This window comes from Chelonoidis abingdonii, chromosome 24 (genome assembly GCF_003597395.2).
Source record: "Chelonoidis abingdonii isolate Lonesome George chromosome 24, CheloAbing_2.0, whole genome shotgun sequence".
Taxonomy (NCBI): domain Eukaryota; kingdom Metazoa; phylum Chordata; order Testudines; family Testudinidae; genus Chelonoidis; species Chelonoidis abingdonii.
In genome coordinates, this window is record NC_133792.1 from 8,714,076 (window position 1) to 8,785,302 (window position 71,227).

Consider the following 71,227-nt stretch of genomic DNA (forward strand, 5'->3'; position numbering starts at 1 on the left):
GAAGAAACTCTGCAATTATGTAGGGTTACCACACGTCTGTATTTTCCCGGACATGTCCGGCTTTTTGGTTCTTAAATCGCCGTCTGGGAGGAATTTTCCTCCAGGGAAGATACGGCCCTAGGGTAACATCCGGGAGGAATTTTCCTCCAGGGAAGATACGGCCCTAGGGTAACATCCGGGAGGAATTCTCCTGCAGGGAAGATATGGCCCTAGGGAAACACCCGGGAGGAATTCTCCTGCAGGGAAGATACGGCCCTAGGGTAACATCTGGAGAGGGCAGTTGCAACAGTTGAGGGTCGTCTCCCCCCCCCCCGTGGAGTGGCCTCTTTTTGAGTGTTGTCAGCTTATGGAACCCTAGATTATGGGTGGGGGACCCCCGCCATTGATGAGGGTGATGGCAGGGCGGCAGGCCCATGTGTGGGCGATGGTCAGCATCAGCCCGGGGCGGGGTTGGCGTCCTCTGCATCGACTGGGCACCAGAACGTGCGTGGCGGGGCTCGCTGAGCTCCGCCCCTGGCCGCTCGCCCCGGGCTCTCAGCTGACGGGGTCAACGTGACGGCGGCGGCCCATATGTGACCGGCGGAGCCGCGCCGCCCGCAGCCGCAGAGTCGCGCCAATGGCGAGCCAGTCGCAGGGCATCCAGCAGCTGCTTGCAGCCGCAGAGCGCGCGGTCCGAGAAGGTGGCCGAGGCCCGCAAGCGTGAGTGTTCCGCGGCGGGGGCCGCTCGTGGGAGGCGGCGCTGTGTGGCGGCGCGGTCCCTGCGCGGCGAGCCGGGAGGCGCAGTCGGCGGCGGCGGCGGCGGCCGGCGTCGGGACACTGTAGCCAGAGCCTGCTGGAAATAGGACCCTGCCCTCGGCATCCCGTCAGCTCCGCCCGCGCTGGAGACGCGCTCAGCTCGCTCGGCTCGGTGCCGGCTGCAAAAGCCCCGCATGAGGCTCGCTCCAGCAGAGTGCGGCGGGCCGGTGTCTGGACTTGTGCCGACGGCTCCCCCCAGGCTGAAGAGGGGATCGGTAGGGAAGGGTGGTTCCCTCTCTTGCTTCCCTCCGGAGCAGGCGCGTGGGCCTGAAAATCTTCTGAGCCTCCCCGCCTCGCAGGAGCGGTAACTCAGCCCAAGGAAGAAGACGATGTCCTGCGTGCTGGGTACTTGGGAGTCAGGCTGTGCGTCTGCCACGGCTCCTGGGACCTGTGCAGGGCTGGTGTGACTGATCCCCAGGGCCGCTGGGGCCGTCTCCGGCCACCGCCCCCTCCCCAGAGCAGCAGCAGTGTCCCCAGAGGGTGCCTGCGCCCGGGCACCTGTGGCACCTCTGGAGCCCCCCCGGAGCACCCAAGATATAGTCAAGAGTATGTAGTAAAAGTCATGGCCAGACCCTGTCCTGTGTATTTTTGTTTACTGTCTGTGACCTATCTATGACTCTTACTAAAAATACCCCTGACTAAATCTTAGCCTTACTTAGGAGTAGTGCTGGTCAAGTTATTAATTGCTAATTATCTGACATTCCTCTCTGCTCACGGAACCTATTTTGATTTGTGCAACTGTAACTGTTTGTACGTATTTGCCAGGTATCTTATGGAAACGGATTTCAGCTGATGTGTGGCTTGCAAGCTTTTTGCTCTTTATGATGTGATTTGTCACCCAAATCATGTGATATTTGATTGGGTAACTTTGGCTCTTTAAACAGGAGATTAGCAGTTGACGAATAATACTCTTTCTGGTACAAATTGTTGGACAAATAATAATTTGATGTAATACGTATAACTTTGGACGTTTGTCAACATTTTCACAGACAAACTGGCCTCCCACGTGTTTGTTAATAACAAAAAATATGACCCCAGGAATGATAGAGTAAACTTGCTAGGTTATTTGTGGCATGGGAAAAAAATCAGCTTTTCAGTGGCAAATAGGAAAACTTCTATGGCTGGCTGTGGTGGGGGGGGTCTTATGCTATCAATTTCTGCAGGCTTTAAGGTTTCATTTATTAAAAAAAAGTGATTCCTATGTTTGAAAAAAATCTTGCAGTTACGAACAGACTGTAAACTAATACAGTGCAGCTTTGCTGAGTCTGCAGACAGGTGGCTCCAATATCACTGCTGATGCTAATAGCTTTCTTGAGCAATATCAGGGTGAATTAAGAGAGTGGTCAGTTGTGTTGCTTTTCAGGATCCTTTGTGCAGTGGTGAAACTGATCACTATTTCACACGGCTGCTACAGGCCAAGTTAATCCACCTTCCATTGTCCTAGTGATGTGTACATGGGGTGTGTGTTACGTGGGTATAACTATGTTGTTCAGGGGTGTGGATATTTTACATCCCTGAGGGATTTAGTTATAACAGCCTAATGTCCTAGTGTAGATCAGGCTTAAGATCTGTGACTTGAGAGAGAAGTGTGTGCAATGCAGTGTTTTGTATTTTTTTAATACACACACATGCACATGTGACTATGTTTTTGTTAGAGAGGACAAGGTCAGAGAAATGCACTTTGCACTTAAAGTGGAAGATGGCAAGGTTTTTGGTGCTCCTTAGTTCCTGTGGGGGAGTTCATTACAGAGCCTTGGGCAGGCGCTGAGAAGGCTCTGTCTCCTGGGTGGATGTATGGGAAAGAGAGGGTGGGTGACACTTCTCCGTTCCAGCAGCTGGAGAGCTTTGAGAGGCTTCAGAGTCATCAGGCAGCTGTTCTACTATCTAAAGGTTCACATGAAAGATGGTACCACCAGGCAAGGCCCAGGTACTGATCTCTTAGGAGTTCCATCAACTGGGGGGCTGGGCCAGTTTTATTGGCCAAATACTGGCCATAATTGGGTGGCTCCTCCATGTTTATCTGCCTCTAGCTGGCAGGTTTACTCCCTTGACTGTCCTTAATGAAAGGAACATTGTATATGATGCTGACCACTTACACAGAGATTAAAGATGTGTGAGATCCTGGCCCAATCAAAGCCATTGACATAAGTGGCGCTAGGAATTCATCCATGGTCCCAGCCTTGAGGAGTTCAAGGTGTCCCATTTTTCAAGACCGGTTTTAAGGACTGCCTCTGACCTAGGAGCTTCAGCTTCTTAGAGTGTTGTGTGGGAAGTGGATTCCTTTGGTTCAGTTTAATTATAGAAATCTTGAAGGGGAAAGGTTCATGTAATGGCCAACTCTCTTACGGCTGCTGCACGTCTATCCTGCGGCAAAACTGGGATAGCTCGACCTTTCTGCCATGCGGATTCACAGTGCTCTGAAGTGAGTTAGACACATTCTGTGAACTGAGCCAGCGGCGGAGTGTTTTTCTAGTAACATCTGATGGGTTTGATGGCTATTTGTTCATTCTCAGAGCTCACCAGTTGGAGATCGTGACAATGAATCAATGGCGCACAAGTGCTCTTCAGATGCTTTTTGGAAGATATGGAAATACCAGTTATCTGTACAAACTTGGGAGTCTGGAGAGGGTATACTGCATTCTGGAGTTGACCTCCTGTAGTCTCTTCATAGCTTGCTATAATTGCAAATGCTACAACAATTGTCATGGAAGTCCGATAGCTTGGGGGAAAGTGCTGTCGCCATTAAATCTGGCCTGGCCACCTGGTGTAAATTGTTACTTAATAAGGCTCTTTCTTTGGAAACAGGAAAGAACCGGAGGCTGAAGCAGGCGAAAGAAGAAGCCCAAGAAGAGATTGAGCAGTACCGCCTACAGAGGGAGAAGGAGTTCAAAGCCAAGGAAGCAGCTGTTAGTTTGTTAGATAATTTGCTGCCATCAAATCAGCCACCCGGCTCCATTCGTGTTACTTGCACTGAGATATGCATGCGATAATGCGGTTAGATCTCTGGGAAATCAAGTTTGGCTTTTGCTCCTCTTGGCGAAACGTTCTACATGGGGTGTTCTGTCCTTGAGCAGTTAGTTTCCTTTAATTGCTTCTCTGTGCAGCCAGATGTCTTGGTTTGTATTAGCGGAAAGGAGCCAGGGCATAAAAAAAAAGTCGCATCTCCGAAGCTGGAATTTCTGCTTTAGCAGTAAAGCAGTTAATATTAACAAGATCATACAATTGACCAATGCTCCTGCAGTCCCATTCATAGAGTATAATGCTATAAGTTACTCTGACAATGCGCATTAATGCTAGAAGTAGAGACAATGCTCTTCTCCCTGCTTCCCGTACCAAATCCAGTTCATTCTCACAAATGCTGTTTGTTATAATGGTACCTTGATAGAAGGCACGTGGGCCACGGATGGTATTTAATGGTAAAGTTTATTTGTCTGAAATACTGCCGGGGCCTGGATTACCCTCACTTACTCCTATCTCCCAGTCGGGGACACTCACAAGCAGCCTACCAGCATGCAGATCACAACCTGAAGCGTCTGTGCTGGGTAGCCCTAGTCAGAGGTGAAAGTAAGCCGGTACAAGAGCCAGTACGCTGTGCTGGACCGCACCAGCTTCCGCGGTGGGGATTTAAAGGCCCTGGGGCTCCCAGCCACAGCTGGTGCCCCAGGGCCTTTAAATCTTGAGAGGCCCCGCCTCTTTCTGTTGAGGCCATGCCCCCCCAGGACTCCAGCAGTACCAGATGTGTGACATCACCTTCATATTGATAAACATAAGAAAATTCACGTGGTGGGAGTGGGGCCGAGGGGTTCGGCGTGTGGGAGGGGGCTTGGCTGGGGCAGAGGGTTGGGATGCAGGGGTGTAAGGGCTCTGGGGTGGGGATGAGGTTTGGGGTGCAGAAGGGTGCTCCAGGACTATGGCGTGGAAAGAGATTGCCAGCCGTGCCACCTGTGCAGCACAGAGCACCGGGTAAGGCCGGGCTTTGCAGCTGTGCTGCCACTCAGAGGATTGCGTCGGCGGCGCAGTGAACTGAGGCTGCGGGGGATGGGGAACAGCAGAGGAGGGCCCGGGGGCTAGCCTCCTGGGCCAGAAGCTCAGAGGCCCGGCAGCAGGGGCCTGCGGGCCAGATGTGGCCTGTGGGCTGTATTTTGCCCACCTCTGATGTAAATAGAGCTTCCATTGTTTCTTGTCACACCTTGCTTAATTTCACTGTAGGCAGGTAGATTGCTTCCATCCCTCATGTTTTGGGGAAATCTTTCTCTGCCTTTGGTCCCAGGCTGGAAAGCCTAATTTCAATGAGTATCCATAATTCCTTGTGTAGGGTTTGTACATTCAGTTTACAATGATATTAATCACCAGGGAGTCATAGGCTTTCATAAAAGCCTTCACTCTATACCATTTTATAATACAGTAATGTGGTATGGAGTCAGTTGATTCAATTGTTCATCACTTGAGGTTCAGCCCCCCTCTTTATAGACAAGTAAACCTTTGCAATGGCTTCTTTGAAAAGTAAATCCAGACCAAGCTTTGTCTCCTGCTGAGTATAGACCGATCCTGTCTTCTCCCCTTCTTGGTGGTGTGAGGTTTGCCTCTGCCCCTTATTAGCTTAATGGGTCTGTCTACATGATATGTAATTACATTCTCATTGTTTTTCAAGGTGCTTTGCAAATAATTCCCAGGTGGGGAAAACTCTGTTCATTTGTCTAGTGCAGATCTGTTTACCATCTCCCGTGGCATGCCTTGTTTAAACACACTTTAGTAATCATTCCAGGATATGTCCATAACTCTTAATACCTGTTGCTTCCTCACATCGCACAAGAATACTAATGATCAGGGAGTTATTAGTTTTCAAATGAGACCTCAACCAGTCCTGTTCTGTAATGAGGTGACTACAATAGTGTGCAGGGTGTAAATACAGGGGTGCTTAGTGTCACAGAGTTGGGGATTTTTGAAGAACATCGACGAATTTGAATTGCAGAAGTGCTTTACTTCTTAAATTACATTGTTGGTAAAGGTCTCTGACATGTCTATTTGCAATTATTTTATTATTGCAGTAGTGCCTAGGGAGCCCTAAACTGGAATTAGGACCTCATTGTTCAGATATCTAGAGAGAGACACACCATCCTTGCCCCCAAAAGCTTAATCTAAATACGCAAGACAGTCTAAGGATGGGAGAGGAAAATAGAGACAGAGAGAAGTGACTTGCCCAAGCTCACGTGTTTGGTTATTGGCAGAGCTGGGAAGGGAACCCAAATCTTTCCTGGTTCCCAGTGCAGTCCATGAACCACGAGTCCGTGCACTCAAGGATGTAACTCTTCTGCCATTTTATATATATACAACTGAGCACAACATATTGTTTGGTTGCCAAGTAACTCTAAGTGGGCTTCTCTCTTAGGCTCTTGGATCTCATGGCAGCTGCACCACAGAAGTCGAGAAGGAGACCCAGGTGAAGATGAGCGCAATCCAGGGCAACTTCCAGAAGAACCGGGAGGAAGTGCTGAATAACCTGCTGATGTTTGTGTACGACATCAAACCGGAAATCCATGTGAATTACCGCATCAATGGCTAGTGGAGGAGGAGGAAGGAATGGGCCTGTGGAAGTGTTAGCAACAACAGCTATGCTTCAGATGAAATGTACGGCCCTTAGTCATGCTATCGCTCTGTGTGCTTCTCGTAGAGGTGTTATATTATTTCAGTAAGTTGTAGGCCCCTCTATCTTGTTGGAGAGACTCTAGTTAACCTTTATATGGATCCAGAGCTTATCCAAAGATTTCATGGCCATGTCTCAAATATGCATTAAGTGTGATCTAGGTATTAAGGGGAACATTAACATTCCATATTTCTTGGTGGGTATTAAAAAAGCAGTTTTCTTTGCTCAAAAAAGGGGTGTGAGATGTGGGACAGGTTTAAATTGCAAGCCTCTGAGTCTGTACCTATTAGAAAACACAGATCTGGTGTCTTCACTGAGTGGAGTTTGTCACTGTAGTGGTGTTGGTAACATTAAAACAGGGTTAAGCCCAGTAAGAAAAAAAAAAGTCTGGGTGTGGAGCACTGGCTAGTAGTCCTCAGGAGCTTGTGAATTACTGTCTTAAGACCCTCTATGTATTCTACTGTTAACTTGAATTAGAAGACTGGCACTATGATATTTGAAAGTAAAGAATTTATTTAACTCTGGAGTCTCCTCAGTTGTTTCTTCCTCCCCCCTACCCTCCTCCAGCCTCTTACCTACTGTCTGTTACAGTAGCACCTAGTTGCTGTGTACACACATGGGTCCCTGCCCTGAGGAGCTAACAGTCTAAATAAACAAGACAGACAGAGAGTAGGAGGAGAAACAGTCCTAAAGAGATGAAGCAACTTGCTTGAGGTCACGCAGCAGGTCAGTGACAGAGCCTGGAATAAACCCTATGTGTCCGCTTGCCCAGTATGCACCAGAGTTTCCTCCAAAAAAAACTGGAAAAAGTTTCTTCCACGATCACTTGGCGAAATGGAAGCTAGTCATTCGTTCCCACTGTAATCTGGTGGTCAGACACATGAATGCAGTAATTAACCTTCCTGTCTTCATACCCCACACTGATCTCTGCTGTATTGTAATACTCAGGTCATACTGATTTACGCAGCATCCTTCTGAGCTTAAGACCAGGTTGGGACAAAATGCTAGTCTTTGTCTGTCTCCTGACTCGCAGTGAAATCTAATTGCATCAGACCCCATTTAGATAGAAGCTTCTTGTTTTGGCATCATCTCTCCATTAATTGGGGTAGCGTTAATCCCTAATCTTGATAAAAGCTCTGTAAAGGGTGAGTAAGGGAGACCAGCCAGGCAAGGGCTGCTTTTGTGGATAGCAGGTCTATAATTTGAAACGAGCAAGAAATAGTCTACTTGATGCAAAACTGTTGCATGGTAGGGGACAAGAAATAACACCCTGCACTCATAGAGCATTGTTTGTCAGAGGGTCTAAACACTCCTCCCTCACAAGGGTGCTTTGATAGCAGTTAGGAGAGAGAGCATCAACCCTACCTTGTCAAATGGAGTAACCAATACAAACAATGACTTACCCAAGGTCGTGATGCAACGACAGAGCAGATATTGCTGCCTTGCCAGTCTTCTGTCTAAATCGCTAAGCTAAATTCTCATCAAATATCTCCTTAATGGAAGAGCCTCTTCAGGAAATCAAGCTATTAAACTGGCTGTGAAATTGAAACAACAAGCTCTACCTGTGTTGCAATGCAGTGGGCCTAGAAAGAACCAGGGCCGTATGAGGCCTAGAATTACTTAAGTCTCTCTCTTAGCGCCAGCTCCACTGGAATATAAATAAACCATCTCAATGGCTGGACAGGTGCCAGCGACCTTAAAGTTGCTTGGCCCCTAGATTTAATCCATTAGTGTTGAAGCATTTGGTGCTGCTATTGTAATGTACCGTTCATAGAACATTCAGCTAGCTCAATGCTGCAGTATGTATCTGTGGTTTCTCTTCTCTGGTAGACAGACACACCCTTCCCTGGCACCACTTGTCAGTCTGAGGAAATGATGGAACTCTCTTGCTGTACTAGTCTGGAAGCAACTCATTGTTAAGGTCTAGGTGCCCACAGCTGCTTGGTGACTCTGGCTTTTCCTCCTCATTCATCCTCTAGGTTGGGGTGGATTATTTTCTGTTCCACTCCAGAATTCCTCTTTGGTTGGAAATGTGAAGACTTCAGCCATAGCTCATGCTGAGGTTTTAATGCTTTTTAAGAATGCCAACAGCCTTTTGCAGGAACAGCATGCCAGTAGGTAGAAAAGCAAAGTCTTATTACAAGAATTATCTGACTGCAGATTGCACAGAGGCAAATCTCTCCAGTTTTTGCTCTCCAGACAGGGTTGCTTTGTTTGCAATGCAGAAGATTCCTTTGGAATGAAAGATGCATAAACCTTATCCCAATCCGCTGTGGGGAAAGTCACATAGTGCAACTGTTGTTCGCAAACTAGATTTCACACCACGTTTCACCTTAAAATTAGAATGCCCACTAGTAGAAGTATTACAGGTTGCAATTTTCTGCAGGCAGGGGCGTACATTAGACAGAAGATCTTTCAGTTCTCAGATCTGATTCATCTAAAATTCCACCTTCACCCTACTGACTACTTGATGAATACAGGTGTAACCTACACCAGCTGCTACCACAGCGTTTGAGAGTGAAATCTGCCTTTCACTGCTCTGTGTCAGTGGCAGATGGCAAATAGTAAAGCTGTGTGTGATGGGCTATAAACTGAGCTCAGGTAGTTGTTGAAATCCTGTTAATTCTAATAGTGATTGTGTGCCCAGATCAAGAACAGGGTTGTTTTGTTGTTTTTTTAATAGACTTTTCTATGGGGCCTCTCACTGTGGTATTTGAGCACATCACAAGCATTAATAAATAGCTGTATGGTATTTCTCTGAGGAAACTGAGACCCAAGGAAATTAAGGTCATACAGTCTGCAGCAGAGCTTGGGAACAGAACCCATCTCACCTGCCCTCTGCTTGTCCAACGTCCCTTTCACGTGTCTCACGTATGCTTCAGCAGTTAAACGCACAAGCTGAAACTCCACCTGTTTAGTATTTGTCTTGTAGCTCCTAGGAGCCCCCATCGTGGACCAGGACCCCATGGTGCTAAGTGCTGTACAAACACAGAACAAGATGGTCCCTGCGCCAAAGAGCTTGAGTCTAAGAACAGTTTAATTGTGTGTGTGTCTCTGTCTACACAAGCGTGAAGTACCAGTTTCACGTGCGTAGGTAATAGCATAGAGAGAGCCCAAATCAGCCCTGCTGTGAGTTAGTGAACTTAGTTCAGTGTGCACAAGGTTACTTGGTTTGTGGGCACCTTGCCTTCCATATTCAGTCAACGCACAGCCTTGTTCTAACGCACTTGTTACACAGTAGGCTGGTTAGAGGCAAAGGGTTGTGTTTCCTGCCCAGTTGCCAGGCAGCAAGATGAAAGTTGTCTCCTCTCTTCTCCTCCTCCTCCCCCACCCCCCAACATCAGCTCGCTCTCATCTCTGTAAGTGTCACTTTGGCCAAGTGTCGGTTTTCATCTGTCACTGATACATTGGTGTTGGGAAATTCTGCACTCGGGTCTTTGTTCGGAGGAGCTTCTGCGCTCGATAAACCTGGGTGAAGGAAGTCCCTGGCAGCGGTGGTTCCCTGAAGCCTGATTCTCTTCCCTTACACCCATGTTGCACTAATGTCAGTGCTTCTGATTTACACCAGCGTGAGCATAATCGCTCTTCTGTTTTGGAGGGGAGAGGGAATTGGCTGACTGCATATGGAGGGCAATAGGCTGAATTCCTGTGGCTGCTATGGATAGAGGGCTTTCTGGACAACAGTGCTGGTGCTGCTCAAAACACAACTAAAGACCAAAGACCTGGTTTGCAGCGATAACTTGGGGCAACGAGACCTGCAAGATGCTCAGCAATTCAGAAACGTCAGGAGCTACAATTCATATTTGCAAATTGTGCTCAGTACCAGACAAACACACAGGAAGGGATAGTGCCTGGGTCATAATTTATATAACCTGCTTGGGGTGTGTGTCTGAGGGTACATCTATACTACCCGCCGGATCGGAGGGTAGTGATCTATCGAGGATCGATTTATCGCGTTACATCTGGATGCAAAAAATCGATCTGCAAATCGACGCCCATACTCCACCTCGGCAGGAGTAGTAAGCAGCGTTGACGGGGGCGCCGCGGCAGTCGACTCGCTGCAGTGAGGACGGCCAGGTAAGTCGAACTAAGATACTTCGACAAATTGGGTATCTTAGATCGATTCCACCCCCCACCCCGCAGTGTAGGCCAGCCCTGAGCCACAGAGGATGTGAGTCTCTTACAGACCAACTTACATAGTGACTTTTTAGTTCAAACTGTAGCAGCTCATGCTTTTAGCTCTGGAGGTCCCAGGTCAGTCCCCAGTGTGGCAGCCAAGATGGCGACTGTCACACTTACAATCTAAGTAGACAAGATGGGAAAAGAGTAGAGGAAGGGATACAGCCCAGAGAGCAAACTGATGCTTTGCAGTATGGCACTTCATGATAAGGATAGAGACTGTCCCTACCGTAAATCACTTACAATCTAGGTTACGTGGGACACAGCGAGCAGGGGCATGACAGCTGGGAAGGAAGTTTACACAGAAGATGAAATAGGGGCTCTTTTTGCAAAGTGGTCATTGGGTGTGTTTCTTTTAAGTAGATGTATTAAGTTACCATAGGATGTGGAGGCATAAGCTTTCGTCTTTGATCACCATGGTTAGAGATGCAACTCATTGAAAATGGTAAATATTAGATGTGAACATTTTTTAAAAGCCTAACGTTTTATTTTGTGTTTGAAATTTTCCATAGCAGTTTTCTTTAATTTTTTTTAACACCCACCCCCTCAAAGCGCCTTTTTTCAGTTTTGAGGGAAATTTTTTTTATCCCATTTTTTTTCTTCGTTCCTTTTTTCATTTTTGGTGACAAAATGGAAGAGAGAGGGAAAAACAGGAGACAGAGGAGGAAAAAAAAATCAGAAATGTTCTCTTCTAAAAAACAAATATTTTGCAAAATTTGGCTTTGAGTCAAAAAAGCTAGTTTTCATCAACCAAAAATTTCAACCTGATCTAGGTGGAAAGTTTGTGGCGAGAACTTGACTTTGTGGGTGCCCCTGAACACAGAGCAGAGATTTTAAGTGTGCTGCCTGAAATGATGTACAGGTCTCGGTGGTGGTTTGTTTTTTTTTCCCCCTAGTGATTGTCAGTGTCTAAATTAATGTATCGTTTGTAGGAATAGTTCAGGTTATTGGAATGTTCACTAGCTTTTGCTTGTCAGTATTGAATTGCAACTGCCATTGTTCTTCCCATTCACCTGCTTAGGTGAGATCCCTCTGATGGTTTCTAGTGTGAACTGACCCACATGATTTTGAGTCCTCTGCAAATGTTGACACCTCACTGCTCAACCCATTTTCCAGATCACTGATAAATATATTGAACAGCATCAGTCCTGTTTATTGCTAACCTTTTGCCAGGATGACATTTGACCAGTTTTTCCTTCTTTGTTTCTTAGATTCTTTCCCCCTCTCCCCCACCCTTTATGATTTCTTTATGAATTCTACCAGTAATTCATAACAAATGGTAAAGATCCTCCGCTGGAAGATCTGCCTTTTACCGCAGCTGAGAATCTAGCCTAAAATGTTAAAGAAAAATAATATCAATGCCTCCACCCCCTCACCCTGCCCCCCAGTAACAAGGGTTTGTCTAGAAAGACAATCCCTCAAAACACCTTCTGAAAAGAAAGAAATTAACACTTTTTTTTTTTAAATTAATCTCATGCAGTAAATATGGTTGCTTCAACTGGCTTGAGAATAATTAAATAGATATTAAATTACATTCAGCTACCTGAAAATATCTACTAAGGAATCTGTTGGATCAATACCAGAGCTGTTAGCCAGACTGAAAACAGCTAGCTTCCTTATTTTTAATTTGAGATGCAAGAAAGGGTTTTTGCATCACCATAATCAAAAAATAACGGACCTCATCTTGGCAGGAAATAAGACTTGGGTAGAAAAAGCAAGAGCTGCATGTTCCCCATTAAGCAAGATCAATTTTTGATCTCAAATGTATAATTTGAGAAACATTTTGAAATATCATTAAACCTAATGGCTTCTGATCCTTGGGTTCTGATGGGCTATACTCAGCACTGGGCCAGAGAGAGAGAGAGAGAGAGCGTGTATATTGTGAGAAAAGATACAAAGGAAGATTTGATACTGATATGAGGATCCCAAGGGCTTCTAGGTCCTTTCTGCTTTAGAGCTGTGCCTGCCTTCGGAGACTTTGTTATAATTTCTCAAATCGCCTCTGCTGAGCCTAAGAATTTCAATCTCCTTATTTGTGACTTCAGGGCCTTTTAGGCTAGTAGTTTCCTCATTTTTTTTTTGCCAATTGCTTTTCTAAAGTAACAGGAGTTGGCAATGGTGATCTCTAGGGGGCTACAGAGGAGCAGGAGACTTGATGCTCAGGAACCACTAGGCTCTGGCAGCCCCGTCACTACAGGTGGATGCACAAAATGATGGATGCATGAACTGCAGCCCAGTCCAACTTACCTGCGTAAAAGCAACTGGAGCCATTTCCCCCTCCCTGCTTGCCCAACAGACCCACTAGATTTAAGGATCCTCTGGATCCATGGAAGGGGCTGGCAGGATTTGCCTGCTGCTAAATCTCTGGTCCCTTTGAAATCCATTGGCACTTAGAATCATAGAATATCAGGGTTGGATGGGACCTCAGGAGGTTCTAGTCCAACCCCCGCTCAAAGCAAGACCAACACGAACTAAATCATTCCAGCTAGGGCTTTGCATCAAGGGGGCTGGGTTTTGGCTCTGAGATCAGCTCCCAAAGGTAATTTTTGCTCAAGAGTACCAGGGTTTATGCACTGTAGCTAATCAGAAAGTAAACAGCCAGAGCGATTCAGTGTCATTTTTATTACCCCCATCTGTGGTTTGCCACAGGCCGTTTTAATAACCTACATTCAGTATCCTTTCTAAACACCATGCCACTGCTCTATTGCCATCCCTGGATCCTTAGCTGAGGAAGAAAAGAAGGAAGATGCAGTTACTCGTTCTGATGCAATGCCTATGCAGTTGCAGCCTGAGCTTTGCCTACCTGTGTTTGTAGAAGGGAGATGATACACTGTGCTAAAGACAAGAGAAAGACAGTCTGCAGTGCCCCATGCGGATAAGCAGCTATGAAGTCAAAGCTTTCCTGTGTTTTCACGTTGCCTAGTAATAGTAGGAGTAAACCAAGCTAGAGAAATTCCAGGCTAGAAGAGAATCACTGGGGGAATATGTGCAGTAAGTGGAGCTAATCTTTTTTTATTTTAGTCACCATTCGCTAGTATAAACAGGTGTTCTACGATTCTGGACTAGATCTGTCCCAGGCCTCCCCAGAACCACTTTCGATTGCTTGTTTCTATTGTGTCCCAATTCTATGGCAACATCCTGACTATAGACAATGTGAAATGAACCTTCTCCTTTCCCACCCCACCCCTTTGCTTGGGGGAAGCTGTAATCCCGGCGTGAGGGGTTACACAATGGAGAGTGAACTGTGGTGTGACTCCCTCTGATTTTATGGCTGATCCTGTCTCATTTCTCTGGGAGAAGCTGGGTTGGATGCAGCAGGTAGGGAAATGGTACAGCATGTGCCCTTTGGGTCAGCGGATTGTGCATCCTCATGCTTTGAATCAGATGTGAGTAGTCCACAACTAGGGTCCGATCTAGGCCAGGTCTGTTCCAGTCAGGGGAACGAAGAGGTGGGATTCCTGACTCGTGTCGCTGTGCTGGCAAAACTCCCTAGAATAGACACAGTTATACTGGTAAAACTGCTTTTGCCAGGATAGTTTATTTCACTTAGGGGGTGTGGAAGGGGGTGAGGGAGGGAACTGAAATAAGCCAAGCCAGCAAAAGCACAATTTGGCTGGTAAGTTCTTTGTCCCATAAGGAGTGCTGTACTGGTGTTCTATACCCCCAGCTAAGGGCTCCTAATATAGACCTGGCCTCAGAGCCACCACCAACCTTACAAAAGTGCTTGAGAGTCTTTCCACTCACGACAATGGATCAGACCCCTATTGCAAAACTAACACAGCTTTTCTTGGTCTCTCTATGCAGCTGTTTATTTGTAAGGGAAGCCAGGAAAATGTCCTAATTTGGTGGTCGATTCTTGTAAATATCCAATACATTCCCAGCCCTGGGAATGTATCTCCCCTTCCTCCCATCTTCATTTGTCTGTTTATTTGCATGGCCATTTTCTTAGTACTGTATGTTACTCCCCAACCTTGAGCAATTGGTGTGAAATCTTCAATCTCTGTGTATTTCACAGAGAGACGTGCTTGCTACAGCTTTGCTTAATTCCCGCCTTCTGTAGCTGGGAAGGGGAGATGCATGGCAGCCTTGGCTGTCTTTTAAGAAAAGAGCACAGCTAATGCGGTCAGTGTTTATTCGTTGGGCTTGTTTTACGGGAATGAGTGCCTATTTTGGTACCACTCAACAACAGCGCTCTGTTTGTGTGTGTGTGTGGTTTGGGGATGATTGATGGGGCAGAGTCTTCAGTGAGAACAATGAATCAGAACCTTGATTAAAGTTATTTCTTATGAGTCAAATATTCTGGTAAAGGAAATGTCACCATGCTGGAAATGAGCACAGTCAGCGAAGACAAGTTTCACGGTGCTCAATCTCAGCGGTCATCTTCAGAAGGCTTTCACTGCAGACTCTAAGGGTGCCATCCCATTGTTAAAGCTCTGCTTTGGCTAATAAACCCACGGCAGTTTAGATGATGCAACCCTGGGATCTGCAGCTGCAAATACAAGGTGACCCTCATCTTCTTGTTTAAGGGAAAGTGTCCCCTTTGGACCATGTTGATGATCAGCTTCCTGGACCTCCACTAACCCTATGGAGTTTAACCCCAGCTCTGAACTCCCCCAGACTTTGAGGTATGTGAAATCCGGAGTCTCTACAATTGTAACAGATGGGGAAACACTGTGCAGGCACTCTACAGGGTTAAACCCACTATATACAACATGCCTAGGGTAAAACTCTCACGCACATGAGCTATTTTGCAAGTTGGTGCCTGCAACACAGTATAATGAAAGCAAAAGGCAGGGTGGAGGCGAATATGCTGCTGTGACTTCCGTGGGTTGCACCAGCGTATTCATTTGGATCAAGGCAAATGACGATGATTTATTTCTGCAGCAGCCACACTGTACAATAGAAAGCAAGAAAGAGGTCCCCATCCCAAGGTTCAACAGTGTTAAGGCACAACGCTTACAGCAATGGACATGCTCATACAAAAGACAGGATGAGAGAAGGAAGTGAATGGGGTGGACTTATTGGATTCAGAAGACAACGCGAAATAGGTGAGGTTTTAGAAGTCTCTTGAAGGACCAGGGGAATGGATCTGGTTGAACATTAATCTGGAGCTTAGCTAAGAACATGAGGTGTCACAAAAGGAAGTACAATAGCTCAGAGTGAGTGAAGGAGACAAAGAGAGTAGTCACAATACTAGATTGACAGAGCATATGGAACGGGAGGGGGCATAGGAGGAGACAAAGGCAGAGTCCCAGAGAACTCTGGAGGTGAAGAGGAGAACCTAAGAAGAGAGAGAGGGAGGGTGGAGTTGGGGGAAGGACGGATCTCCACAGAGGGGCATTGCTTCCACACGAATGGAGAACCCCATGGAATGAGACGCACGCTGGATAAAAAGGTAATGGGGAAGCTATGGAATCTGCACCCTCTTCCTGGGTAGGAGGGGCTGGCTTCCTGCAGCAGCTCTGCTGCTGTCTGTGAACTGCCAGCACTCATAGCCTGCCCTGAGCCAGCTTTTCCCTCTGAAGTTTTCTCTAGTGGGAAGCTCTTTTCATATGACTGAACCGTCTGACACATCTAAGCCTGCGGATCCCGAGTCAGCTGTCACTTTATATGCTACCAGCATTGATGGCGCGTTTAGTGGGTGTATGTCTTTGTGCTGTGGTTTGCTTATGTCTCTTGTTTTCTTTTTTTCATTGTCCTCCCAGTTTGCCACCAATGGGCAGGAATTGAGGGCGAGGCCAGGAGGGATAGTGACATTCACCACTTGTCTTTTGACCTAGGGAGAAGAGTTTATTCCACCCTTGATCAAGGAAAATAGGATGGAGAGTGGTTTTTTTTTTTTTTTTTTTAGAACAAGAATGTTCGTTATTTGGGCTGGCGTCAGGGTGATGTGATCTGGTGGAGAAGGGTTTGGTGTGTGTGTGTGTGTATTTGTGTGTGTGTGTGTGTGTGTGTGAGAGAGAGAGAGAGAGAGAGAGAATGTGAGTGTGTGTGTGTGTGAGAGAAAATAGCTGCTCTCACAACGGAGATATTTCATGGTATTCCCTGCCACAGCAGATCACTAATTTTCTTGAGATTGCACAAATACTCACCCTCCTAAGCACTCAGTCTGAAAAATGCCACCGCTGCATGCGTCAAATTCACACACACTTCTCCTGTTGTGCTAAATTATCAGAGCCTTACTCCTTCAACTGTGAGTTTCCTGTTCTTTGTGGGCTCCTGCTGCAATCATAACGATCTTTTAATGTAGTTTCTGTTGCATCAGTTTCCTGTTTGACTGCACTTTAGCTGATGACTATCATGGATTTATGTGACTGGATTAAACCTCAGTGACACCAAGAGATGCAAACAGAGTAATCTCATATCTGATTGTGGAACAGCATTGATAGGCTTTGTGAAGGAGCCCTGCAGCTGCAACATGGGCTCGGGGGAACACAAGTAAGACAGGAGAAAAAGGTAGAGAAGTGAAGAGTAATTGTGGAGCATCATCCGTGTGCTAATAGGGATGCAGATGAGCCCCATGCACATAGGGCAGTTACTGATGCAGGACAAGCCTCAGAACGTTCAGATGCTCATTTTGGATAAGCATCTCCAGCTTGGCTGCTGATCTGAACTATACAAACCTCCTGCATCAGCAACATTTCACTCAAAATCTCACAAGCACCATGTCACAGTCCAGGGCAACTGCCTCTGTATCCAGCAAGAGCACCTACTTTTAGGCTTCTGGTTCCCAGCCATCAGCTCTCTCAGGTGGAGACCTCATCTTGCTTCCTTCTGACTGGGCTAAACAGTTTCCCACCTACTCTGTGAGTTCCCCAGCAAGTTAGACTGCCAAAGCAGGCCTGCTTTGCTTTCTCCTCAGAGGCTATAAGCAGCATAATTGCCCTTAATTATAAGGTACCGCACAACTTTTCTAAGCAAGCACATTTATTCTTAAGATGAAAGCATTACAGAGAAAACATAAAAACATTAAAGGAACCTACACACATGCTAATACTCTTACCAGAGACCACCCTGCCCAACCCCAGCAAAGACTCTGGGGTGGGGCAGTCCTTCAAACCCACTAAGGGGTTTTGCTGTGGTTCAAGTTCCTAACAGCATTAGCTCAGAACAAGCACCCCTATGAATCTGTGAGTCCCTCTTTTATGCTGTTTGGACATTTGACTTTGGGACGCTGGGAACAGATAAACAGCAGACAACGGGTTGCTCTTCAGGGTGTAGCTTCAAGAGGTTGTGTCTGGAGATGGCGATTTGTATTTCCTTTCCCCCTCTGGTATTTCCTAGGAAACCTGCTCAACTAAAAATTCATTTGTGTCTGGTACATTGTTTCAATGAGTTCTTTGAAGCTCATAATACATCTCAGGGTTTACATTGGTCATGTGTCTCTCTTAGAGACATCTACCTCACACAATAATACATAAACATTTGCATTTTTAATCCAAGGTACAGTAGAACCTCAGAGTTACGAACACTTTGGGAAGGGAGGTTGTTTGTAACTCTGAAATGCTCGTAACTCTGAACAAAACATTATGTTCTCTCAAAAGTTTACAACTGAACATTGACTTAATACAGCTTTGAAACTTAACTATGCAGAAGAAAATGCTGCTTTCTCTTTATTTTTTAGTAGTTTACATTTAACAGAGCACTGTACTGTATTTGCTCTCTTTTTGTTTGTTTTTGTCTCTGCTGCTGCCTGATTGCGTACTTCTGGTTCCGAAGAAGGTGTGTGGTTGACTGCTCAGTTCATAACTCTGGGGTTCGTAACTCCAAGGTGCTACTGTACTTCTAAAATCCTTACATTGAATCCAATAAGGTTTGTCCAGGATATTGTCATATCTGACACACACTGTCCCTCTCCCAGGGCTGTGTGACTTCTGTTTCCGGAACGGAGAATTGAAATGCACAGGCAAGGGTGAAAATGAGGAAAAAAAAGTTACCCAGGCATTTCTGACCCAGCGCAAAGGTTCCCTGTGGGTGGTGGGTGGAAGTCCTAGTCTGTCTGTCTCTTTCTCTTCGCATTTGTAATGTTCCCATCACTGTATCATCATTTCTTATCTGAATTGCTTTTCTCCTCCTCACACAGTAGTCCATTATGATGGACTCAGTGCCCAATATTCACAGTTCAATGACTTGGCTGCTTCAAAGCATCAGTAATGCATCTTCTCACTGGCCCTGATCTTTCTCCAGGGAAGAAAATGGCCAAACTCCCCACTGGCTTCAACAGGCTCAGGATTAGGCTGACTAGACAGCAGGTGTGAAAAAATCGGCACAGGGGTGGGGGGTAATAGGAGCCTATATACGAAAAAGCCCCAACTATTGGGACTGTCCCAATAAAATCAGGACATCTGGTCACCCTACTCAGAATAGACCCATCTGTGGATTAATTGCATACAAAATGTGCATGATCATGTTTAATTAAAGGAAGGCTTTTCCCATGAACAAAGAGGGCTGTTGCCTCATATCCAGGAGGCGTGGACGCCTGGCACCCATGCCTGCAGCAGCATACATAAACATGTACGCTTTATCCATGAGGATTCTGGAGCTGACCCAAGAGCACTCCATTCATCATTTGAACATAGTTCATCAGGAGCAGAGCCTACAGTGCTCCTAAGAGTGTGTAGGCAGGTGTGCTGCAAGGGCTTTTTGTACAAGGTGGTATCATTTCTCTTCCTCCTTGCAGGCAAGATTGTGACTCCCTTGCTTAAGTCAAGTCATATATTACATCACAAGCAAATTAATGAGACTTTTTTTCAGTGTGATTAAGAATATCACAGTCTAGTCGACAGGAAGGAGAACAGTCTTTTTATGTGTTGACTTAGATTTAACTGGGTGTTTCTATGCAGTAAAAGAGGACAGGGGAAGAATTATGAATACAGAGTGTTGGATTTATGACTGCAGGAGATAGCGGTCTGCATGAAGCCCATTTCTTCACCATGGCCTGTGAAAGCCAAGCAGATGGAGCTGAGAAACAAAGTCCTGTCTCCTACTGTGGGACCCATGCAGATGAAAGCTCGCTTCACTGGGTGAAAGGTAAGCAAATAGCTCAGACTATTGATTGCAACAAGGACATTCTGAATCAGGTGGAATTGAACTAAGAGAAGCTGCATTTTTTTTTTCAGGGCTGCTCATTTTCAATTGAAGAAGTATAACCATTATAATAATTAAGCAAAAATCAAAAACACACCCCATGGCCAAGAATTACAAAAAGAGGGGCTAGTAATTTTGGGTACCCCAAGTTTGGGGAGCCCAACATGGTACACTTTAAAGAGGCCTGCTTTTCAGGTGTGCCCTGCTGAAAATTAGACCCCTTTAAGGCATCTCAGTTGGGGCACCCAAAGTCATAAATTGCTTGTGAAGATCTTAGCCTGGATTTGTAAAGTGACTGACGCAGCCTTGCTCTGTTTATGCGGCTTAACACAACACTCCTTTAGAAACTGACTAAAGTTCTGTCTCCATCTGATACAATAATAGCAGTTTGCTCTGGTGTCCCATGTTTCATACATAGCTCAGGAGAAGGCTAGCTCAGTGGTTTGAGCATTGGCTTGCTAAACCCAGGGTTATGAGCTCAGTCCTTGAGGGGGCCCCTTAGGGCTCTGGGGCAAAATCAGTACTTGGTCCTGCTAGTGAAGGCAGAGGACTGGACTCAATGACCTTCAAGGTCCCCTCCAGCTCTATGAGATCGGTATATCTCCATATGTTTTGTTAAGTGGTTGCCCTGTGCAGATTCAGCTGCAGGATCAGGGCCCAAGATTTCAAAGTGACTTTAAAAGATATCAGTGGGAGCTGCAGGTGCTCAGCTCATCTGGACATGAAGTCATGTAAATGTTTTAAAAAGGGTCCATTCATTCTGAGCGTCTCTTTCTGGTTTGCCCAGCTTAAGACATCTGGTAGCTAGTGCTTGATTTGCAGAGGCATTGGGCACTCATCACTCTCTTTGGCTTCAGCTGAAGTTGCAGGATGCCCAGCAGCTTTGAAAATCACTGGGGCTAGAGCTGGCCACCCAAAATTATTAGCCTTTGCCCTGAGTAACTTGCCTAAGGTCCCAGAGTGGGTTAGCGGCAGGGCTCGGAATAGAACCCAGGTTTACCAGCTCCTGCTCCTGCTCTGCTAGATGATGCTGCAGTTCATCTCAGCAAACACGTCAAACATTGTTTCATTCACGTACCCCACAGGTCTTGGAATATGCCTGTTCCATGGATTTTAATCTGGATGGGCCACACCTTTGTGTGAGAAGGAATTTAGCTTCCTTGTTGTTACGCAACATAGGGAAATCCTCGGGTGGAGTAGAGATGGCGCAGAGGGTGGGACAAGGCGTGCCATGGGTAGGAGGGGGTGGGGTGGACTCTACAGGGCTCTGCCCTATTCTCAGCCAAGACAGCAGTGCCTTAAACCCAGTTTCTCAAAGGTATTTAGGCACCTAGATACCATTGAAATCAATGGGAGTTAGGGCCCTAAATAAGTTCAAGGAGCTGGGCCTTAAAGCCATTTGTCACAGATCTTCACAGCTGTTTTGAATGGGTTGAATCCATTGTCTTGTCACCCACTGGATTGGCACATGATCCCTTCCCAGGTCAGATCACTTCCTCTTGGGCACATGTAGGATTTGATCTCCTTACCTTTCAGCCCTTGGACCCTCCAGTATAGCCAGAAGGCTGCGCAGCTCTTTGTCTTGTGATTTTCTTAGAAACGATTGAGGAAGAATTCAGAGTCCATCACATGCTGAGAGCTTTTCAGTGCAACCTGCCATTTCCTCAATTTGCAAGCCCATTTCAGCACTCATGAGGAAAACACACCACAGATCGGTCCCTTATGATCACACCCAGCCTTCTCCTCCGATTCTTTTTGCAGAGTTTCACAATGGCCAAGTGCTTATGGCTCTCACTGCTAGCAATACCTGCTCTTCTACCGTCTTTGATATGGAGCTTTGTGCAGAGAAACTGAAGACCTTTGGAATTGAGGTTAGCTCCTCACCAGGAACCTGGCTACTGGATGGGTTACCGGGGAGATGGGTATTTTTATGCCAGTGTCACTTGCACTTGTTACAAGAAATCAGGGTCTACTTCATATCTGTCACTCAGAAGTATAGACGGCCTGTAGGAAGAGAGCTATCGCTTACACCTGTGCAATCCTACTGACTTCAGTTGTCTTTCGTGTGCATCACAAGTCCATATCTAAATTATTCCGTGATCTAAGTGCAGCATCATTGAGGGTAGCAAGGTGTTGCACTCCTCTACCCTGTTTGACTGTCTGTATCGTTGCCCTGCAGTCACATTGGCTTAGCCCAATCATCACAAATTATTGCCTTCTGAGAGGTTGGGTGTGTATAAATTTTAGCTGCGTCTGAGAAAGTGATATTACGAAGTACAATGATAGTGCTTTGAAATCCTCTGGTGATAAGTGCTCTGTATAACTCAGGGCTTGTTTACATGCAGAGTTGAGTCAGTTGAACTGGTGCGATTTTAAACCGGTGCATGTAAACAAGTCCTGCAGCTCATAACAATCAATTTGCAGACACCTGGAAGATAATAAGGTGATACATACCAGCCAGCACAGATATGTAAAAAACAAATCGTGTCAAACCAATCGAATAGCTTTCTTTGCAGGGTAACGATCTTGTGGATGGGGGGGAAGTGGTGGATGTGGTATATCTTGACTTTAGTAAGGCTTTTGTTACTGTCTTGCACAATCTTTTCATAAACAAATTAGGGAAATACAACCTAGATGGAGCTACTATAAGGTGGGTGCATAACTGGTTGGAAAACTGTTCCCAGAGAGTAGTTATCAGTGGTTCACAGTCAAAGTGGAAGGGCATAATGAGTGGGGTCCCACAGGGATCAGTTCTGTGTCTGGTTCTGTTCAATATTTAGCCAATGGCACAGAGAGTGCACTTATAAATTTTGTGGATGATATCAAGCTGGGAGGGGTTGCAAGTGCTTTAGAGTGCAGGATTAAAATTCAAAATGATCTGGACAAACTGGAGAAATGGTCTGAAGTCAACAGGATGAAATTCCATAAGGACAAATGCAAAGTACTTCACTTAGGAAGGAACAGTCAGTTGCACACATACAAAATGGGAAATGACTGCCTAGGAAGGACCACTGCGGAAAGGGATCTGGGGTCATAGTGGATCACAAGCCAAATATGAGTTAACAGTGTAACACTATTGCAAAAAAAGCAAACATCATTCTGGGATGTATTAGCAGGTGTGTTGTAAGCAAGACACAAGAAGTAATTCTTCCGTTCTACTCTGCTCTGATTAGGCGTGAGCTGGAGTATTGTGCCCAGTTCTGGGTGCCACTTTTCAGGAAAGACATGGATAAACTGGAGAAAGTCCACAGAAGAGCAACAAAAATGAGTAAAGGTCTAGAAAACATGACCTGTGAAGGAAAATTGAAAAAAAAAATGGGTTTGTTTAGTCTGGAAAAGAGAAGACAGAGAGGGGACAGGATAACAGTTTTCAAATTCATAAAAGCTTGTTACAAGGACAAGGGAGAAAAAAATGTTCTCCTTAACCTCTGAGGCTAGGACAAGCAGCAGTGGGATTAAGTTGCAGCAAGGGAGGTTTAGATTGGACATTAGGAAAAACTTCCTAAGTGGCAGGATTGTTAAGCACTGGAATAAATTGCCTAGGAAAGTTGTGGAATCTCCTCATGGGAGATTTTTAAGAGCAGGTTAGACAAGCACCTGTCAGGGATGGTCTAGATAATACTTAGTCATAGAATCTCAGGGTTGGAAGGGACCTCAGGAGGTATCTAGTCCAACCCCCTGCTCAAAGCAGGGCCAATCCCCAGACAGATTTTTGCCCCAGATCCCTAAGTGGCCCCCTCAAGGATTGAGCTTACAACCCTGGGTTTAGCAGGCTAATGCTCAAACCACTCAGCTATCCCTGCCATGAGTACAGGGGACTGGGCTAGATGACCTCTCGAGGTCTCTTCCAGTCCTACGATTCTATGATTCTCCAGTCTGTTTCACTAAGGCCTGGTCTACACTGGGGGATGGGAGGATCGATCTAAGATACGCAACTTCAGCTACGAGAATAGCATAGCTGAAGTCGACGTATCAGTGGCCATGTCTAGACTACACGCCGTATCGGTGAGTTAAAATCGATTGCTCTGGGATCGATATATCGTGTCTAATCTAGACGGGATATATCGATCCCTGAGCGTGCTTATATCGATTCCGGAACTCCACCAACCCCATCGGAGTTCCGGAAGCGACATGGTGAGCCGCGGACATCGATCCCGCGCGGTGAAGATGGGTGAGTAAATCGATTTTAGATATTCGACTTCAGCTACGTTATTCACGTAGCTGAAATTGCGTATCTAAAATTGATTTTATCCCGTAGTGTAGACCAGCCCTTAGATCGACTTAGATTGATTTACTTTACGTCCTCACGGAGTGGGATTGACTCCTCCATCGACTCCACTTCCGCCTCTCGCCCTGGTGGAATTCCGGAGTCAACGGGGAGCAAAATTGGGGATCGATGTAGATGAGGCGCGATACATTGATCACTGATAGATCGATCACTACCCGCCAAATTGGCGGATAGTGTAGACATACCCTAAAAGACCTGATCTTGGCACTAAAAGATCCAATCTTGCTCCCACTGAAGTCAATGGTCAAACTCCCAGTGGCTCAAATGGGAGCAAGTATGGGCTCGTTGCTGGTGGAGAGAGAGACTTGAGTAACATTCTTGTCAAGGGTCTGTGAGCAATTAGACAAACAATTCATTGTGCTGAAGACAGAAAGGGATGGAGCAGAGCTGGAGGTATCTGTGATGGACACAGCATTGCAAACTCTCACCTTTAAATATGATCTTGGTCTGATATGAGCTCCCATGATGGATCCTTTTGCAGTTTCATATCAGCACAGTGATTCTGCCTCACAAAGAGTTTCACTGCTTTCAGGGCAAGCTGGGCTGACTGCATGAGCAGGGCAATGACAGACAGACAGATGGAGACACACACACACACGCACACACACACTTTAGTGAAATGGACACAACCCCTTTTGTGGACTCTTATTTCAGTTTACGAGAGACTTATTTCAGTTTTGCTTAAACCTGTTCCTGACTGACTTCAGCTAAACTTAAATAAGTTTGATTTAAACCAATATAAGAATGTTCAGACAGCCTTTTACACCGGTTTAAATAAATCAGTTTAAGATCCCATCAGTTAAATTTCTGCAACTGCTGCAAATCTGCAGGTAGATGTATCCTTAGCTGTACAGAAAGGATGAGGAGCTCAAAGCACTTTACAAAGATTGGTGGTATCATTTACAAATGGGGAAACTGAGGCACAAATAGTTTTTTTTGGGGGGGGGGGCAGATTTTTATCTCTGTTATGCCAGTAAAAATGAGATCAGAATTTGGGCCAACGGTCCTTGTTTGGAGGCAAAGTCTGGGACACAGGCCAATTCTATTGAATCTCCAATCTCAATCTAATCACGTGAAATACTGGCCTGGCTCTTGGCTATTGCCATTCAACTCTCCTTCTGATTGTTCTTAGAGATCTGCATGAAAAAAAGTGAGTGGGATTTGTTTGTTTTTGATTTCTGAACAGATGACAAAGGATCAGTGGAGGAATTTAATTCAAAACGCCATTCTGGAACCTGATGTAAGAAGATACATGTTTTACAACTCCAGAGCTTTTGGGATAGCCATTGCTGCGGTAAGGATCATGGCCTCTCATTGAGGTTAATTGGTATGTGCCATTACTGATGTACAATGAAAATTGCCTCGGGGATTTTCACAGGAGCCTAAGGGAGTTAGGTGCCATTTCAATGGGAGTTTGGAGAAAGGATTGAATTTTCAAAGGCACAAATGGGAGTTAAGCATCCAACTCCTATTGACTTTAAGTGGGAGTTGAGCACCTAACTCACCGAGGCCTTGTGGAAAATCCCATCTTGCAGAGACTGCTATATAATGAGGCAGGTAAGCACACTGCCAACTTTTCAGGAGTCCCACCACAGGCTGCCAGTTAGCAAAGCTTTCGCTGTGGTGGCTTTAATGGGGATGGAACTCATTTACTGGAAGCATCTGCCTCAGCCCATCCTTCTCAGCTCTCAAACATCATCTGAAAACACTCTGTACCTCATTCTCATGTACCCTGAGGTCTTCTCACTTCTCTGGCAGGGCCAAGGAGTCTTAAAATAGGACTAAATTATATTTTCAACGTCTTTCAGGCCCCTTTTAATTAACACATGAATAGTTAGGGGTATTTTTTAATGTCAGCCATTGTATTTTCGCTAATGCTGCAGTGTTTAGATTTTTAATTAATTTTTCTGTTTGGCATTATTGATCTAACCTGTCTAATTTATCTATCTATCCCATGTAACATTGTACCACTCTGTATCCTATCTACCTTTCAGTCCATTTCTAATCTATATGTCCCATCAGGCAATGTCCTGTCTTAAGATACTACTCCAAGGTATCCTCAAATGAATACGACTCTGGTCTGCCTTCATTAGTCCCAAGAATGGTCTCTTGAGGCAGGTGCCACTGTACATCATTTTTGCATTATTGTATTTTAACTGTCTTGGCAGTACCCTTCATGCTTTGGTGTGGGAACTTTATAAACACAGTGACTATAATAACTATTATTATCAATGCACCTGGGGGAATCCGTTTCTTACTAAAAATGGAGGAACTTGGTTGAAATCCTAAGTATGAAACACCATCAAGAATTCATCTGCTGTCTTTGAGGATCAGGAGCTCATTCAATCCCGACTCTCATTCTAGACCTCTCTCCCCCCTGATTATTATTAGAAGGAACTTTTGTCCATTAACCCTCAGAAAATCCCTGGTAGTTTATCTAATTTATGAGACGGGAGCTTTCTTGATCTCTTGACCTTTCTTCTGCTTTCGCTATTTTTGTGAGTATTGTTTTCTGAGTCTCTCTGGGTCTTTTCAGATTTTCTACATCTCAGTCTGGGCAAATATTTACTCCACCATGCAGCTGTATTCCTCTGGGTGCCGCTGGGAGGTCAGCATTCTGGTGACAGTGGCTGCCATAGCACTCACTATAGTTATTATATTGATTATTGACCAACATCAAAGGAAGGTAAGGAGAAATTTTTCAGGTGTTCAATTATGTATTTCTTTCCAAACAAACAGTTAGGGAACAAGGTAATTGTCTAGAAGCATTTGACGAGCACAATTGCCACGAAGGGACAACATATTTTAGAATGGACACAGTATAATTAGAATAACCAATGGGGTGCGCAAGATAAAGTTAGGCCGCATATCAGAAAAAATAAAAGTCCAAGGGCTTGATCAATAGCCCACTGAAGTCAATGAAAGTCTTTACATTGACTATGATGGACTTTGGATCAAGCGGCGAATGATGAAAGCTATAGACTTAATCTTCTAAAGAAAGTGGAAGCTCCATTGTCTGAGATATTGAAACCTAGACTGGAAGATATACAGAAGTGTCTGAGATAATCCTGCGCTGACTGGTGGAGGAAGGAACAGGTACAATGATCTTACAAGTCATTTCCCTCTCCAACTTCTGGGATTATATCACATTTTGTGATGAGAACTCTGGTTGAATAGACTTGGTAAGTAAACTTGCTTCAATGGCAGCAAAGTTAGGCCAGAGCTGAACACCTCTGAAAAGACTACCTGAAATGGATAGTTTCTCTCTTTGCTTTGTTTTCAGGGACTTAGGACTTTGGGACCATCAGAGTCACTGACTCTTTAAAATTCCAGGTTGCAGGCTGGCCTGGAAAGTCACCATGGGACATGCTAACATCGTCTCTGTTATTTAACAGATACATGTGAATACTGATGTGAGGCTGGCAGCTGCCAATGAAGTCTTCATGAAGCACAACTTACTTCTGGGGGTTGCAGATGCCATGGACAGGCACCAGAATGTTCTACAGGTATCCTTTCTGGGTGAGACAATTTCCCCTCATTGCTGGTGCCTGCAGATATGGAGGTATTTATCATCAGTCTTCTCATCAAAGAGGCTCTCCAGAGTTTTTTTTCATATCTGGGGCCTGACCCACTGAAGATAATGAGTCCAACTGAGTTCAGTGGGCTTCTTCATTATTTGTTGTGTGCCAGCAGTGTGCTCAGGGCTGTAAAATGTAAAGGAACATGTGGTCCCTGCCCCTAGCGCTTACATTCTATGCTGGGAAGACAAACTCATTAAGACACCTAATACACCATTTTCACAAGTGCCTCCTGACTCTGCGTGCCCTACTTAGACACTTTAAAGGGGCCTGATTTTAAGAGGATGAGTGCTTCGTGCTTTCAGAAAATTGGGCCTCTTTAAGACGTCTTAAATTGCCTCCTGCCCCCAACATAGAGGGACACCAAATCAGTAGGTACTTCTAAAAATGTAGGCCCAGAGGACCAAACGAAAGTGAGTCTCAGACCCTAATTTTTAAAGAGAACTTTTGTGGATTATCGCACAACAGCTTGGAAGATGTGCAGTTGAAGAGAGGAGTTGAAGAAGGGGGCAAGAAAACAAAGACTGCCCCTGCCCCAAGCATAGGAGGCAGCATGGGAGAAGGCACAATGATTAGCAATGAAGAGGAAACCAGGAGCTGAGAGGGGGGTAGGAAGAAATTAGGAGAGATGGAAGCAGGAGGGGAGTTTTGCAAAGTCTTGAAGGTGAGGGTGATACACTTGAGAACTTGAACTAGCTGTTTGGACAAACCTGGCTACATCTCTAACTAATCAAGATGGCTAATGGACTAGGCTCTGGGCTCTATGCACGTGTGCTGGGCTTGTCAGAGAACAGAACTAGGCCCAAGGATGTATATTTTTAGCCGTCTTACTCCAATGTTTGACTATATCTTTTCTCAGCTTTCATATTGCTTTGGAATTCCCTTGATCATGCAAAGCAAGACTCTAGATGTGTACCCCCCACAATCCCCAACATTGGTGGAGCACCTCATTCTTCCCTCCTTAGGGACTCCATGGCCACCACCCACAAGGATCAGTGGGTCCTGGTTTCTTAGTGAGTGATGCCTCTATCTAGTGGCTGGGAGCACAAAACCAGCAACTTCTAGGTTATTAGGTCACAAGTACAGAAAATCAAGGAATACATAAAAATAAAGCACAGTCTATTCCCTGGACCAGACAGAGGTCATTTAAAAGAAGGGGAGAGGAACAGGTGAAGGTCTCAGAGAAAATAAATAAATAAGGCCCCAGCCCTCCCAGAACAGCCACTAAACCCCCCAAACAAGAAATACCCCCACCGTAGTCTCCCCACAGACCTGACCAGGGCAGTGGGGCTGGAGCTCAGGTTGTAGGGCTGGTATCCCTGTCTATGCATCCAACCACTCTCTTGTCCAGCTGGATAGCATCCTGGGCAGTTATGAGACCTGGCTGACCCCTGGGTCCCAGTGCAGGGGGGCCTACGGGCACCACTGGTTTTTCATCCCCTATGGATGTAGCTTTTTGGGGCTCAAACTCACCATTGTGGAGGGGAGGCTCTGGTTTGGCCTCCAGCCATCCTACCGGGTCAGTCAAAATGGCTGCCTCTCCTGCAACTGTGGAGAGTAACAACCAGCCTCCTTCCCCTCTGGGTCTCCTTCCCTGGTCACTTGACCCCTCTGAGTGAGCTTCACAAGGGTCACCCCAGCATGCCAGTCCACTTCCTAAGTGTGTCCCTCCAGCACAAACAGATAGCTCCCACAGGCAAAGATTGGGAGGACCTATGTCTTGTCTCCAAAGTCCCCAAACTGGCAGGCAGTGGCTACAGATAGATACGTTGCTAGCTCAAAAGATGGAGCATTAAGGAATTGTATTGGTGTCTATCCTGTAAAATGCTCCTTCCTTAACATACCCCACCATCGTCAGCTTTGCTTTGTCCATTTCAACCTGGAGCAGTGTCTTCACTCCTTAGCAGGCTATATTACAGAACAGAAGAGAAACCACCAGGTAAACAATGCTTGGCGCAATCCGAGCTGACTGTGCTACACACAACCTCTAGGATTCGGAAGAAATGAGGGGTATAATGCCTCGGCCAGGTTCCCAAGTATACTCTGGTTGTCTTACCCCACTCTAGTAACACAAAACAGCCAGAAACATGGCTTCACCAGCCAGCTGAGCTGGGTTTGTGGCTGCTTTGCATCACTGGAACAGCACAAAGTGTGGTGGCGAATTGAGCTCAGTGTGGTGATCTGAAAGTGAATCTAATACAAATAAAAAGGATCGTCTGTTTGAATTTCCTTTGATCAGGCCCCATTGTAAATTTCTTCCTCTAGGGCCAGGTGTTTAGACATGCGTGCCACAAATCAATTGTATGCATATGTGTCCAGTTCACATGTGCAATTGGGCCTGTGCGTTTCTAAAAATCTGGCCCTTGATAATGAAACGGAAAAATGTACTGAAAGAAAATGAACAAGAATCAGGGCCAGATTTTGATACCTCACTCACTTTGAATAGTACCTAACTTCCTGAGCCCTGCGATTGAAATCAGTGGGACAGCGCAAGGAGTAAGAGATGACTCTGTTTGACTAAGGTTATAAAATCTAATCCCTTCAAACACTGTTCTAGCTCTTTTCCTCTAGGACAGGGGTTGGCAACCTTTCAGAAGTGCTGTGCCGAGTCTTCATTTATTCACTCTAATTTAAGGTTTCACATGCCGGTAATACATTTTAACGTTTTTAGAAGATGTCTTTCTATAAGTCTATAATATATAACTAAACTATTGTTGTATGCAAAGTAAATAAGGTTTTTAAAGTGTTTAAGAAGCTTCATTTAAAATTTAAATTAAAATACAGATCTTATCAGTTTAGTGTGATCCTTGCCTTTCTTTTCCTTGCTGAGTTTTCCAATGTCTGGCATGTATTTGGATACTTTAAGCTGCACACAGACTTCTGAGTGATCAGTTGTTAACCAGCTCCGAGAGGGACAGAGGACAGATTTCATGTGTGAAAATGGATCGAAATGCTGAAAGCATTGTAAACGCAATTTTCTTTAAACAGTTACATTTCACTGGCAGGGATGTCCAGCAGGTCAGAAGAGAGGCCCCGTAATCTCTCTCGGTTGCTTCAAGTGCACTTTGTAGATCTCCAAACTTTGATGCCCACAATTCTGAGCTTTTTAACTGAATGAGCTGCATTTTGAAATCTTCAACACCCATCCACTGAAATACAAACAAATCCAAGTTGCTTTCATTGAACTTTTCAGGTTTAATTAGAAAAGAAAGCGTTGGGTCAAATAGCTGGAAATCTGTCAGAAAATTCTGATTCCAGTTCTTTCATGTACGTTCTAATCTCAATGTCAAACGCAGTGTGCTGTTCCATGTGGCGTGATGGTGATGCAAGCAGCAAATCAGGACTTAAAAATATCCCAGTACAGTAGCACTGGAACAATTTTTAAGGTGGGGGTGCTGAGCTGCGGCCCCTCTTGCCCCGGTCTGCACCCCTCACTGCCCCAGGCTGGGGCCAGTGGGCCACAGCTTGGGGCAGCTGCAGAGCCCTGGGCCGGCGGCTGGGACCCCAGGCTGGCAGTAGAGCCCTCTGGATCAGTGGCCAGGACCCGGGCAGGGTGAGTGCCACTGAAAATCAGCTTGCGTGCTGCCTTCGGCACGTGTGTCATAGGTTACCTACCCCTGCCCTAGGATGTGCATGAATATGTAAATTCCACACTGTAGTGTCATTGCTGGTTATGCGCCTAAGTCCTGGTGTGCGTTTCAAATCCCCACTCCTGTAATCCTCTGAAATCTGAAGAAGTCTCACTAGTGAAGTGATGGATGCAGCAATGGACAGAATGCGACAAGCAAACTGAACAGCCTAACAAGCATCACGCATTTCAGACAAAAGCATTATTTTTTACTGCTGACCAATGTGAGTATGACATTCACAATCTGAGCAGTAGTCCTGGCAATATGTTGGATCCTGGACAAAACATGAACCTAGTCCCTCCTGCAGGGAGGTTAAATTCTATGCTAGACACACGGCACATGTTAGATGCACCACCCGATGAAATGCAGCTCAAAGCAGTGTGGGTAGCTTTAACCTATTTTCAGGCTGGGTAGAATTGAATGTTTATTTTTTAAAATAATTTTGACAAATAATATTGATGTTTATTTTTAAGCACTTTTTTGATGTCTGTTGATTTAAATTTTCAGATTTGCAGAAAATTGTGGGGTTGGGTGCCAGACAGTTGAGTAGGCTGGAGTCAGACAATAATTTTTTAAGGACAGTAGGCATTGAGATACAAAAAGTTAAAGCTTTGATGACTGTTAAAACATTAGCTATTAATATTAAATATTCGTATGTCCCAAAACATAGAAAGTAAACATCCTTAAAGCAGACAGTAATTCTTCAGTAAGCATTTTTCGTAACTTTGCCTATTAGTAAATTTCTAATTAATATTGATGGAAAATCGTTTTTCATTGGGGTGTGTGTGTGTGTGTGTGTGCAGTGAAATTGATGTTACTGACATTCACTGATGAAAATTGAATCCTGCCAAACGTACATTTTTTTCATGCCCTTCTTTCCTGGGTGGATAATTGTTGATAACTGTGCAGCACCAGACCTTATAAATTATCCTTGCGAGCTACTCAGTGAGGAAAGGCAGAAAGGCAATGCTGCCCACCTTTGCAGATCCCAAGAGCTCTCCTTGTGTTTTTCAGTCAGCCCTGAGACACAACCTGGACCAGTTCTGTGTTACTATGGAGACAGTGATCCAGTCGGATCAGGGAAGAGGAGAGGAGAGTTCATCTGAAGAGTCACCTCTTCTACCCAGTGACAAGAAAGGGACTCTGGCATGCAGTGAACTGCTCCATCTTATTCCAGAGGGAACTCCAGAGGTAGCTTGGAGGCTAAGCAGCAAACATTTTCTCTCTGACTTAGCAAGAAAGCTTCAATAGGATAGGTTTGATTTACTGTACATTTTTATATGCAGAGCTATTGGGTGAATTTAGTGCTGGTGACAGCCCTGGGAATGGAAGTCCTCTAGCTATCTATAGAACAGCTACAATATGAGCTGTGGTGAAGCAAGCTTGCCTTCGCTCCATCTCTGCCAACTTGGCTCAGCCCTGACTCCCCGGCAGGATGAGGTTGTTCAGTCTCCATGGCCCACTTAGTCCTTGGTCCCTCAGCTGGGTCTGTCAGCTAATAATAAGTGTGGGGACTGTTCTGTGAGGTTGACGCCAACATGCTGAATCATTTCACATCAGCCCCAACATGGCTCTTGGATGGTAATGTTCTATCACTGCTGACCTGAGCTATATTTGAAACAGTGACCTAGCTGTCACTGAGTTCCATTACTATTCCTTCGAGCCATCTAGTAACCTCATTTATATTGCCATTAAGGACAGAGGACCTGATCCACCTTTGCAGTAAGGCAGCGTAAAGGTGTGTCCACTTTAAAGCGAGTGTAACTTACACCCCTTTACATAGCCAGAATGGCATAAATGTAAACAAGAATCAGGCCCAGATAAACTTAAGCTTCTGAGTGCAGTAGGATCCTCTTGCTTTACGGGGACTTTCCTCAGTATTTCTATTCATCCCATTTTTCGTACAAAAAATATAGCTACAAAATGTCTTTGATGGCTTTTGCGCTATCCCAGGGGTAGGCAACCTTTCAGAAGTGCTGTGCCGAGTCTTCATTTATTCACTCTGATTTAAGGTTTTGCATGCCAGTAATACATTTTTAGAAGGTCTCTTTCTATGTCTATACTATATATCTAAATTATTGTTGTATGTAAAGTAAATAAGGGTTTTTAAAATGTTTAAGAAGCTTCATTTAAAATTAAATTAAAATGCAGAGCTCCCCGGACCGGTGGCCAGGACCCGGGCAGTGTGAGTGCTGCTGAGAATCAGCTCGCATGCCGCCTTCGGCACGGGTGCCATAGGTTGCCTACCCCTGCACTATCCACTGCCGTAGGAACATCTGTTTTGGGGCTGGATCAGGAATAGTAAGGAGAAATGCATTAAGACTTATCATTTAATATCTAATACATCATCGATTGGGGGACAAGATGTCTCCTTGGCAGGAGATATTGGCACCAATATCTAAAAGGTCTTTTTCATCTTTGACTCCTATGATTGCCCCAGACTCTGTCACCATGGATGCTGACCCTAGAACTCTGTTACCCTGGGCACTGGGTAGGTACTGATGTGTGGAGTGCCTCTGATGTTGATCTCATTCTTGTTCCAGGTGATGGCCCAGCAGCTGTTGGTGATCTTCAGTGGCTATTACATCAGACTCTTGGTTAGTGGTCAGCTCCCGCAAGTCATCATGTTACGGCATGTGGAACACATGAATATCCCCTGCCTTTGCCAGTTCATAGAGATGAATGTGCTTGACACAGGTCACTGTTGGTTCAAGGCCAGGTGACGTGAGGGGCCTGAAAAGAGTTGTTGCAGTTAATACTGTTCAAATACAATGGTCCATGGAAGAAGCCAGGGCATAGGGAAGACCTGGAGAGAGATACAACTGCATCAGGGATTTGATTTGACCAATGAGAGGACAGTAATGAGGTGGAGGACATGAAATAAATGTTCAAAATCCCATTCAGAGACAATAAAAGAGACAGGCACCTAACTGCCCAACCGCTCTTGAACAGGAGCCAAATCTCAAATGAAGAAGTGAATTGTGCTGTTTATGACTTCCTTACTTCTCATCAGGTCTGTTGGCCGTGCGATACAAATAGTTGCATCTAAGTGTGTTTGTAATGAGCTATCAACTCATGCTGTGAACAGTGCAAGTAAGGATCATGTCTGGACGATGCACAGCATGTAAAGTTCAGATTGTTGAATGCTTAATGCAAGGAACATGGCAAGATCATGGCTTGTTAAGTTTCCTCTTTTATGCCCCACTCATGTTCCTTTCATCATGCATGTGTGATCCTTGCATTTTTCCCAGCATGGAGAAATGACCTGGCTATTGTCTTTATTTTCCTGCACAGACATACTCTATTTTCTTTGGCACTGAAGATCTCTCATGCTTGCTCCACGCCGGCAGAAATTCACAAGCTCTTAGCATCCCATTTGTTCTGGACTTTTGTTGGTATTTGTTATTTGCTAGGCATGGACACTGCACTCAGCACTCTATAAAACACAGAAGATGTCATGACTTTTGACCTGGAGAATTGTTAACCTAGGAGCATTATCAGAAATGTCCCCCATACGTTTGACTCTATCAGGAGTTGGGGTGATGAACAACTTCCAGAAGGTGCCCAGCATCTCACATTATTAGGCCTTTAAAAGACAGACAACATGAAACACACTATGAAATCTTAAGCAAAATTCTTTATTGAGCATCTTTTCTACTGTTTTGGGACAGTTTTTTTTTGTTGTTTTGTTGTTTTTTTTTTGCTATCATTTGTAAATGACATTGAAAAAGAATTAGTTTTAAGCAAAAAAACCCAAGGAGTCCTTGTGGCACCTTAGAGACTTAACAAATTTATTTGGGCATAAGTTTTCGTGGGCTAGAACCCACTTCACCAGATGCATGAAGTGAAAAATACAGGAGCAGGTATAAATACATGAAAGAATGGGGGTTGCTTTACAAAGTATGAGGTCAGTCTAACGAGATAAATCAATTAACAACAGGACACCAAAGGAGGAAAAATAGCATTTGAAGTGGTAAGAGAGTGGCCCATTACAGACAGTTGACAAGAAGGTGTGAGTAACGGTTTGGAGAAATTAGTATTGGGGAAATTAAGTTTAGGTTTTGTAATGACCCAACCACTCCCAGTCTTTATTCAGGCCTAATCTGACGGTATCCAGTTTGCAAATTAATTCCAGTTCTGCAGCTTCACGTTGGAGTCGGTTTTTGAAGTTTTTTTGTTGAAGAATTGCCACTTTGAGGTCTGTTGTTGAGTGACCAGAGAGATTGAAGTGTTCTCCTACTGGTTTTTGAATGTTATGATTCCTGGCTTGTTACCATGTTAATTTAATAAATGAGAAGTGAATGAAGTGCTTAAATTATACAAGTAATTGTGTCCTGGAGTAATAATCATGAACGGGCAATTAACACCCAAGTCAGACATGGCTCGTGCTTTCCATATGAATCCATCTGACAACTCCAGACCCGTATCATCTGGTTTCAGCAGGTAAACTTAAGGCTATAGTTCCATGGAGGAGCTGATCCAATACAAATGGCAATAGGTATTTACGTGACCTCGCGACCACGACAGGCTGTATCTGTAAGATTGTAGTAGCTGCCTTAGGCACACAGATGTCCTAGTGATGATCAGGGTATGTGAGGCTAGAGAGAGAGTTGTAATGATGTGCTCCTGCCTGGTTATTTCTAACTATGAAGTCCCCTGAATATCTTATTTCTGTTACATTCATTTGTAATTTGCCTCTCCATGGAGACATCTAAAGATATCGTTTAAACCAAGCTCCATCTATTACATAGGAACATGGGAATTGCTAGACCACCTCAGACTAGCGTGATCCAACTCAGTATCTCATCACCGACAGGGGTCCCTACCAGACGTTTTTGATGAAGGGGCAAAAAAATCCATAGAGAACAATTAAAAAGTAACCTGCTCCCAGGAGAAATTCCGTCCTTATTCTCCTCAGTGCCGTATGCCCCGAAATGTGCGGTTTGTGTCCCCTATAACTTTTTGTTAAGTGCGGAGGTTCGTGCTATCCATGTAAGATCCATGTAAGTGTCCAATCCTTTTTTTGAAGCCTTTTTTTCTGCAGAGCAATCCTGGCTCCGCCGAAGTTTTTAACAATGACTTCAGTGAGCATTTCACCCCTGGCCTCAATAGTTTCTTGTGGCAGGATGTTCTGCATTGTTCTGAGCAGGTCTTTGTCATGAAACTCTTGCAACAGACCAGCTTATGGTAACAAAATAGAAAATGTTACCTCTGGTTGTCTTGACAGAGCACTAGGCTGGGAGTCAGGATATTTTGGTGCTAATACTTAGGCAGGTCACTTCCTCTCTCTGTACCTGTCCCAGGGTGGCTGGCCCTTATAAAGGAAGCAGGTTCAGACCAGAAGTGGTGCTCCCAATTTGGCTGATTAAGAGCATGAGTCGGCACCAGAGGGAGAGTCAGAGAGGTAGGAGGTCCTTGAAGGGAGGTGTAAGAGGTTCCTGGGGCAGTGGGTGGTTAAAAAACAGCAGAGGGGTTTTTGGCTGACCTCCCCAAGCGGAAGAAGGCTGAAGGCAGTGGGGCAGCATAGGGACTTTCCTGCTGACTTCTAAGCCAGCGGGCTGAAGCCAGGGGAGCAGTGGAATGGCTTCTTTGCTGGCCTGTCTGAGATGAGCGATTAACAGAACTGGGGAGTGATGCTGTTCCCCTAGTGAGGATGATGTCCCAGCAGAGAGGCTAGTGGTGAGGGTGGGGTTCCTGTTGGGAAGAAAAGGGGTTGCACTCCCGCTGGAAGGCCGTCCTAGCTGAAGGATAGGAGAGGACAGGTGAAGAGCCCAGATATGGTGGATGGTGCCGGGATGTGGCATGTGCTACGCTGGTGAGCTAGATGTGATGGGATTTTAAAGACTATTTCTCTGGAGTGGGGCATGAGGGACTGATAAGTGGACTATGTTCTGGGACGTTTGTTAAGGATTATTTGCACTATGTTTTTGTAATAAAGTGCCCCCCCCCGCCCCCTGCAAGAGAGCCTCTCATGGAGCGTTTCCGAGAGGGGAATTGGATCGAGCTCTGATGCTGGAGCTCCCGGGTGCCAGGGGGAACCCAAGGATGAGGGGGAATCATTCACAGTACTGTTGAATCTCTTCCCGCTCTCCCCCCATCTGTCTTCTCTGTATAGGCTGTAAGCAATTCAGGAGCACAGGCTACCTCTTACCACGTTTGCACACATTGTAAGACACCACAGGGCCATCATCTGGGCTGGGGCTTCCACGGCAACTGTAATACAACTAATAAATAAATCACTGTATACTCCAAAGGAATAAATGCTCGCAAATGGAACAGCACCAAAAGGCCATAAATGTACAGAACGCCTGCTTCCATTCTGATTTTAGTCTTTATTGCTGGTTGAATTGAGGGTTTGTAGCACAGGAAGGATTCAGACTTGTTCATCTCTACACAAAAGAGTTTGTGAATCTGTCATCATTGTTCACTGTGACAATACAGGGAGAACTTGCCAGAGGAAAGGAAATCAGATCACCGAGGGCCAGATCCATCCACCCATGCAAGGGTGGTGTCTTCCCTCTATGGGCCAAATTCTGCTCTCTCTTACACCAGTGTAGATCTAGAGTAACTTCATTGAAATCAATGGAGTTTCTCTGCTTCGTAACCATTTTAGAGATGATTTTTAGCCCTAAAGGCCAGATTCTGTTCTCTGTTATACCAGTGTAAATTCAGAGCTACTCTGGTCCAAATCCTCAGCTGGTGCAAATGAGCATAGCTCCAATCAGTGGAGCAGTACTAATTTATACCAGCTGAGGATCTGACTCTATTAACTTCAGTGAAGTTACTCTGAAGTTTCCCCAGTATACATGAGACCAGAATTTGGCCCTATGTACATATTGAAGACGACTTTGGTTTGTTATTAGACTGAGAAGGGTAACATATTCTCCCCAGTCCCAGTACAGAGCCTGGAGTGAGTTTTGCAGGCAGCAGTTCTAGCAGGTGCTGAGTGTTGGACTTAATTTGTCTTTCACGCTGGGAAATCCTTGTGGCAATGGGTTAATAAAGACAATTCATATTGTTATACAAATGTATAGAGAGCAAACGCAAGATGGATTTACTGGTGAACACACATTTCCGAGTCCCTGGAAACAGGAGCCCCAGCAGACCAAGACCCTCGCTGAGTCAGTGAGAAAGAAGGTCTAGGGCTTCCAAGGAGGGTCCTGAGGCCATCTACCCTCAGGATCCGCAGGGCTGTACAGGGCCGAGCACCTTGTCCCTAGTGACTGCGTCCGTCACCCGAGGGGGGGCTTCTGCTATCACTGTGTTTACATCTGAAAATGCAAGCGCAACAGAGGAAAGAGGAGGAATCAGTAATGTTAGCCGGGGGTGGGGGGTAACAGGCTTATCATCATCTGGACAAGGCTTCAACATCAGCTTGCCAGGAGGTTCCAAACCTTACAGCAGGAGATTGTAACACAGAACAGGGTAAATCTGAGGCTGTGTCTACGCTTCAGTATGGACACAAGGGTGCCGGGAGAGGTTCTCTTGTTGCTGTGGTTAATTTACCTCCCCAGGAGGTGGTAGGGAGGTCCACGGAAGAATTCTTCTATCGAACTAGCGCTGTCTACACAGGGCCTTAGGACGGCTGAACTCTGAGGGGTGTGGCTCTTTCACACTCCTGAGTGACGTAGCTGTGTGGATCTAATTTTCTAGTGAAAACTACCCCTGAGAAAATTAGGCCAGATTTACATCAGAAAATGTTTTCAGTCTTAAATAGCTCTGCCAGCGAAGCTTCCTACCATCGACAAAACGGGTTCCTGTTGGAATCGTTCAGAGTGGTTCAGTGAGTGAAATAAGCAGCTCCATTGATTCCAACAGAACTCCACTGATTTACACCAGCTGAAAATGAGTCTATTATCTTAAAGAGGAAGTTTAAATACCACTGCCAAGGCAACTTTCTGACACCTGTTAAACTGCGATTCCAATTCTGGGCCTCTCTGCAGCCCCACCCCACCTAGCTTTCAATAAGTCTGTTTAAAACTTTTTGTTTTTCAGCAGGGGGGGCATAGGCTTCCTGGCCACGCCTCCTGCTGCTGCATATGGCAATAGAGGTTGATACTGACAAGATCTGAGCTCACTTACACTAGAGCAAATCAGGACAAACTCCACTGCGTTCTACTGGTGTAAAACTGGTGTAAGTGAGAGGAGAATCAGGCTCATTACCTTGACCATGTAAACCCATCACTCGCTGCTTCTCTTATAGCTTGAGCAAATGATCTGGAGCCCATCTGTGGAACTCACTTCTTGTGCCTCGGTCTCACCAATCTACTGTGCAATTGCTACCACATTTAAAAATTTAATCTAAGACCCCTGGATAGGGGTTAGGACAGCATTCAGTTCGCCTTATCTTACTGGAAAGTGGTGCACACTGGGTATATTCTACAGCAATTTAACAGGAATAAAAGTGCAAGTCTGTCAAGTGAAAGCCGTATTTTGCGTCTCTAAGAGCTTATCGGAAAGGAGGGAGTGTCCTAGCTGATTCAGTGGCTAGTAGCAAGGTATTGAATTTCAGGCAGCTGGGAGAGCCGCAGGCCTGCTGGGTCTTGTATGAGCCATCTGCAAAGTCATACTGACTTCTGTGTTTTAAATAACTTCCTCTAACTGATGCAGCAAGCAGGTGGGGGGTGGGGCTGAATTTGGTAATGAAAATCAGAGCTTTGCTTGCCACTGACCCTGGTGTGTGATACAGGGCTGCCCAGGGAGGGCAGAGGGGGGGCAAGTGGGGCAATTTGCCCCAGACCCCGGAAGGGCCGCCACAAGAATATAGTATTCTATGGTATTGCAACTCTTTTTTTAATGGAAGGGGCCCCCGAAATTGCTTTGCCCCAGGCCCCCTGAATCCTCTGGGTGGCCCTGATGTGATAAGGCATTTTGGTGTCAAACGGGAAGCCCCCTAGATCTGGGACCTTGAGGGTGCTAGGTGCTTACGCAGCATATATCCAGCCATCCCTGTGACTGTATGTGGGTCAGTTCAAGTAAATTTATACCGGGATTTTTTTTAATGGTGCCTCCTATTGGGCAAATAGACAAGTTTTGAAAAGACTTTAGCTAATTAAAAACAAAGTTAGATGCCTGCAAGTCACCAGGGCCTGATGAGATGCATCCTAGAATACTCAAGGAGTTAATAGAGGAGGTATCTGAGCCTCTAGCTATTATCTTTGGAAAGTCATGGGAGACGGGAGAGATTCCAGAAGACTGAAAGGGTCTTATATAGAGCCCATCTATAATATTGGAATAAAACATACCCAGGAACTACAGACCGTTTATGTTAATTCTGTGCCAGGAAGTATATGGGCAAGTATAAAGGTATGTTCATTGCAACCTTGGAGGTGGTTAGTTGTGTTATGGGAAAGCGATGGTATTGAAAGAACAATCGTGTCACAATTCTATATCTTCTGAGTGGATTTTATAACGAGTCTTGTGGATAGGGAGAAGCGTGGATCTGTGTTGTTATACCTCGACTTAGTAAGCTTTGATACGGTCACGCATGATTCCTTATCGATTTAAACTTAGGCAAATATAAGCTCTGCTGGTTCGTCAAGGCAGGACTAAGATGAGAGAGAGCTTAGCTTGGAGTTCTCCTGACTGGGTCGGCCAATTTCCCCATGGCCGGCCGGCCGGATCTTGGAATCGCGGCTGTGTGCTGCATTGCCCATCGTCGGGGGCTGTGTAGCGAGGCCCCTTCCGACCGTCAGTGCACTCTCCCTCCTAGAAAGCAAGGGAAGGGCCCTGCCTCGCTCCCGGCAGCTTACTGTACAGGAAGAAGGGGGAGCTCGGTCCCACGTTGGCGCCTCGGTGCCCGCCTAGCTCAGACCTCTGACTCGTGTATTGAGTGCTGGAGCGCTCCCCAGCACTGTTGTCCCATGGTTCCCCACTGTTTGGCGCTGCCATCGATTGCCCGAAGAGGATGCAGGTGCGAAGGACATTTGGAGCCTGTTGAGTCCAACACGCGTTGTGGGCATCGCCAGGTTCTCATGGCAGAAGTTGTATTGGGTGGCCTACAGACCTCTCCGAGCCAGCCACACTCCACTCCCGAGTTGGCTCCCCGCCCACATGCGGCGCGCAGTGGTTGCTTGTTTTGCACTCCTGCCACCTCAGTGCCTAGCCAGTACATCCGGGTTCGCCTTTTGGAACATGAGTCGAGAGCCCTGATGCTTGGTTCTGTTCATATCTGCCGCTATGGTATGGATCCGAGCGCAGTGTTGGCCCCGATGACTCCCTGGTGGCGGTGGCATAGGGTGGCCGAGCCGCTCTGGGACGGTAGCGCGTTAGTTCCCGTTCCTGCTCAGTTTACACTAGTCCCTCGATCGCTGCTTACTGCTCCGTACTTCGACTCTCCTCGGATGTGTTTTCGCTACTCTATTGTCCCGGCCCAGTTGCGCATTTCTGTTCTGGACTAATCTGCTTCGCACGCTCTCCATAGGCTTACGACGCTAGATTCTTGTGTAGCGTGGGTTCATCTCGGAAGGGAGGATGTCCTAGTCAGTGGTGTATTTGCTGAGCTTGGCTGCTAACCGGGTTGTGAGTTTAATCCTTAGGGGGCCATTTACGGATTTGGGGCAATCTGTCTTGAGGATTGGTCCTCTTTGAGCAGGGGTTGACTAGATGACCTCCTGGGTCTTCCACCTGATATTCTGTGTTCCTCAATTGTCGGGTTCGGTCCGCGGTATAAGTGGCATCCAGCACCGTTTCTGTCCTCCTGGGGCCACTGCCTTCGTGGCCCTCTGGCTTGGTACCCGGCACCCATTCACGTCCCGTCGCTGGGACAGATAGTGTTCATTTAGGTTCAGCTGGGTCATGGCAAGGGGCCCCTGGCAGGAACAGTACGGTGCGCCGTGGGACCGAGGGCCATGGATGCCGCCAGACGGGGGCTTTGTTCGGTTGCATGAGTTCTCGGCTCCATCAGCCTCGATCTTCAGCTACCTACGGGACAGTCGGGGGTCACGAGTTGGCAGACTTCGCCGCGCTGGACTCTGATCTGGGGCTTGCGCCGGCCTGCACCCGAGTCTTGGTTCCATGCAGGCCCTCTCCCTGCGCACAGACGACCCTATATTGGCAGGCTCTGCATCAGTCCACAGGAGACTTCAAGGCCACCAGACTGCTAAAGCAGGGTGGCATCCAGCACAGGGCAGAGGAGATGGAGGGTCCTCTCCCTCTTCAATGTTCTGCTCTCCTCGGGCACCGGCGTTGTGGCCCTGCCCCTGCACCAGGGTCTTGCCAACATCTCCACACCTGAGGTGAAGTCCTGCACTCCTCCGCCCGCTATCTAAGGGCAGAGAGGATATTAGTGCTGGCCAAGGACCCGATACTCTATTCACTGGCACCCAACTCACTTGTGGTGGATTGGAACCCCAGGGCGACCGGGCAGCCCATGCACCCCTCAACTAAGGACGCCCGACGCTGGCTCCTTTGGGCGGAAGCTTTATTCCCTCTGCGAGTTTCCAGCTTTTTGGGTAGCCAAACACCAAGTCTTACTAGCCGATTGACTTACTTTGGAGTTCTGCCTAGTTCGGCCCTTCTCCCGGCTCGCGGATAGGAAGGGCTTCAGGCGCTGTGGAAGAGGGGCAGCGCAGCAAGCGGCCTGCAGTGCTCGGATGCAGCTGACCTGCGGCCCGCTCCATGGCTTCCGCCATTCCATGCACAGGGCATCATTTGGCTCGCTGTTGTTGGGCTGTTTGTGGGCCCTAGTCCCTGATGCCGGACTTCCGTTTGATGGGAAGGCGCTCGTTGCCTACGACGGATTTCAGGCTGCATTGGGCTGAAGATTCCTGCGCTACCTTGCAGACCTTGGGCTCTACGTGTCCTCCTGCTAAGAGATAAGGCCAAATCGCTTCCACGGCAACTCAACTGTCGTAGGTACGAGTCCCCTATAAACCAGGACCGTCTCAGCGGCGTCTCTCAGCCTCGCAGCCTGGGCCCATCAAGTCCCAGCAGAAAGAGGCGTTTTGGGACTATTTCGCTGGGGGCCGGGCCTGTGCGAGGAGGACCCTCTTTTATAAGTTTGTGTTCTGCAGGGCCGTCATGTTCTGCCACGTCGCTAGACTGGGCTGGTCCTAGTGCCAATCATTCAGCTATAATTGCATTGGTAGGTTCTCGAGACCATTTCTGCACAAAACGGGGTCTCCTGTTGCCGACTTCTGGACACTCCCCTCCAGCGCAACTCCCCGCCACTCCTTGGTATCTGGCCCCGGGAGCCCGGAGTGGCCTCGTCCGACTCCATGAGTGCAGGGGTTGAGACCAGCTAACTGCCCTTAGGTGGTTGTGAACGTTGGTTACCATAGATTCCAGACCAATGGTTCTACTCTGTACTTCCTGATCCTGAAGGCGCAGGCGGCCCTCGGCCCATCCTGCGGACCTGTTGGGACTAACGGTTTTCTACTCTTGTTCCAGTTCTGCTGGTTCCTGGCTGTTCTATTTCCCTCCCTGGACCTATTCACGATCTGTATATCTCGAGGCGGCACAGGCGCTTCCTCCCGTTTCTGTTGGGTGGACCACGACCAGTTTGCGTCCCTCACTGTTTGGCCTATCTTGGCCCGTCAAAATTACAACCGATGATCTGGACACATGGAGAGAAGATAAGAAGAAGAGGAATAAAAAGAGGTCTTTATGACTGTATTTTGGCTGTGTTATGGCCTGTCTCAGGCGTGAATGAGCGCATGCAGATCTTTCCTTCCTGACGACTGGCTCTTCAAGGGCGGGGTCCCACTCCGAGGTAAAGACCCCCGTGGAGCTGTCCTATCCATATGCGGCGGGTCTCAGTCTAGCGGGTGTGAATGGACCAATCAACATTAGTTCCCTGTTCAGTGCCTAGGTCTTGGGCCCTGCTGGACTCCTCGAGGACCCGCCTCTCTCCCCATTGGAAGGTTCGAGATTTAAAGGATCTTATTGCCTCAGGACGGCTTTCCTGTGTGACCTGGTGGGCATGTTTCGTTCTGGGGCACATGGCCGTGTGTACATTGTGGTCTGCCACACGACTCTGATGAGGCCCTCCAGATCTGGCTCGTCTCCCAATTCTCTCTAGCTGTCAGACAGCCTAGACAGGGCTCACGGTTCATCTCGTGTACTGGCTTTCCCTTTCAGTGCGTGATCTTGCCCAAGGCATATGCTGCCAGGAGTTCCCTTTTCAGGATGCCGCCTGTCGATATAGACTTGGATGTCGACGCTTCGGCCTTGCTGGGGAGCCCATAGAGAGGATACGTTGCAGATCCAGAGGAACGTGTTCACACCCGGACCTGTCCATGCCGGGTTGGTCAGGGTCCACGGGCCACTGCTGCCAGTTGTATACATCACACAGGCAGGCTGGGACGCGCTCCTTGCCCTCTGCGGAGCCCTGCCTATGGGTTCTGTACCGCCCCACAGACTATCGACCTGGAGCGTGGCCACCTCCGGGCATCTGCGGATACGCAGTGTGGACCGCCTCAGCAGGGTTTCTCCCCCAGTCGAGTGGTCATTCCCTTTTTAAGGTCACTCACTGGCTTTTCTGAGGAGCGGGTAGTACCATATTCGCCTGTTCATAACCCAACCAGGACCGGCATTGCCCCCGGGTTCTGGCTCTAGGGGAGGGTGGGGAAGGGTGCAATTTTTCCGATGCAGTTCCTCCTCCGTGTCGGACAGCTTCTCTGTGCCTTCCCCCCGTTCTCCGCTCTCGCCAGGTCCTTCAGAAGGTGACGGTGGACAGGTGAGAGTCATCTCATAGGCCCAGCCTAGGCCCAGTCAACGTGGTACGACCCTCTTGTCTCTTGGTGGCCCCCCGGAGTTTGCTGCCGTTCCATCTGGACCTCCTCTCCGGACGGGCTGCTCCTTCGCATCCCAATCTGGCCAGTTTCACCATGACACCGTGGCTGCTCTGTGGCCTAACCGAGGAGGGAACAGTGTGTTTCAGAGCAGGGTAAGGTGAGTCTCTGCGAAGCAGGCAGCTGTCTATGCTTGGCGATATGTGGCGAGTGGTCCAGGTTTCGCAGTTGGGCGTTGTGAGCGGGGGGTTTCCCCCTCCGCATGCCTTTCCGCTTATCCTGGACTCCTCCTATCCCTTAGGGCCCAGGGATAGCACTACTCAAGTCAGGTGCACTCGTGACCATTCAGCCTTTCACTGCCTGGTTCAAGGACTTTGGTCTTTTCTCCCACTCTTTCCTCCCGTTTCCTTGAGGGCCTTGACCAAATTGTTTCCATAATGGACTCCCATGCCACAATGGACCTAAACTTGGTCTTGTCCCGACTCATGGAACTCCTTTGACCTGGCAACGTAGTCTGAGTCTCGCCACTCATGGAGGTGGCTTTCTGTGCGATCAAGTTGGCCGACAGGTTGTTCGGACTTTGGGCCCTATCACATCAAAACCCCCTGCGGTCTTCCACAGGGTTAGTCCAGTTCGCCCCACCCGGATTCCTCCGAGTGGTCTCACCTATCCTATGAATAGATTCATCTTTACTTCCCATGCTTGTCCTAAGCCCCTTGCTCTACGTGGGAACGTTGACCTCACACGCACTTGGATGTGCGAATTAGAGCTGCGGCTTATTTATCTGAATCAGACCAAGCCATTCCGGAAATCCTTGCAATGCTCTTTATTGCCTTGACCCTCGCGGAGTGAAGGGGGCAGCCTTGTTCCAACCGACGGCTTTCCTGCTGGATCACTATCGTGCATACGCACATGCTGTGATCGGGCAGGGTGCTCCATTAGGAGGAACCACTGTTCAACATACGCTGGAAGGTGCCCCGCCTCCCCGATCGTCTGTAGGGCAGCACTTACGAGATTTCAGGCTTCATCCAGCGGGCTATTAGACCATGTCCCTATCAAGCCATTTGTAGGGTGGGCTCACTTGGACTCTCAGTTCCACCACTGACTTCGCATTACGTGTTCGTTGTTCCCAGTCTAGGGATGATTGCCAGGTCGGGCGGGTGGTACGCTTCGTCCTGATCTATCGTGACCACTCCGTGATCCACCTCCAGAGATATTGCTTGGCTCACCCTTCATGTGGAATACACTGTGGCGAATACTCGAAGAAAGAAAGGGACCGTTACCTGTTCTGTAACTTGGCGTTCTTCAAGATGTGTTGCTCATGTCTATTCCACACCCACTCTCCGTCCCCTCTGTCGGAGTTGTCTGGCCAAGAAGAGACTGGGGTGGGGTGAGGGCCTGTGGCTCTTCCTGTATAGCACCCCGTTTACAACACCACTAAGCGGTCGCCGCAGTGCTTCACAGTATGGATTTACTAAGGGAAAACTTCTGGCCCAGTGCCCGTGGCAAGCATGCACACTACTGTGGAATCACATGAGCAGCACCTTGAGAACCCAGTACGGTGTTCTGTTGGCTGTTGAATTGTAGACCTTTTTTGTATTCTCCTAGATGTTATAAATTGCTAATGTTTATATTTATTACGGCCATCTTTCAGGCGTATCAAAGTGACTGAGTGGTCTTACAATTCCTTGGGTGCTCTCTGTCCCGCTTTGGACGGTCTACTATGTTTGGCCCTTCTCCATCCTCATGGGGTCTCACTCTCCTTCGATGAGTTTCTCAAGCTAGCTGCTAAGCGTTCTGAGCGTTGCTTCAGCTAGTTCCTTTGATCTGTGCACAGAGTGAATTTTGCTCCGGTTTGCTGATCATTGTCTTTCAAAGAACTTGTCTGCATTTTGTTTTGCCATCTTCCTTTCCAACAGGTTTCTGGTGGGGTGTTAATGTCCTCTTATATACACGCCATCTCATGTTTGATATTTCTATTTATTTAAGGCTTCCTCCTAGGTCGTGACTCGGTGTGCGCGAGATATGCTTTTCCCTATTCTTGCGTATAGTGATGGACCCCCGTCCCTTCCAGAACGAGAGAAATCTTCTTTTCCAACGATCCAATTCAGTAAAGCTTTTCATGTATCTGTCTCTTCCAAGACAGCTTCTATTTGGTGTCTTGCTTAGACAAAGATATTGGTTGCCTTATGGGTTCAGATCAATGGTTGACCTAGTCCAGTATTCCTGTTATCAACACTGACTTCACTACGCTGCTTCAAAAGAGGTTCAAGGAATCTTGTAGAGGCAGCTATCGGATGTCCCCACAGAAATTTCCTCCTACTCCCATATATAGAGAGTTGGCATAAGCCCTGCGTATGATCTTTTCCCAGGCTTGTGTTTATTTTTCCTATTTTTCTGTATAACTAGATTTCTTATTATATAAATTTTAAATGCCTTTTTGACTCCTCGCCAGATTTATTGGCCTCATGTTATCTTGCGCACGCAATAGTTCCCCAGGCTAAGTGAGTGTGTTTTGAAATAGGATTTCTTTATATCAGTTTGAATTGTCATCTTTCAGTTTTCTTTAATCGGTCTCCATGTTCTGTATTATGAAATGGCAGTAGTTCAATTCAATTGGTTTGTTGTAGACTTTTTATCATGCCTTTTAGTTTCCTCTTAGATACGCAATTGCCATTCATTTTATAAATCATCTCATATGAGATTTTCCCGTGCATCCCTAATCTTCTTGTCACCTGTGCTCTGTTATTATTCTTTATCTGCTATATTCTTTGTATATCTGCTAACAGGACATAGGAATTGTCATTAACACAAGATCCGTCTACTGGAGTCTTTGCATCATAGACAAATTTCAGCCTGCGAATAAGGTACACATTTTTAACAGTGAGAGGGTAATGTACTATAGAATAACGTTACTGTGGAATTGCTTGGTCCGTCTCATATCACTAGCAATTTTTTGAAATGAGGATATAGAACGCGAGGTAGATTTCTCAACGTCTGCTTATAGGCCGGATTGATTCAGGAGTTCTGTGGCCTGTGTTAATATAGGAGCATCGGGGTAGATGATCACAGTGGTTCTTCTGTCCTTAAGAATCAGTGACATCTGTGATGTTTGAAGTCTCCCTCTGCATCTCATATTTATTGCAGTGCCTTTTCTAGTTGGCTCTAACATTCAGAGTCAGAAGGGTTTGGAGAGATTAACATACTTTTAAGAGATGTTAGTTTTCTTCCTAACTAGCCATAAATTGCTACTGATTTTCTCAAGTTTGTAGTCCTATCAGAACTAAAAACTAAGAGGTTGACGCCATGTGAGCAAGGCTTTCTCATTTGATTAAATTGTATGTTTAGACTTCCATTTGATTGGACCCAGGGCTCAAGTACCCAGTGGGTAGATTCATTTACTAGAGTGTTGACGGCATCTGTAATTTGTATTTGCCATGTGCCTAAGCTGATTTGTAAAATTTAAGTGTATCTTTCATAAATTACTTGTTCTCATAATACTAGTCTAGATCATTTGTTCAGTCAAGGGCACGTGTTCCATCTCTGTTTAATTACGTGGAGTTCCTCAGCATCTCCTCCAGAGGGATTGTAACTGTCTGCTGCTTTCCTAATGTTCGAGGGATCTTGGTTAGCGCACTACCATAAGGAAAACGAAGGTTATTGTGCAGAACGCTGGTTTCTCAAATGTTTGTGCTTGTGCACGGTGAGGTGCGCCTCAGTACTTCTTCCTCCCATCTGTTCATGGTTTGCATGCATTCTAGGAGATAGACAACTGAATAGGCGTGTTTACAGATGGTGGAACTTCTGTGTTCCTCCAGTTGAAGTATGTCGATTTGTAGATACAAGTGCGCCTTCATTTCCCGTGTACTACTCATAGAAGGAATCCATGTCTACTTAATCAAGGGCACTCATGGTCCTAAAGTGCTGGCTCCTTCTATAGGGATTAAAATTAGCTGACTATCTGTAAAATGCTGGATAAGTCATAGTATTAAGTAAGTATCCAATGTGTGGTTTAAATGAAATGGAGACCTATAGAATGATCCCAAAATGCAACTTGGAAGACTGGACCTGCGTCCTCCATTACTTTTCCAAATTGTGTATATGGAAGCTGCGCTCTCGTGATGGTATGGAAGGTTACTTTGGGACCTCAACGTAGGCTTCCGGACACTTAAGAACACTGGGTGTATGATGTCTTTGTGGAAAGAGGTCATAAGGTGTGTTGTGTCTTGTTGTTACAAATCTAGTTGACGCATTTCAAGAAAGATGTGAGAAATGTAGCAGAGGTCCAGGAGAAGAGCCAAACAAGATGCATTAAAGGTCTTGAGACAATGAACCTACGAAGGAAGGCCTGAAAGAACTGGTTTATTTTAGTTGGAAAGAGAAGACCGACGGGGGACAGCTAGCGTTTTCGTATCTAAAAGGGTGTCATCAGAGAGGGGAAATTGTCACCTTAGCCTCTAATGATAGCAACCGATGCAATGGCTTAAACTTGCAGCAAGGGAGGATTTAGGTTGGACATTAGGCAAAAGTTCTAACTGTCAGGGTAGTTAAAACACTGGATAATTGCTTCGGAGGTTGTGGAATCTCCATCTCTGGAGATATTTAAGAGTAAATTAGATAAATGTCTATCAGGGATGGTCTAGACAGTATTTGGTCCTGCCATGAGGGCAGGGGACTGGACTCGATGACCTCTTGAGGTCCCTTCAAGTCCTAGAGTCTATGAATCTATGAAAAGCCGTGTCTGTAAGTAAATGTGGGGGTGGGATATTGCCCGTCCGTAATAATTTGAAGCCCACCCAACCTTACATTCCTAGCTACGGCACTGCCATGCAGCAGGTTTGTAGCAGAGCAAAGAAGAGAACCTAATTCGCCTGAGTCCCAGCCTGCTGCATCACACCACCTTTCTAATCTATGTGCTTGTTGTCCCCCACCACAGCAATCTTCATGACAGCTCCAGCAAGTCCTTTACTTACTTTGGTTCTGGCTGTGGTCAGCTGGGTGGGCCGTGGTGGTAAGGGGCTCCTCACCTCTGTGGCCACACAGGCTCCCAATTTTTGCTGCCACATACCTGCAGGCTGCAGAGAGAAAGGAGACCATTAGTTTGTATACCTTAAGCTAAGGGCAAATATTTGTTGGCCCCTGTGGGGCACAGGGGAAAAGAAGCTGCACAAGGCACCAAGGTGGTAGGGGTGTTCACAGGAGCAAATCACCCCCTCTCTGATCCTGCCTGAGCTAGGGACCCAATGAGTCACCTTTGCAGGCACAGTGGGAGTCAGGGGGGATGTAACAAATGGTTTTGCAATAGAATCAAGTTTCACCATTGAAAGTAAAAGCTTGGGGCAAAGACTTTCCTTCTGTTCTGTGTTTGCACAACACCTAGCACCATGGAGTCCTGGGCACCTAATACAAGTCCATTTCTTGTCAGGGCTGGAGAAAAAGCCTGGAGAGAGCGAGATTTGCACTGATAGCATGAGACATCTCAGCCAAAAAGCACAGAAGTGAAGGTAGTTGGTATCCACTGGGCAACACGTACCCAGCTGCACACTTAAATAACTCCAGTTTTATTCTGTGTAATTCCATTCACTTCCACAGAATTATTCCAGATTCCCAGTGGTGCAAGCCCACAGTCAGACCCAGAGCCACTCAGTGGAATTACTCCTGTTTTCCACCCGTGTAAATGAGATCAGAATCAGGCCTAATGATGTTTTTAAATTAATGAGCAAAGTTTTACTTTATTCATTAGCTAGTAACCATCCCACCCCACTTCCTCGCCAGACTCAGCTAGACAAAGCGTATGATGTTATTGTGGGAAGGGAAAGTTGTGGAGAACATCGACTGATCAGACTTTACCTCCCCTTGCAGGGTGACACAGCAGATATCACGAAGCCTCCCTTTAGATACCCGACTGTGGAACAGTCCCCCCACCTCCGCCCCCACCAATGAAGACAACACCCGTGGAAGGAAAGACACTGAGCAATGGCCTGGCAGCTCAGACTGCATTTCAAAGAATTCACTCATCATCCTTCTTCCAGTGATAGTCAAGAATACACATGTATTTACAAACCAAACATCCCCCTCTGCTCTACTTTGTCTGAAGAGGTTTCCTTACCGTTGATAATTACTCAGACCATCTCTGCAGCACTCCCGCCAGGCTGTGATTTCCTGCTGCTCGGGCTCTGGCTCTGCTCATCTCTCGCACTCAGCTGGGCTGTGGTTTTATTTTTTACTACACTACTTCCTCCCTCCCCGGACGTTGCCCCAGTAACATGAGTCATGCGGCTTGAAGGCCAGAGGGTGTTGTGTAGATCTGTGCCGTCGCACCTTCCAGGTAGGGCTGTGAAGAGCAGAGTTCAGATCCTTCCCTGGTCTGGATTTTGATCTAACCTGCGTCGGTATATTGCCCAGGTCACACAGCGGTGGGTTAGGCATGTAGAACCATTGTAGCTAAATGGAAGCAGCCGTTCCTGCTGTAGCTCCATTGACTTACATGAAGTTACACCACTGATGCATTTGGCTCAAGCTGTGGGACTTGCTCCAGATGCCTCAGAGGGATCCAGGAGTTAGCTGTTGTTCAAGCATGGTTCTGCCTCCTTAAAAACAGTGTGTGTATGTGTGTGTGTGTTGAATTCCAGTCTCTGAGCTAAACCAGAGGATGTGGCTGTGATGCAGTGTTCATCTATATAGATTAGGGGTGGAGGGAAGCTGGATCCTCCTCCTGGGTTGTCTATCCAGTGTCTACCTGCCCCTATGTCTTTCTTCCAGAGCAAAGATCTCTGTGGTGCATATGGACCATGTGTATTCCACCTCACCCCCCTGCACAAACCTATACCCTCCTTACACCGTTTCCACGATTCAAAAGTCTAGTCGAAAAGGGAGCTTAGCAGCGTCCAGTCAGATCTACTGACCGGACACTAAAAGGCCAGTAACCTCTTCTATCACCTGGCCCTGAAGCGGCGGCTGCCGCAGCAGCACACATGCACCAGCTTGGGCCACGTGCCGCCCCTTTGAAGAGCGCAGTTTGCAGGGCTGCGGCAGAGGACAGCGTTTGGGAGCTCATGGCACGCAGGGTAAGGGGTTCCCAGCAGGCCTGGAGCATTCCCTAGGAGGGAAGGAATGTGAACTGCCCCACCAGCCAGCACTTCCCCCGGCCGTGCTTTCAGGCAGCGCTGGGGTGGGAAGCGCTCAAGCAGACGGGGCAGGGGCTGCTGGGCAGACAGCTCAGAGGGAGATGGGGGGCTCCCGGGCAGGAGGGCCATGTCCTAGCTTGCCAGCAGAACTGCCTAGCTGCTCCCATGTGGCCGCAGCGTTTTTCTGACCTGCACTCCCATGCGGCTCACGTTTGCAAGTCCGTTGGTGCTGCTCATGCTGGAGATGAGGAGGGAGAGGAGTGAGTAGGGGGCAGGGCTTTGGGGAAAGAAGTGGGGCGGGGGTCCGGTTTTCAGACATTGGAAAGTTGGCCACCATCTCCACAAACCTTCATGACAGGAAAGAAACTCAGATTTCTCTAATGTAGCCTCCCAGAATTCTACCTCCACTAGAAGAACTCTGACTGGGAGCTGAGACAGCAGCCATTTTTCCTCAAGAGGTTTTTTGATTTTTTTTTAACATCCCTCCCCCCATTAAACAAGTCTGGTTACAACAAGCTTCAGGCAGTGACTACAGGCATGGCAAGGCACCGAGCTGGCTGAGGTTTCCTTCCAGCTCCATCAGACACTGCACAGTGTGTGTTATCATCTATCCATTCCCATTGTCCCTGCACGGTGTTTGTGGTAGACATCCACAGGGAGGGACTGCAGAGTGGCATCAGCAGGATTGCTGCATTTCAGAAACAGCTTTTCCTCCTGAGAGCTCTGCCACTGCGGTGAGGCTGCTGCATCCCCAGCCCATCTCTCTGCAGCACTAGGGCTCGCCCCACATGCCAGGTCCAACACTGCTTAATGGGGCTCAGAGTCCTGCTGCTTGGCAACCCTACTGCAGTTCTGTTGCTCTAAGAGGAGCAGCCATTCCTTCAGCATTTCTTAGCTGCAGGGCAGATGTCTCTGTTGAGGGCCTCTTTGCAGCGAGGGCCCTCAGGAGTTGCTGCAGACTGTTGCTAAGGAGATGCACATGCTGTGATCTCTCAGGGTAACTTTTCTTTTGTGCTTTTCTGTCGTTGTTTTCCATAGGGTAGTCTGAAAGCCTGTGCTTTGCTCTTTGAGTGTGGAAAAGCAACTATTCTGTCAACACACACGCTGCACCGGGGTGAGGTTGCGGCCACACTGGATCAGACCCAAGGTCCATCTACTCCAATATCCTGCCTCCAACAGTGGACATCACCAAATGCTTCACCGGGAGGTGTAAGAACCCTTCAGAAGGCTGTTATGGGATACCTGCCTCCCTCTCCCCCACATAGGTCTCTAATATTTAAAGAATGGCATAAACCCTAAAGCACCAGGTTGCGAGATTAAAACAAATCCTCCCCCCACCCCATAACACAGCACACAACTAACAATGTCTGGTACCTTCAAGAGCAACCTGAGCCAAAGACCAAGTATTAGATGGACACGAAAAACCATCTTCCCCCTCTACTCAGCCCAGTCACTGATGGGACACGCTGAGCTGTGCGCGCTGGGGAAGCTTGCACTGTGGCTGTCTATGCAATGCTTGCTTTGTGGATATAGAAAGGCCCGCGGCCCTCACGCCTGTCAATCTTTCACCTTTGCGAAAAAACCGAAAAGAACAAGGATGATTGCAGCCCATGTCTAGGAATAGATGCATCTGTGCTGAGTCTTTATCAGGCAATCTGATTTGCTCTGGGCCTTTGGGACTGAATATATTTCTGAGGGGGTTGTCATTTGGACACCGTATGTGCTACCTAAGGCAGGGAGTCTTGGCTTTTTGCATTACTGACACAGCACGCTAGATGGCAATAGATTAAAGAGAAAAGGTCTGAGGTGACAGCCGCTCTCATGATTAATGGCAGAGAAATTCACCCAGCCCAGTGCATGAACTGAGCAAGGAAGTCATGGGCTAAAGTTAGAGAGAAGCCAGTAGTGAAATACCAGAGCCACTGTGCACAGCTGGCACTGACTAAGTACTCCCAGGGTGATGACACAGAGGCATCTGTACAAAGTATAAAACTCCCCGCTGGTACCTAAGAAGGTTCCTGGTCCATCTTCCATGCCCTTGTGCCATGTCACGTTCCCCTTCTGAAAATGTGGTGACTGTGAAAAAGTGGCACCTTCTAAATCAACAGATCTGTTCCCTGTGCACATTCAGAGCCTGATCTGCTGATTTCGGTGACAAAAAAACCCATTTTTACTATTCTTGTTTTACTCTTGCTAGCCACGCAGAACAACCCAGCAAAGGGAGAGTGAGTTGGATTCTATGCCATCGCGTGCATCATCACCAGCATTGTTCACCAAATTCCAGTTACAAAAATCTGTATTATGTATTGACATCACTTCACAAGCCCAGAAGAATCCAGTTTGACGTTCAGGTCCCAGGGTGGATTTGCAGGGATGTGGTTAGAAAAAGACCTCTCCAATTTTTTGCTGAGCAAATTTTATTTGGTGCCTCTAAAGGACAATAAATACAGTAAGTAAGGAGACCAGTGATGCCATTTTTAGGGTCACTTTCTAGGTAATTTTGGTCCTGATTCTCCTCGCATTCACCTGGGTGTAAACCAGGACTAACTCCACTGAAGCCAATGGACAAATTGTGGTGTAAAATGAGCACAAGAGGAAAATCAGCCCCTTTATCTTTATTCTCTTTAATGTCCTTTTGATCTTTAAGGCACAAGGATGCTCCTATACTCCAAAACCCGCTCTTAAAAATATTAGTCTACAATCTATTCTTTGGGAAGGCTTGCCAAGGAGCAGATCCTTGTAAATCAGCATAGCTCACCTGACTCAGTGGACCTCCAGCCTTATGTGCATGTGCTGCAACTGCAGTAGATGTGTTTTTGAGCTATCAGACTATGCATCTTCCGTTCTGGTTTTTCTATCTTTGCCTGAATTAGTCTCCTATAATCTCCTGCCATTGCACAGCTATTGGTGAAGCTCCAGTGGGAGAGACGCAGAAAGTCCAGCTTTTCTATGGTTTGTTCCCTGTCCAGTGTTGAGACAAAACACCATTCTGAAGATCTCGCCGCTCTGCCCCCACCCGGCGTGGTCTCACATGAACAGTGCATATGAGGTCACCCCGTCAGAGGTGGGATCATGAAGGGCGGGGGCGGGGCCACACAGTTCCCAGAAGCAAAGGCAGATTAGGGGTATGTAGGGCCCTGGGTCACAGCACGTGGGAATCCGTCCCTACCCCTTCTACCTGCAGTCCTCCCCCTCACTCCCCCAGTTCTCTTGCTGGGAAGCTGGGTTGGAGTGTGGGCGCTTTCCCCGCTCTCTGGCAGGAGCGCCAGGTGGGCAGACTGGGTCAAGGTACAAGGGTGCCCATTTTTCCAGGAGCTGCCTAATTGGCTGGGGCCCTGGGCCATGGTTAATGGCTAATCCACCAGTGCCCAGAGGTACTGGATTGTCAGCTATTCTGGGGATGCATCAGTGGCCACCTAACAGGACACTGCTGGCATTTTAAGTACAGTGTTATCTAGCTTGTCTCAGTGTAGTTTTCCAGTACAGTTTCCATGACTGCTATGAATAGGGATGCACCATCAATGACCCATCAGCCCCTCTGGTTCCAAAACCTGGCTCTGCCACTGGTGCCTCATGTACTCGTAGGAACTAGCAGAGACCTGGGGCAGGTCTACACATAAGACACTGCATTGGTGCAGCTGCACCGCTGTCGCACTTACGTGAAGATGCTCCTGTGTCGACAAGAGAGCTTCTCCTGTCCGTGTAGTTAATCCACTTCCTCAAGAGGTGGTAGCTATGCAGATGGGTCTCTCATCAACATAGCTCTGTCTACACAGGGGGGTTAGATCGGTATAATTGCATTGCTCAGAGGTGTGGATTTTTCACACCTCTCAGCAATGTAGTTATACCAATATAGGTCTGTCTTATAGCCCTGGCCTTACACTCAACAAGGCAAGAGGCAAGGCACATCCCAGAATGCCAGGACCTTTAATAATGATCATTCAGGACAGCTGTCAGAGCAGGGGACATTCATAGGTGCTTGTGGTTTACTTTACTCCTCTGAATTTTTCAAATGTTGGAAAAAGTTAGGAAAACTCTCCCCTTCCTGCACCCTCATTATTTCTTATTTTTGCTGCAGCTCCTGGATTCTGGCTGGACAGGAAGTGACCCGTTATTAGTATTTTTTTCCATACAGCACCATAAAAGTGTACAGGTCTATACACAATGAAGAAGAGATGTAAATTAGATTGTCCCAAAGCACTCGTAAAGCTAATTAAATATACCTCAAGAAGGGCTTTTTTTCAAGGCATTTTCAATCTAACTGGAAGCAGAAAATGTCAGAAATCCCATGAAAAAGAACTTTCTCCCCTGCACTGTCCAGCCTAGTTTTTAGGCTCTGGGTTCTAGGCAGTCAGGCCTGGTGATGGGAGTCGTGGTCAAAGCCAGATGCAGAGTTGAGACTGGGCCAACGGCATCAATGAAACCGGGGTCCAGGGTCAGAACAGAGGTCAGAGTCCATAGACAACCCAAATCAGGGTCAAAATCAGAGTCTGGATGCAAGTCAAAGGTGGCTTGGAGTCAGTCCAAGGACCTTGGGATCAAGAGGTTGGTGCAGGGCTGGAGCAGGGTCGGAATAAGGCCCGGACAAGGCTGGAACAGGAGCAGAGGTAGAGTTGAGGGCAGACTAGAAGTCTAGGGCATCTGTGATGCTATGAGGCAGCGGATGAGCTCCCAGCCAAGCAGGGCTGTTGCACAGCCTAACTTGCAGCTCTGGCAGTGAGGGTGAAGTATCTGTGCCCTGGGGTCATCTGACCTGGGCCCTATCCAGGTGTTGAGTCAGTGCATGCTCTGCTGGAGCTGTTATTCGCTATTCATGATCACTCATGTGAATACGTTTCAGAGTGGTAGCTGTGTTGGTCTGTATCAGCAAAAGCAATAAGGGGTACTTGTTAGAGGCCAACAAATTTATTTGAGTATAAGCTTTCGTGGGCTAAAGCCCACTTCATCAGATGCATGCAGTGGAAAATACAGTAGGAAGATATATATGTATGTATATTCAGAGAACATGAAAAAATGGGTGTTGCCATACCAACTCTAATGAGACTAATTAATCAATAGGTTTTGTGATAAACCCAGGCCAGCTGAGAACAGCAGAGTAGTAGAAGGGAGATATACTGGCCACTGGATAAGCAGTTTTCTGTTCCCTGAGTGACCAGAGCAGGGGATTCTCCAGGCTAATGAGAACACCTGACTTCAATTAACCTGCTAAGAGTCAGGTGAAGCTGTTAAGCACCTGACTCTAATTAAGACCCTCTGATGCGATATAAGGGCTCACCCAGTCAGACCAGGGGAGCCAGAGGAGAGGAAGGTGTGCAAGGACTGGGAGCAAGGAAGTGTGCAACAAGCGAGAGTGAGTAGGTGCAACTGCTGAGGACACGAGGAGCACAAGCGTTATCAGACATCAGGAGGAAGTCCGTGGTGAGGACAAAGAAAGGTGTTTGGAGGAGGCCATGGGGAGTAGCCAGGGAGTTTAGCTGTCACAACAACTGTTCCGGAGGCACTCTAAGACAGCTGCAGTCCACAGGGTCCCGGGGCTGAAACCCAGAGTACAGGGGGCCCGGGTTCCCCCAAACCTCCCAACGCCTGACAGACACAGGAGGAAGTGACCTGGACTATGGCTTCTACCAGAGAGGAAGGTCTCTGGCTGTTTCCCGACCACAGGGTGAATCTGTGAGGCGAGCAAATCCACCCAATAAGCACAGGACTCACCAAGGTAGAGGAGGAACTTTGTTACAGTTCTTTGCAGGATTCTTGGGAAACAACTGTACTTTGCTCAAATGCACGTACTCACATGCAGGCAAAGGGATTCATGTCTGATTAAGGATACGTGCTGTTCACAACTTGCTGTTCATACGTTTGTATTTCTTATCTCTCATTTAAAAAGTTTAGTCATCCAATTGGTGCAGAAAAAAACATCACATTAAGTACCAATACAGTGAGCAAACAATGAACAGCCTGCAAACAAATCAGATGAGGAAAAGTTTTCATACCAGACTATCTGGGAGTACTTAAGGAGGCTGCATTTACCAGAGAATGGGACTCTTCATGAATTATTTGTGAGCTGAAAAAAGGACTAAATCACTAATAAACTGATGGAAGGCGAGAGAAGCTATCTCTATAGGCAGGTATTCTACGGTATTAGAACATAAGACATAAGAACGGCCATGCTGAGGTCATGACCAATGGTCCATCTAGCCAGTATCCTATCTAGACTTATAGACTCATAGACTTAAGGTCAGAAGGGACCCATTAGATATACACTAGTCTGACTCCTGCACAATGCAGGCCAAGAATCTCACCCACCACTCCTGTAACAGCTCCCCTAACCTATGTCCGATTTATTGAAGCTCAAATTTAGTGGTTCGAAAGACCTCAAGCTGCAGAGAATCCTCCGGCAAGTGACGCGTGCCACAATGCTGCAGAGGAAGGTGAAAAACCTCCAGGGGCCTGCCAATCTGCCCTGGAGGAAAATCCTTCCCAACCCCAAATATGGCGATCAGTTAAACCCTGAGCAATGTGGGCAAGACTCACACAGCCAGCACCACAGGAAAATTCTCCGTAGTAACTCAGAAGTCCCACCCCAGCTAACATCCATCACAGACCACTGTCTTCGACAGTGGCCAATACCAGGTGCCCCAGAGGGAATGAATAGAATGGGTTATCATCAAGTGATCCATCCCCTGAGGCCCATTCTCAGCTTCTGGCAAACAGAGGCTAGGGACACTTCAGAGCATTGTATTGTATTCTATTGCTATTCTTAGGTTCTTATACAACTCATAAAGCATCTGAGTGCCTTCTAGCAGTGCATTAAATTAAAGTATCCAAAACTGTCAATGGTGTAGGGTTTCTTACACCTTCCTCTTAAGAAGTATCTGGTAGTAGCTCTTTTGAAGACAGAACACTGACTAGACGGACCATGGGTCTGACCCAGTATTACAATCTCATAATTCATTCATAATTCTGGCAGAATAGACCCCTGTACAAAGTTATTCAGTGGCGGTTCTTGCTAATGGGAACGGAAAAGAGAGCAATACCAAAGCGACAGGGTCAAAGTGATGCTAACCCATTTGAAAATGTAGCTGCTGCTTTATGGCATTTAGCAGAGAAACACGAGCCAAGCCGTGCTTTCGTAAAACATGCAAAGGATGTTGTTTACTCCAGTTCTGAAGACCCCACTTATCAGCTGAACAGGCCTGTATCTGAAAATCTCATTGTCGTCAGGAGCCTAAGAAAATGTCACGTACTCCAAACAAAAGATTTCCTTCTGGTTCATATTGTCCTTTATTGCAGTAACCTAGGAGCTGGGAAATGGCAAATACATTTATTGTGAGATCTTCTGTGGCGTCAATAAACAGGAACAGAAGATCTACCCTAACATGTCTTGCCAATTTCCCTGGCTACCAGGTCACTCCAGTACAGATACTATGAACCAGAAAGAAAATCTTTTGTTTGGAGTATGACATTTTACTAGGCTCCTGATTTATACCCCCATCAGTGCCAGGGCCGGGAAGCTAATGATCCAACCATCAGACCAAATTCAGTGAGAATCCTGGCCACCTGCGCACCTGAGGCATGTGTGTGCATATGCTAAGAAGAAGAAGTAAAAGGTTTTTTTTCTAGCTATAGTGTTCATCTGGTCAGCACTTTGCCTATTGATCCGTTCTCTGCCTCACGACTCCCGCAGAACCCAGATCCGGTCAAGGTTTCACTTCTCATGTGGGACTGATTCCTCTTATATGAGGGACCTGCGCACTCTGCATGATCATGGTCTCCTGCCAACAGCCATGCCACTGGAACAACGGAACCGTTAGCTTCATGGGTGATTTTGTAAGGCAAGATCCTGATTTTCTTGATGACTGGCCTTGAATCTGAAACTCCCAGATGAGTCAGTGACCACAACTTGCAAGCAAAATGCAAAGTGCACTTCTTTGGCCAAGCTTTCCCCAGTCATTTAAAAAAAAAAAAGTCCAATCTGTGTTGGGAGGGAAAGAAAGACAGAGATAGAAATCTCTCTATATTTACACACCATAATTAATGGAGGTGCCCAAATCCCTTAAGATGGACTCCATATGTTGTATTTGTGTGGTGAGGAGGAATTGTGTAATCACTCACAGACAGTAGTGTCAAGGTTCCTTCCCCACTCTGACTTTAGGGTACAGATGTGGGGACCTGCATGGACACTTCTAAGCTTAATTACTATCTTAGATCTGGTATCACTGCACCATCCAGAATTTTCAGTGTCTGGATCACTCCCTGTCCCCCAAAAACTTCCCCTCCTGGGGTAGCCTTGAGGACTTCACCAATTCCCTGTGAACACAGAATCAAACCCTTGGATCTTAAACAAGAAGAATTAACCATCCTCCTCCTTTCCCCCACCAAATCCCGGTGAGTCTCAGAATCCAATCCTGGATCTAAAAACAAGGAAAAAATCAATCGGTATTAGAAAAACGGCTTTAATTAAAGAAAAGAAAGAGTAAAAGAAAACCCCTGGAGAGATTTGCATAACAGCACTCTCAGTAGAACAACAGATTCAAAAACACACAGGATGTTCCCCTGGGCACAATTTAGTTACACAAAAAAATACACCAATTTGATTCTACCTCTAATTGCATAAGACAGGTTACAAAGAAATAAACATAAACCTATTATTCCTTTTAAAACTTACTACTCTGATAAGAGGCTGGTCCTTGATCTTTTTCACTCTGGCTGAAACTGAAACTCTCAACAAAGGAAAACTCCGCTCCTTCTTTGAAAAAATCTTGTCCCCATTGGTTCCTTTGGTCAGTGGTAGCTTAGGCTAGGTAAACTTTTTAACCCTTTACAGGTAAAAGAGGAATGAACCCTTAACCATCGGTTTATGACAAGCAGTAGCAAATGAACATTTGTTTTGATTCGTCAGGAAAAGCAAAACCACAGACAACTGCCTGGTTGCAAGGAGGAAGCTGAACGAAGCCCCCAAGCAAATCCCTTCTCCTAGACAGCAACTCATGGTACTAACAGCAGTGCCCTGTTGAGCACATTCCTCTATATAAACTACAGCACCCCTATGCATACATAACACCCCTCCACTTAGACCACATAATCATCCAACATCAGGGTGCTCTGGCTGCATTGTGGTCTCTCTGTGACACTCGCGCAGGCAGGTGTCTTTGGTGACTGTGATTCAATGTGAACCCCGGTGAGACAGGAGTCATTGTCTCCTTTGAGATGGTTCAGTGAGCTCGAAGCACAGAGACAGGAGGTGATACTGATAATGAAGAATCAATGGTTGGCTCTACAGGAAGGCTCTACATCTAATGCTGAGAAACACGACAGGATGAAATTCTTGATCTGGTCCTTTCCTGCATTAAAACTGCTCCTACACCACGCTCAGATGCATCTGTGGTTACTAGGAATGGTTTGTCAAAGTCTGGGGCCCTTAGCACAGGGTCAGACATGAGTGTCGCCTTAAGCTGGTTAAAGGCCTTCTGACACTCATCAGTCCACTTAACTGCATTTGGCTGTGTCTTTCTGGTCAGGTCTGTTAGTGGGGCAGCGATTTGGCTGTAGTGTGGTACAAATCGCCTGTAATATCCGGCCAAGCCTAAGAAGGATTGGACCTGTTTCTTTGACTTTGGGACAGGCCACTTTTGGATAGCATCCACCTTGGCCTGTAGGGGATTTATCGTTCCTTGACCCACCTGGTGTCCAAGGTAAGTCACTCTGTTTTGGCCTATTTGACACTTTTTAGCCTTAACAGTTAGTCCTGCCTGCCTGATGCGCTCGAAGACTTTTTCCAGGTGCTCCAGGTGTTCTGCCCATGAATCAGAAAAAATGGCCACATCATCGAGGTAGGCAACTGCAGATTCTCCCAATCCTGCTAGGAGACCATCTACAAGTCTTTGGGAAGGGCGGGTGCATTTCGCAGCCCGAAGGGAAGCACATTAAATTCATACACCCCTGCATGGGTGATGAAGGCTGACCTTTCCTTGGCGGGTTCATCTAGCGGTACTTGCCAGTACCCCTTGGTTAAGTCTATGTAGAGATGAACTGGGCATGTCCCAATTTCTCCAATAGCTCATCGGTGCGTGGCATTGGATAGTTGTCGGGACGAGTTACAGCATTTAGCTTACGGTAGTCCACGCAAAAGCGTATTTCCCCATCTGGTTTGGAACTAGAACCACTGGAGATGCCCATGCACTGTTAGAGGGGGATTATACCCATCTGTAGCATTTTGGATCTCCCGTTCTATAGCAGCTTGGGCATGAGGAGACACCGGTAGGGTGGGGTTCTAATTGGTGAGCATTACCTGTGTCAATGGAGTGGTATGCCCGTTCAGTCCGTCCTGGGGTGGCTGAGAACATTGGTGCGAAGCTAGTGCACAGCTCCTTGATCTGTTGTCGCTGCAGACGTTCCAGGGTGTGGAGAGGTTCACCTCTTCCATGCCACCATCACTTTTTCCTTCGTAGTAGACACCTTCAGGCCACTCAGCGTCATCTCCTCCCTGGGCTGTAAACTGACAAACCTTTAATTCTCTGGAATAAAAGGGCTTTAGAGAATTAACATGGTACACTTTAGGCTTTAGGGTTGAGGTGGGAATGCTATGAGATAGTTAACAGCTCCCAGGCGCTCTTGGACCGTGAATGGCCCTTCCATGATGCTTCCATCTTATGGGCCTGTTGCGCCTTAAGACCATAACCTGGTCCCTACTTTGAAGGAACGCTCTCTGGTATGTTTATCATACCAGGCCTTTTGCTCTTCCTGAGCATCCTTTAGGTTTTTTTAGCAAGGGCTAAAGAGTGTGTCGGAGGGTGCTTTGTAGGTTGCTTACAAAGTCTAGAATGTTAGTTCCTGGAGAAGGCGTAAACCCCTCCCATTGCTGCTTCACCAACTGTAATGGCCCCTTAACCTCGTGGCCATACACAAGTTCGAATGGTGAAAACCCTAAACTGGGATGTGGTACAGCCCTGTAGGCAAAAAGCAACTGCTGCAACACTAGGTCCCAATCATTGGAGTGTTCATTTACGAATTTACGTATCATGGCCCCCAAAGTTCCATTAAACCTCTCCACCAGGCCATTGGTTTGATGGTGGTAAGGGTGGCAACCAAGTGATTCACCCCATGAGCTTCCCACAGATTTTTCATGGTCCCTGCCAGGAAATTAGTTCCCGAATCTGTAAGGATGTCGGAGGGCAACCTACCCTGGCAAAAATGTCTGCTAAGGCCTGGCACACACAGTTTTAGCCCTGGTGTTGCTTAGAGCTACTGCTTCCGGCCATCGGGTAGCAAAATCCATGAAAGTCAGTATGTACTGCTTTCCTCTGGGGGGGTCTTTTTTTGGGAAAGGACCCAGAATATCCACAGCTACTCGCTGAAATGGGACCTCAATTATGGGGAGTGGCTGGAGAGGGGCTTTGACCTGGTCTTGGGGCTTTCCCACTCGTTGGCACACCTCACAAGACCGGACATAATTAGCAAACGTCCTTGCCCATTCCCTCCCAGTGGAAAGACTTCCCCAACCGGTCCTTGGTTCTGTTCACCCCGGAATGACCACTGGGATGATCATGGGATAAGCTCAAGAGCTTTACCCGGTACTTAGTTGGAACTACCAACTGTCTTTGAGGACGCCAGTCTTCCTGGTGTCCACCAGAAAGAGTCTCCTTGTATAAAAGTCCTTGTTCTACAACAAACCGGGATCGGTTAGAAGAGCTGAGAGGCGGTGGGTGTGCTCGTGCGCCACCCAAGCTTTCTGAAGGCTGTCATCTGCTTCCAGCACAATGAACAGCCTGCAAACAAATCAGATGATGAAAATTGTTCATAAGACTAATCTGGTGAGTACTTAAGGCAGGCTGCATTTACAAGAATGGGACTCCTTATGAATATTTGTGAGCTGAAAAAGGACTAAGTCATCTAATAACTGATGGAAGGCGTACAAAGCTATCTCTAATAGGCAGGTTATTCTACGGTATTAGAACTAAGACTATAAGAAACGGCCATGCTGGGTCAGACACAATGGTCCATCTAGCCCAGTATCCTATCTAGACTTATAGACTCATAGACTTAAGGTCAGAAGGGACCCATTATGACATCTAGTCGACTCCTGCACAATGCAGGCCAAGAATCTCACCCATCCACTCCTGTAACAGCTCTAACCTATGTCCCGATGTTATTGAAGTCCTAAATTGTGTTCGAAGACCTCAAGCTGCAGAGAAATCCTCCGGCAAGTGACGCGTGCCACATGCTGCAGAGGAGGTGAAAACCTCCAGGGGCTCTGCCAATCTGCCCGGAGGAAAATTCCTTCCCAACCCAAATATGGCGATCAGTTAAACCCTGAGCATGTGGGCAAGACTCACCAGCCAGCACCCAGGAAAGAATTCTCCGTAGTAACTCAGATCCCACCCCAGCTAACATCCCATCACAGACCACTGTCTTCTGACAGTGGCCAATACCAGGTGCCCCAGAGGGAATGAATAGAATGGGTAATCATCAAGTGATCCATCCCCTGAGGCCCATTCTCAGCTTCTGGCAAACAGAGGCTAGGGACACTTCAGAGCATTGTATTGTATTCTATGCTATTCTTAGGTTCTTATACAACTCATTACTATAGCATCTGAGTGCCTTCTAGCAGTGCATTAAATTAAAGTATTCCAAAACTGTCAATGGTGTAGGGTTTCTTACACCTTCCTCTTAAGTAAGTATCTGGTAGTAGCTCTTTTGAAGACAGAACACTGGACTAGACGGACCATGGGTCTGACCCAGTATTACAATCTCATAATTCATTCATAATTCTGGCAGAATAGACCCTGTACAAGTTTATTCAGTGGCGGTTCTTGCTAATGGGAACGGAAGAAAGGAGCAATACCAAAGCGCCAGGGTCAAAGTGATGCTAACCCATTTGAAAATGTAGCTGCTGCTTTATGGCATTTAGCAGAGAAACACGAGCCAAGCCGTGCTTTCGTAAACATGCAAAGGATGTTGTTTACTCCAGTTCTGAAGAACCCCACTTATCAGCTGAACAGGCTGTATCTGAAAATCTCATTGTCGTCAGGAGCCTAAGAAAATGTCACGTACTCCAAACAAAAGATTTTCCTTCTGGTTCATATTGTCCTTTATTGCAGTAACCTAGGAGTCTGGGAAATGGCAATACATTTATTGTAGATCTTCTGTGGCGTCATAAACAGGAACAGAAGATCTACCCTAAATGTCTTGCCATTTCCCTGGCTACCAGGTCACTCCAGTACCAGATACTATGAACCAGAAAGAAAATCTTTTGTTTGGAGTATATGACATTTTACTAGGCTCCTGATTTATACCCCCATCAGTGCCAGGGCCGGGGAAGCTAATGATCCAACCATCAGACCAAATTCAGTGATGAATCCTGGCCACCTGCCACCTGAGGCATGTGTTGTGCATATGCTAAGAAGAAGAATGTAAAGGTTTTTTTCAGCTCATAGTCGTTCATCTGGTCAGCACTTTGCCCTATTGATCCGTTCTCTGCCTCACTGACTCCCTGCAGAATCCCAGATCCGGTCAAAGGTTTCACTTCTCATGTGGGACTGATTCTCTTTATATGAGGGACCTGCTCACTCTGCATGATCATGGTCTCCTGCAACAGCCATGCCACTGGAACAACGGAACCGTTAGCTTCATGGGTGATTTTAGTAAGTGCAAGATCCTGAGTTTTCTTGATGACTGGCCCTTGAATCTGAAACTCCCAGATGAGGTCAAGTGACCACAAACCTTGCAGCAAAATGCAAAGTGCACTTCTTTGGCCAAGTCTTTTCCCCAGTCATTTAAAAAAAAAAAAGTCCAATCTGTGTTGGGAGGGAAGAGAAAGACAGAGATAGAAATCTCTCTATATTTACACACCATAATTATGGGAGGTGCCCAAATCCCTTAAGGATGGACTCCATATGTTGTATTTGTGTGGTGAGGAGGAATTTGTGTAATCACTCACAGACAGTAGTGTCAAGGTTCCTTCCCCACTCTGAACTTTAGGGTACAGATGTGGGGACCTGCATGGACACTTCTAAGCTTAATTACTATCTTAGATCTGGTATCACTGCCACCATCCAGAATTTTCAGTGTCTGGATCACTCCCTGTCCCCCCAAAACCTTCCCCTCCCTGGGTAGCCTTGAGGGACTTCACCAATTCCCATGGCGAAAAACAGAATCAAACCCTTGGATCTTAAACAAGAAGAAATTAACCACCTCCTCCTTTCCCCCACCAATCCCTGGGTAGTCTCAGATCCAATCCTTGGATCTAAAAACAAGGAAAAATCAATCGGTATTAAGAAAACGGCTTTTACATTAAAGAAAAGAAAGGTAAAAGAAAACCCTCGGGAGATTTGCATAACAGCTACTCTCATAGACAACAGATTAATAACACACACAGGAGTTCCCTGGGCACAAGTAGTTACACAAAAAAAATACCCAATTTGATTCTACCTCTAATTGCAATAAGACAAGGGTTAAAAAAATAAACATTAAACCTATTTATTCCTTTTTAAAAACTTACTACTCTGATAAGAGGCTGGTTCCTTGATTTTTTCACTCTGGCTGAACTGAACTCTCAACAAAGGAAAACTCCCCTCCTTCTTTTTGAAAAATCTTGTTCCTCTCCATTGGTTCCTTTGGTCAGGTTAGCTGCTAAGGGTAAACTTTTAACCTCTTCTACGGTAAAAAGAGGCATGAACCCTTAACCATCGGTTTATGACAAGCAGTAGCAATGAACATTTTGTTTTGATTCGTCAGGAAAAGCAAAACCACAGACAACTGCCTGGTTGCAAGGAGGAAGCTGAACGAAGCCCCCAAGCAAATCCCTTCCTCTCTAGACAGCAACTCATGGGTACTAACAGCAGTGCCCCTGTTGAGCACATTCCTCTATATAAAACTACAGCACCCCCTATGCATACATAACACCCCTCCCCACTTAGACCACATAATCATCCAACCATCATGGGTGCTCTGGCCTGCATTGTGGTCTCTCTGTGACACTCGGCAGGGCAGGTGTCTTTGGTGACTGTGATTCAATGTGAACCCCTGGTGAGACAGGAGCATTGTCTCCTTTGAGTAGTGGTTCAGTGAGCTCGAAGCATCAGAGACAGGAGGTGATACTGATAATGAAGAATCAATGGTTGGCTCTACAGGAAGGCTCTACATCTAAAGGCTCCTCTGAAGTAAAGTTGTTTGGACATGAGCATCTTCTCAGCTGGTTGATCTGGCAAAGTTAAACTTGTCCATTGGCACTCTGGACCTTATATGAGAAGGGACTGGTGACCTCAATGATTGTCAAAGCAACCCACCTTGGCCCAGCTCCATAACTTCTAGCAAATACACGTTCTTGTGGTGTGAAGGAACACAGGGTAGAGAATGACAGGGAGGAATGCAGAGCCTGACCCTGCTTATGCTGCAATTCTTCAAATAGATCGGGGTTCAGATGGTCAAGGCATGTCTTAAGATGTCATCCCATGAATAGCTTGGCTGAGCTAACTCCAGTAGTTGGGCATGGAGTTTCATGTGGAGAGATGAGAAACCTAGCAAGCCTTGTTGGCCAGTCTTCCTTGATGATCCTCATTATGATATCTTTGGTTGTGTGCACCAGCTGTTTGGTCTGACCGTTTGCTTGGGTATGGCGTGGTGCAATGGTGATCACTCAAGTGAAGTTGCTTTTGGAAAAATCCTTGAATTCATCAGAGGTAAAAGCACTTCCATTATTGGACACAATAGTATCCATTAACCCATGAGTTTCAAACAGTTGGAGTAGAGGAGTGACCTGTTTGGATTTTAGCTCGGGGCATCATGGATTGCCTGTACTTTGTTTCTGGGCAGATGGATACCAGATGCATCGATGCAATAGCCCAAGAAGGTGACATTTGTAGCTCCAATTTCACATTTTTCCTTCTTGATTTGAATATCTGACTTCTCAAATCAGTGCAAGACTTCTCAAAGTCACTCAGCAAGTTCATCCTCAGTTGATCCCATAATCAGGATGTCATCAAAATATAGTACAGCGCCTGAAATTCTGGAAAGTAGAGTTTTGATGAAGCATTGGAAAATTCCTGGTGCAATGGAAATTCCAAACCAGAGATGCTTGACTCAAAATGCTCCTAGAAGAGTGATAAATGTCTTTACATCTGCAGCGTCTTTGTTAACCATCAATTGTTGATATGTTTGACAAGGTCAAGTTTTGTGAAGACTTTTCCTTCAGCAAGAACAGTGAGCAGCTGGTTAACAGGCACTGGTCTACACAGATTCACTCATTGTCATTTGGCTTGAATAGGGGTATGATTGGCATAACCCATTTTGTATGTGTAACTGAATTCCCTATGCAACGAAACACTCTAGTGCTGCATCAATCTTCGGACATAGGGCAAATGGTAAGTCTCTGACCATCATATGGATTGGTATAACTCTTGAATCAAGGGGGAACAACACTGGTGGTCCCTTGTAAGCTCCCACTTCTTCAGAAAATTCTTGAGGGAATTCATCCATCATCCTTCTTAGTTGCTCTTCATTGATGCTGTCGACTCCTTGGAAGCTGATTTCCAATGGTGTGAAACAATTTCTACGTAAGTGGATTTTATGTTGACCTTTTGTGACAACGAGAGGGCAATCTTGCACAGAAAGAGCCATAGCAAGCATTCACAACACAGCTTTCAGTGAAGTTGACATTTTGTCCATTGTAGTCTCAAAGGCTGCATGCCGGACTTGACAACTTGGTAAGACAATGTGAAGAAAAAAACAACAGAATGTGACTTCACTGACGACTGATATTCCAGAACCAGAGTCAACTTCCATTTTGCAATCATGGCCATTGATGAATACTGTAACAGATATTTCAGAACCATGAGATTCCTTGTTGCGGACTATCCGAATGTGATAAAGTTTCTTGACATTATTGTTGAAGGAGGCATAGGATTTGTTTGATGCTTGCAGATAAGAATACTTGTCATGGTCCTTTTGCTTCACACTGCTGACTTTTGATTGGCAGACTCGCTTGATGTGAGCTTTCTGTTTTGCAGAAATGGCATTCTGTGTGTTTGAATGTCCAAGCAGAGTGTTGAAGCTATCCTGCTCAGCTTAAGGGGGACTAATCTTGTCTCAACGTGATTGAGTTCCCATTGTTCCGCTGAGGACAATCATCTTTCTTTTGTGACAGCCGGTGTTCACGTTGGTTACCGTGACATGAATTTTCTTAGGGTACAAAGCTGCCATTTTGGCGGCCAAGGCCTTTTCCTGAGTGATGGCGAATGTCAAATTCGGCTCAGCAAGGAAAGGGCATTGAAACGCTTCATCCTCAACTCCACTGGAGTTTTGTGGCATGTTATTGAGAAAATGACCAAAGGTACCAAGTTCTGTGATGCATAGGTGGTAATGCCCTTGTCAACTCATTGATTCTGTTTATGAAACTGAAATCTCCAAACAATGACAGACGGCGTAGGCAAGAAATGCAGAGAGAGAGGGCCTCTTGTGAGGGTCCCCAAGGAAGGAGCAGTACCTCTGTGAAAGACTTCTGTTGTGTTTTTTCATGTCCCTGTATTGCATATGGGCTGGCTACAGAGCTTGCTTATATGCCCCACATGTGTTCATCCTGGGATACTTCAGCACTCTGCCAGGTATGGCTGAGGTTTGTTTAAATAAGGTATTTTACTTGCAGTGCCACCTACTGTCTGAATTGTATAATACACTTTAGCATTCTATTACACTTCCTTTTGGGAACTCCGTTATTTTAATTTGAAAAAAACAACAACAAAAACCCAAAAATCTCAGACACCAAGGAGGGATGCTGAGCAAGACTGTGTGGAGTATTGTTTAAGGACTCCTGAAGAAGGGGAAAACAGGGGTAGGGCACTAGAGAAGGAACCCTGGCCACCAAAGGGTGCTTGGATAGTGGCCCCCTGGTCTACATAGGAGCATTTCCTGTTGGGCATAGAATGCAAATCAGACCACACTCACACTTCTAATGAAATAAGTTACATTTATTTAAACAAAACCGGAGCGTATCCTTTCATAGGTGTGCACCAGCACATCTGGCTCATTTTACATCAAAACTGCTGGTGATTAGTGCTCATGTCATCAGAAGTGTACCATTTACAAAGAGTGGTGCACGTTAGTCACAGTGTGCAAGCCTGACATTGCATCAGAATCCCTGGATGTTACCAATTAGTAGTCTGAGAACACTTCTCTGATACCACCGCTTTATTTGCCATGGATCTTGCACAACTGTGGGTGTCAGGGGCATGGAATTTCACTTGCGGAGAAATACACAGCAAGGTTTGATAGAAGCAAATTGAAGCCGATGCCACAAGGTTTATAATTTTAAAGGCTTTTGATATTTGTCATTCCTAACTCAGAGCCTGTGTTCAGTGCGAGGCTGTAGTTCATAATGAACAACAGAGCTTTCAATTATAAAAAAACCACAAGAACATCATGAAAAGGGAAATAGATCAATAGATAACATTCCATGTTGTTATGTGGTTGGATCATTGCCTTCCCCCGCCAGGCTGACTCATCAGGGGTCACCATCGATATGGAAAGGAAATGGCTCAAATCCATTTTGAAGATTGTAAAATTCCTGGATTATTCTAATACTTAGGGTTATGGGTTCTAGTGGTTACAACACCAGGCCTGGTCACTCTAGAACAGAATGTAGAGGAGTGTTGTCGAGTGGTTAGAGAACAGGCCTGGGCAACAGGACCATTGGGCTGTGTAGGCAAGGGGTAGTCAATAGGTGGATCCTGCGCCAAATCCGGACTGCCAGATGCGTTTGAACAGCCTGTGAAATCATTTTATTTACTCTCTGGAGTCTGGAACTTGGCTACACCTTGACCAAGAAATGTGGACCTCAACAAAAAATAATTGACTATCCCCGGCATAGACTGAATGGCCTTCACATCCTTGTCGCTGGTTAGTCCCGATCAGGGTGGGGCAATGAGGGGAAAGCTTACACTGTTGCTGCCCATGCTATACCTCTTCTTCGGATAAACAGAGACCTTCCTTATTCATGGATGTGACTCCAGCACCTTTAACAAGAACTCAATTCACTCAGAGAAAACATACTCCCCAGCCGCAGATTGCTGGGCCAGTGTTTTTGCTCCTCTCACGTTGCAGTCAATAAGCTGCTAAGAAGAGACACAAGCGTCCCTGAGCCATAAATCAGATAGAGTGAGATTTCATGGAAACTGC

At 46.4% G+C, this 71,227-nt stretch overlaps 2 protein-coding genes and 1 long non-coding RNA gene across 7 annotated transcripts; 2 read left to right on the forward strand and 1 right to left on the reverse strand.

Moving 5' to 3' along the window:
• The first annotated feature begins 582 nt into the window (after positions 1-582).
• ATP6V1G1 (ATPase H+ transporting V1 subunit G1) lies at positions 583-6,965 on the forward strand. Its single transcript, XM_032797801.1, is given in 4 exon segments — positions 583-670; positions 672-699; positions 3,601-3,701; positions 6,185-6,965. Coding segments are annotated over 4 exon segments (357 nt in total). The 5' UTR covers positions 583-616; the 3' UTR covers positions 6,359-6,965.
• An 8,031-nt stretch (positions 6,966-14,996) lies between these two features.
• Positions 14,997-35,515, forward strand: TMEM268 (transmembrane protein 268). 5 transcript variants are annotated; one of them, XM_032797861.2, is made up of 9 exons: positions 14,997-15,243; positions 19,462-19,648; positions 21,467-21,576; positions 25,180-25,287; positions 26,530-26,679; positions 27,389-27,499; positions 29,430-29,510; positions 32,215-32,391; positions 33,744-35,515. In XM_032797861.2, exons 2-9 carry the CDS (start codon positions 19,507-19,509, stop codon positions 33,921-33,923), a joined length of 1,059 nt encoding a protein of 352 aa, XP_032653752.1. In that variant the 5' UTR covers positions 14,997-15,243; positions 19,462-19,506; the 3' UTR covers positions 33,924-35,515. The 5 variants fall into 5 exon arrangements, with proteins under 5 accessions (XP_032653752.1, XP_032653758.1, XP_032653759.1 ...); XM_032797867.2 differs by having other exon boundaries at positions 15,153-15,243; positions 19,517-19,648; XM_032797868.2 differs by lacking the exon at positions 14,997-15,243 and adding an exon at positions 15,930-16,013 and having other exon boundaries at positions 19,517-19,648.
• A 1,997-nt stretch (positions 35,516-37,512) lies between these two features.
• On the reverse strand, positions 37,513-51,144 carry LOC116835217 (uncharacterized). Its single transcript, XR_004376145.2, has 3 exons — positions 51,043-51,144; positions 49,907-50,008; positions 37,513-38,471 (listed from the first exon to the last, which is right to left on the reverse strand). It is a non-coding gene; the product is annotated as an uncharacterized LOC116835217 (long non-coding RNA).
• Between the last annotated feature and the right edge of the window lie 20,083 nt (positions 51,145-71,227).

Bases quoted from the DNA above. Each gene is read 5' to 3' on its own strand.
- TMEM268 (XM_032797861.2), top strand. From the start codon at position 19,507: ATGACTGCAGGAGATAGCGGTCTGCATGAAGCCCATTTCTTCACCATG. The intron at 21,577-25,179 runs GTTAGCTCCTCA...ATTTCTGAACAG, and splicing joins TGAAGACCTTTGGAATTGAG to ATGACAAAGGATCAGTGGAG. The intron at 32,392-33,743 runs GTAGCTTGGAGG...TTCTTGTTCCAG, and splicing joins TTCCAGAGGGAACTCCAGAG to GTGATGGCCCAGCAGCTGTT.